Raw genomic sequence first — 72089 nt, forward strand, 5'->3', positions numbered from 1 at the left:
CCGACTCTAGTAGAATAACCCCCGTATTTTCACTCTATCACAAAGACTCCTTTTAATGCAATGTATATTCACTTTAAACGAATAATCCCATTAACTGTCATATAGATTCACTCCAACAGAATAACCCCTTTAAAGGTCACATGCAACCCAAAAATCAAACACAATTAAAACACAGTTGTCACTTGTTAATGGTGTATGAAATGCATTGCTGATTAAGAAAAAACAAATAAACAAAATTATATGCGTATAATTGCAAATCAAAAGTGCAAAATTTTTTACATGAGTTTACCTCCCTCGAAATGAAGCAGCTGCGATATCGAACCCAGTCAGAGCCTGTGGGTGTGCACTCAAGCATAATGCAACTTTTTTCATTGGCCACTGGTTCATTTGCTGATACGCTTAGCAGGCTCTTCGTTTTTGCCCGATAGGTGTTAATTGCATGTGGTCAGTGATTGAAGTTGTGCATTGCATATTGTGATTAGCAGACAGATAGGCCGACATGTAAGTGTCAATAAACCAGACACTGACCTCTGTGACTGAGTCTGCTTATCACAATCAACATATTTTTTTGAATGTAGCAAGTTGATTATTTACTTGTTTATGTACAAAACCAAGATCAGACTACTACTTATGACCTCATACTCCGTGCAGACATACTGTTTCAAGCTCCGTGAACCTATTCACTGTGCATGTGTTATGAGCGCAGTTCAGTATAGCTGTGGAAACCACTTTTTCCCCCAGTGCTAGGGGAAATCTGTGAATTGTTTGAACTCCAATTTCGATGGCTTTTTTCATCGTTTTTTTCTAAACTTTATAGGTTGAATTGACACTTTTGATGATTTGTTTCGGTAAGTGCATGCCAAAAGCTATCAGAATCTGCAAAGTTGTGTTTTACAATGCATGTGACCTTTAACTGTCTTGTAGATTCACTCCAACAGAACAACTCCTTTAAATGTACTGTATATTCAGGTGAGAAGAACCCTTTAAGTGTCATGCATATTTAATCCATCCAACTGTTACACATAATCACTGTGAGAGACGACCTAAGTGAGCTCTGAGTAGCTGTTAGCTCTGGAGAAGCCTAGTGGTTAAACCACTTGCTCATCACTTCAAAGATCCGTGTTCGATTCCCCAAATGGTTACAAAACATGGATCCCATTTACTGGCGTCCCCTGCTGTGATACTGCTGGATTATTGCTAAAAGCGGCATAAAACATACTTTGATTAAGGAAACAAACTCTTACATACACACTTCTAAAGCGGTGAAGAAAAACAGATGTAGAGTTTTACTGATATTTGTGGTTTATTCGTATGAGAAAATAAATACATATACAGCTCCGATAACCACACAGAGCCAGAGACCTGTGATACGCACACAGCATTCTGCATTCAGACGGCAGCGACAGACAGCACACAGGTGAGGTAGTCGCAGGTAGCTCCGTAGTTTCCATCACCATCCAGGGTGTGGCCTCCCACTCTGTATTGTCAGGTATTAGAGGGGCATTACACTTTAGGAATGTGGCAGTCCTGCTAATACTTGATTCAAATCGATGAAACACTGTTCATCAGTGTTCATTTTTGTAGATATTTTGCAGTTACTAAATTTGAAAATATACAAAAATAAAACTATGGTGTTTCACATTCCAACAGCTTAAAGATCTAGTTTATGCTCTTAATGAAAATTTGGTGGACTTTGATGTAAAAAGTTGCCATTTAGATTCTTATTTTGTTAAGCTGTTCAACAAAGTGATCTTAGTACTAAGACTAACTCCCACTCTTCAGCACACAGGCTTACAAAAGGCTTAGTGCTAAGAGATTTGGACCAGGGGGACCAAGCTATTCTCTGTACTTCATTCAATTGGATAGATGCACCTTAAAATTGGGAAATTATATAGGATTTCATTAGGACTGAATATGTCTGAATTGAGTTTTGTGTTTGTACTTAGTATTCTAGTGAAAGCAATAACCTTAGCCCATCTGTTTGCACTTTGATCAAACTCCTGTGAAAATGTCATTGTTGGGATTTTTAAATAGTTATTTTCTGTACTGTCCCTGTCATAGTTTTAGGATTCCTGTCATCATGATACATATATTTGATTTCAGTGAAAATATAGTGCCTCATCTAAATAGTATGTTTAAATTCAGTTAGGTTCCAGACACATGTATGTACTTGCTCATTATGACAATACAGATTTTGTCTGTAATTTTGATTCCATAAATAAACCCATTTAAAATGAAAACCCCGAGGAGACCTAGGATTCATCCTGCACCTGGGGAAATCTAGACTTGCTTCATTTTGGCTCTTAGCATTGCATGGAGGGCCAAGTTGTAGGGAAAATAACATGGTTCAGAGACTGTGAATCTGCAATGGTGCCAGTCTCAGGCGTCAGGAGACAAAAGACATTGATAAGTAATGCTGGGAAGGTGATGGAAACTGGAGGCAGTACCTGCTAAAAGACATACCCAGACATATATGTTCAAGTTTCTGGGGTAAAAACCTAATATTTTGGTGGTCACCAACAGCGAAATGGTTCTTTAAGTGTAAATGTAATGTATTCTAAACCAACAGTTCCATGTATCTAATTCTGATACACCACTCCACTTTTAATAAAGATATCTCTGTCTTTCCATGTTTTTCAGAAAATGTCCAGTGTTCTTAAATGACATATCTGTTTTCCCTTCTAAACTGTACAGAATCATATTCACACCAAAGTAAAGAAAAGAGTATCAGATTGTACACATCAGATCATTTGATGCTCTGACAAAAAATATCTTATTCCTTTTCCACAGGTTTACTCTATCAAATATCTTGCTGCAAGCAACCATCTTCACATATCTTAATGTTATATCAAATCTAAAAACAAGAATGTTTTTCATTGCACTATTGATATTACAATAATCAATAATTTGGTTGAGTCATGTAGATCTGAAAACCATGCTGAAGTATGTTTTCTTTGACATTGGTTAAAAAACCAATTTTCAGTTTTAAACTATTTCATTTTAGTCAGAATAATTCAGCAAGGTTCTAAGACTGATAAAAAGACTAGATCAGGTATAAGTCTGTACAATTTGTGTATATCCCTGTCTAACTTACATAGCAAATGTAAAAAGACAATTTGAATGACAACATATATTCTCAGACAACATCATAAGCAAGTGCTTTTGTTCATCAACAATTCTCTTGTCGTTCATTCAACGATATGATCATGTACAATTTTTCATATGTCCAAATATGTTACAAAATGTACAAAATGAGACAGATGTAAGAACATATATTCCTTGTAATCATGTGCACCTCTGGTACAAAGATATAGATCAGTAATACAAGCTCTTGATTCAGTATCAACACTGTATGTATCTCTTCCAACAAAACATTAATGATAGGAGCAGATTGATATGGAATATTTCACCCTAGGACTTGGTGATTAACTTCAGTCAGAATACCAGTTATATCATGCTGTAATAACTCAGTATGGGAAGAAAGCCCTGAAACAGGTCTCAGAGATTTACCATTTTTGGGAACCCATGAGCAGGAACGTGGAGTTGATCAATTAGCAACATAATGTGGGTGAATTGATTAAAAGATACTGACAATGTTCCCTCAACACAATAATAGTTTACATTTATTGGTCTGTAACCTCATAAACTTTTGTCAGCCATTGGAAGACCTTTCTAGTTTACCACACAATTATCATAATTTTATATTGTCCATTACAAAAGGGATAATCACTTTAGCATGATTTTGTATTTTCTATTTAAAAAAGGATAATTGTTTTATCTCTCCATATTGGCAGTAAGTATTTGAAACTCATATTGTCTCTGATATTGTGTCATTCTACAAACCCACTAATGTTAGCATAATTCAGTTGTACAGCGATCTCAATGGAGAAAGTTCGTTCAGGACATAATTCAGCATGTCATGATCTAAGAGACAAGTTTTCCAAAGTGTACAAAAGGTCAACTTAATTTGTCACTATTTTCCTAATTAGACACTAACTCATGACAAAGGACTTTAAAACACATTCCTAAACTTGAATTCCTCATGACATTGAAAGATAAGCCTTTCTCATTTCACTCTAAAATGCCAAACACTTCTTTTGAAGATTTTCGTACTCAAAGTGCAGCTAATTTGGACATGTTAGAAATTACCATATTAGGCAAAGCGCCAACAGCTGGGTCCTACAAATAAGAAGCTGACACTGTTAGAATCACTGACCCTTAGAAGATGAGATGACCACAATAGCAGTAAACATAAAGATGCTATCACTTCTACCTTAGGCTAGTAAGTCACATGTTCAACGGTCGCTTTTAACCCTAGATATTTGGTCAATGCTCAAACTTCATGCTCCTTGCCAACAAATCTCATTAAATTTGTCAAGATTTAATCTAATGTTTGTGTGGCATGGATTTATTTCTGTGAATGTGGATGCCAATCTGACACTGCTATTACAGCCTTGTATATGACTACTAAATCTTGTCCAAGAATTATCACCGAATACATAATGGCCCAGTAAAATCCATAGTCTTTGCTGTTTCTGTTGGAAAACTTGAACAAAGGATTGGAACAGTATAGGAATATTACATTACTGTATTGTCTAATAACTCTAACCAGTGCACAATTTAATCAAAAGTGAATCCCCAAAGAAATCAAACTCCAGAGGCAGTTTAAGATTCTCTGATGTGAGACGCTTTAATTGGCCACAAAATCATTAAATTTCATCACATTTATCGCCACTTTCCAGTGAGCAAATTCAATAATGGTCACTTCAGTGGTTGACTGATCAAACAAAAGTTTGCCTTAGTGGACTCAGCTTCCATTGTGGTCAAGAACAACCACAACAGATGACCATCTGAGTGTCCATCTCATTGTCCAAACTTAATGTCCGGTCTGACAGAAGCCATTAAACAATAAACATTTATGAAGGACCTCCAATCTTGTCCACTCAAGCGACCCATCTGACCTTGAAATGTGATAAAATTTATTCAATTTACAGAGTTTCAAACAACTGACAAATGTCGTGGATGGATAGTCACTGATCAAGATTTGTATCTTATACTGTCATAATTATTCAAATTTACCCATTGTTGTCCCAATAATGTGTCTAAATGTCAGATGTTTATCTGACAATATTGATTCATTTTTAATCAAATATGACAGAAATGTTGATAATTCTGCAGTCATTTCCAATTTTATTATGTCAATAAATAATTTCAGATGAACATACAAACAGAACATAATTGTAGGAGTTGGGTGTCAAAATACACACATTCCCCAAATGAGGAAATGAGCTATAGCTGTGTTGAGGGAACTTGTCAACACTTACTTCAGATGAGGAGGAAAACTCTCCTAAAGTCCCAGAGTTTGTTCAATGGAAATTGTATCCAATTTCAAACCAGAAATTATCTCCACATAAGCAGTAATACAGACATCAAAATAAATCTTGGCGAGACATTTCATGAGACTTTTAGTGGAAGCCTGTCAACAATTAATCACCAGTTTCTGATGTATCGGAAGATATAGCACTATTACTTCAGCTTGCACTGTTATCAAAACAACTCCTATTTTAGTGCCAGGGATATGATCTCAGGAAAAAAAACAACTTTTGCATGATATTGAATCAATGTCTGATAAAACATAGTCCCCTGTATCATGGGACAGTGAGTGCATCTCTTAAGAGATTATTCTGCAGGGAATATAAAAAGGTCTGACCCTAAAGGTCGCAATATAGCACCACTTTGTCATAGGCTGTAGACTTTTTCCACTTATTTTGGAAGCGAAAAGCCCATCAGCGTAAGGTAATTCCATTTGCTGATTATGAAAACATGAGCTACAGTGGAATCCTGTTAATCTGGAAAATACTATTCTAAAAAAATTCATTGGATTAACAAGTTTCAAGATTAATACATCACAGATAGACCAGTGTCCTCATACTTATATAACAACATTCCAGATATTCAGATTAGCAGGACTTCCAGATTAAGCAGGTTTCCAGATTAACAGGGTTTCATTGTATTTGTAACAGATACGACTGCTCACAACTAAACTGGTCCAACAAAAGCAACAGAAAAGTAGCTCTGTACTACAAATAATGTGTGAATCTTACATCGGTCTAGCTTTGCTGCTAAACACAATCCAACTACCTTTGCATAGAGCATTGCGAATGTGTCGTTACTGTAGTCTGAAACATGATCTGTTCATTGTCTGTGGTAATTATCAGGATACATACTTCTGTTCATCAAGAACAAATGTCTTGCAGTAGTTTGTCAAATATTGGCACAAGTAATACTTCACGTTTCCGCTAAGGCTGTTCATCTTCGGACGAAGGTCTGTTAACACAAAGATTTCGAGTGGCTAATGATGCCAGTCTTGTTCTGTAATAGTAGGCATCTTTGGTTTTCACAGGCTTTCACAGGGCGTCCATGGACAGTTAGATACTCTTTGGTATCCTTGGCAACCAGACACACAGACAGACAGACAGACGGAATGTCATAACATCCATAGGAATCAATATAATTCTGAAGTTACACAACAATATCCTGTTCTGTGTAGAAAACCTCATCAATATCATGACGCAGCTCATCAGGATTGATTGTATAGCTTCCGGATGTTGTCGTTCTGTCGTCATCATCACGGTAACTCATGGAATCTGCCCGCCAACTCCCACTTGAATAAAAGTCTGTTTGTCTGGGAGGGAAAGATGAAAGATCCATACGATGGTAACCGTCGTTTTGCAACTTATGGGAATCTTTGGTTTTATTATGGGATGGAAAATGTTCAAAATGGCATGGGCTGGCCGTGTAGCTTTGAGGGAGGTCATGTGACCTTCCATATTTCAAAGATTCCTCCCTAATGCGTTTACCTGTTCCACTAGGCATTGGTGACACAACATGGCCACGTGATCCATTTCTGTGAGATGACCGGGACAACTCAGACGTGCGGCCATCGTTAAATCGTGCAAAACGATCGGCTCCAATGAAGTGAGCTGGATGAAGAATACGAGGATCATCTGAAGAAATCAAAATCATAAATTAGGGTGGAAAAAATGAACAATTAAACAAAATCTATGAAAAAAAATTGGAACGGCCAAGTTCACAATTCAAATAAATAATGCTGTTTACAGATTTCTGCTCATTCTCCTACCCATCAACCTCCTTAGAAGAAAATACTGAATTTATGTCATGATACTTTCTTCTGTATAAGTTATTACAGTAAATTTATCAATTATTAGTGCAGATCAAATTTTGGAAAATACTGTTAGCTTTGTAATTAAATAAATTCTCAAACAATGATATATTTTTTGATTAATGTTCAATAACCACAAACAATAACACTGGCAGGCAACAACAAACACAAGGGAACACCATGCAAACTCATGATGTCGTTATCAATGAGAAAAATTATGATTGATAGGTACTGACAGGTGCTTGATGAATGAATGAGTGAGTGAGTGAGTGAGTGACTGATGAGACTGTATGAACAATACGTACTAATATCAACCAAACCAAACTTTGCCAATGCTGGCTCTTGACAACACCCAAGCGCAGGCACGTTTTAATCAACAGCATTGATTAGATTAATTATGATGTAATTTAATTAAATCTTTATTACCAATCAAATGTTATCAGGAACTGGAAAAAATTAGAAAGATATCCAGCCATTTCTTTTTGTAACCTCAACGACACAAAGCCAATTCAAAACAAACAGGCAATTCATCACAACAAACACCTTGAAGGACTTCTAATCAAAGTTGTGAACTAGTTCACTATTAAACCAAAACCTTGAATCATTGTTATTAACCAGTTGTTTGCCTCGATATTTACAGGGTACCACAAAATAGCCGTCATACTGCAAATTGTGGCGATAAAAGATGTTCGCTCAAAATGCTACACAGAGGATTGAACTGTTGGACGAAATAAATGGGAATCTTCGGGACTATGCACAATGTGAGTATCAACATGCAGTAAGCCTAACTTACCATGCTAATGGCAGTAGCCCACTTGTCATGGGCTATACATACCACTGTTTTATTACCATCGGTTTGGATGGGGCAGATTCCGCCGTATTTTTGGCTAGATGTACAAAATATTCTACGATTACTTTCGCAAACTACATCTCATTCTAAATCTAAAAATAATCTTTTGGGAATTTACATTGATTTAGACAATAATAAAACTGAATCATGCCCTAAAAATTGACAAGTAAATTGTTTTTCATTATATTGAAAAAAAACAACTATCCGAAACTTTCTACTTAATTTGATTGTTTCATGTTTTTTTTATTGACATCAATTCAAACTGCTCATGTTTAAAGTTTTCTTTCAGTAAGTAATCATGTTGAACCCTTTCTGATACATTATTCTACATTTTGAGAATATGGTCAAATAGAAACTTTCTTTACTTTTAATCGGTTTCAGTGGTTTATGAAAGAACTAAGTGAATTGTGAGTCACTTGCGATTTATGCTAAGCTTGACATCGCAAATCTACCCCCATAAATTCCACTACACAAATATGACCAGACATAAACCCCAAATCAATTGTGGTTTCATCTACAGATGACAGGCTCCTAGACCCAAGCAATTAGTTTTAAATGCTATGCAAACAATATTCAGAAAATTTGTCATGGAAACTGCCTCACAGTCTTTACTTAATGGATCCGATATATAAATATAACACAATCTTCATCAAAATGAGGGATACGTCAGTCAACACAAACAGATACATCAATGAACTTACAACGTAACTGACTTTAGAAATTCAACAGATACTTAAATTTATTACTATGATTTTAATTAAATTAATGGAACAACAATCACACTTCCAGACATCACACCATACATCCAGAGTCAAGTTTTCACTACACACCAAGCAGTCTTCGACTCCAAGTTCAGATAAACCAACACTAGTGTACTAGACAGTCAATGACAAAACATTTAATCATCAATTTCTTAGTCTTATTAGAGAATAATGAAGTACGTCTGGAGTTTTCCAAGCAAGAAAACAAGCAAAATGGTCTCCATTACTTCAGAATATTAACAAAATCCACAAGCCAAGGTAAACCGTCCAATTTCCTTAACCACTAGGGTCAAATGCAAATTCTGTATATCTACAAGTGCAAGCAGCGTAAATTTCAATAGAAGCGACTACCTTCATTACACTCTGTCAGTCTGACTGAAGAGTCCAGAGTTAGTCTTCACTGGCCAGTGCTTCCCTGCAAACCCTTATTCTATTAGAGCACAAACGGATCCAGACTAATAAATCTATGCCAAAGTCCCTTCTCTTCAACAATCTTTACTTACTGCCCTACCTGTTTGTCTAAAGCACCTTTCATTACATTCTTTTAGTCACCGGTTACATCTTTGTAAACAGATCGTCCTTTGTGTCTTATGTAAATGCATGTCTGATATACAGATCTAGTAAAAAAAACGTGCCACTCTGTCTGAGATAAATGATATCTAGAGTTCATGAGAAACATAAACTTTTCTCAACAACAAAAAGCATGGTTTAAACAAATCCTGACATTGTCTAGACTGGTGAAAACAATTATGTCCATCTAACTGATCACTTAAAATTCCTGAGCAATAAGGAGTAAAGCAGTTGAAAAAAGGTCAGCTAACACAATGAGACGATGTTACACCTTGGGTGCCCTTTCACAAAAAGATCATGGCCACATAAATCTAATACATACTTTAAACTATGGTGGTATTAGCACTACAAACTCTGTCTAGATAGAGCTGAGAGAAACAGCATTTCCAGTGTCTCAGACTATGAATTAACTCTTACATTTTCATACTCCCCAGGACTTGGAGATGATAAATGACTGAATTAATAACCCAAATATTTCAGACATAATGCAAAATTTTCTCCATGTCTCATTTCCAGCCAAATATTTCAAAGTGCCAGTTTTTGTTGCAGCCTGTCCACAATTATCCAGGAAACAAATCCTACGTCAATGCCAAAGTGACACTGAGATAACATATGATTAACTGGAAGCCTCTAAGAAACTATTTTTCTTCATAATGTCACTTTTAGTCTGACTGCTGTGGCATATCGTCACCACTTCATGGTGATCTGGTGTATGGTGTATTACAGCAGCAACTGTGGGACGTATCAATGTCAGACGGTTCCAAGAGCTCACTCTAGACTGTTTACACACTTCTTTCACTCAAGTGCCCTAACCTACCTCTGCCGAGGCCTTCCAGACCTGGAGGGCTTTCCTCTTGAGATGAGAACATCTTCCCATCTTAACTGATCCCTACAAGTACTATGGGCTTGAAATTTTGAAAGCCTGTCATTACACTAAAGTATACACAGTCTGCCTTGAATTATGCTGTTATAAATGGGAAGGCGATTTCTAAATTTACATGCCAATATAACATAACATTTGCAATCGATTTGAATTCCCTAAAAGTTTATTTGGTGAACATATTTAAGATAGAAAAGTTTCAAACATACCCATACACAAATGAAATATTCATATGAAAAATGTGTTTGTATATTTTATAGTTTGACCAAACTTCAGACAAATTTCAAAACGGCACTTTGGGAATATCTAAAATACCTCTGAGCTTCCTGATGGAACTTAAATAATGATCACAGTAATGGGAACCTCACATGAAGCTTCCACTGCCATGAAGAAATATAAGCCAGTTTTCTGACTTCTCTGCAGATAACCTATCTCCGACTTTATCATTACCTCACAAAATACCCATGAAATCTGCCTCCCTAATGGCATTAATCTAAAACCAATATGTCAAGAACTTGCCGCTGGCTTTTCACAAGGTGATTTTGGACTTAGGCTTAAACCAGCATTACATAATCACCATGTTTGGGATAATAAATAATGGCTCTGAGATATTTGGATCATCTCAATTCTTGCCGAGATCACCCTGTTACACTTAAGTTCAATCAGTGGATTGACCTGTGTTTACATTTGGTTGGAAAGTTTTCTTGTTTTTGAATCATAATCACACTTTTCAACATGTTTGGTAGCTGTTAGGACTTTGTGATCTGTGATACAATAACTTTTGATGGTGCTAAATTGACATGGATCCAAACTTGAGGGTTGTCCAACCTACCTTAAAGATAGGGATTAAATCAAGGCCCTTGAGTTTTGTAAACATGGACAGACTTTGTCACTTGAGGGTCCTTATGTTGTGTACATGAACCTGATATCTATTCATTGATAAAGGTCTATGTTTCATCTCAGAGGAATGTGCTTGTCAAAAACGTAAATACACCCCTTTACATGTTGTGCAAATGTTTGTGTTACAGGTCAAACACAATTTTCTCTTTCATTCATGTATGTTGTACTATCTTGACACTTGGCTTTAATCTATTGTCTTGTCTAAAACTGCAGACAATATTTCAAAATGATTTTAAGCTAAAATACAATTTCAAGTTTTGAAGCTCTATTTTGAGCATCAGAAATATGTTTGAGAGAAAGCAGTTATCTTGAAATCAATTATGTCATAATAAATACATTTAAAGTAGTTCAATGACACTTGCGTGACAAACCAAGCATTTTTTAATGCAAAATAGGCAATGTCAGAGACCATAAACCAACATATTGTATTAGGAACGGTCTTCAGAGACCATATACCAATAAATGGTCTTTAGAGACCACGCACTGATACATGGTCCCCGGCAATGTTGACTGACAACTGTTATTGGTTGATGATAGTCACGCAGGAAAATGTTGCACATTTTGCAATGAATGATTTTGACATTGTCTGAATGTCTTAAGTGCGTTCATGATTAATAAACAAAATAAACAGTAGGTGTTATTGTTGTGATATATATTCATAAGAACTGACTTCAACAATGTTTATATTTATGAAAAATACAAAATACACAAAAATATAAATTGAATTAAATTCTTAAATACTGACAGTATTGGGGACCTAACATGACCACTACCAAATCATGGAATTTGTGTTACTGTGTCATCACTTGTAAATCAGCAAACACAACTTCATTCCTTAAATTTATATCAACCTATTTTCAAGCCAGGATAACCCTGCCCTAAACACCACAATATGTGCAATCATAACCGAACATATGATTATGATAATTCCATAAAATATGTCAGATTAAATGTCCCTAAGGGTTGTGAGTGACAGGCACTAGAGGACACCCCTGACAACTACTCTCTACTACCTGCAGTCATGATGTTATCAGTATAACTGTACTGAGACCTAGCGAGATGTCACCACTCCGAAAATCATCTTCTGACCTCTCAACTGAATAGAAACAGCCCACTTTTCCAAAGCCCATAAAATGGACAATTTTCCTTTCTGTATGTGAAATAAGCGTATAATTGGACATTGAAAATATGAAAAGGTTCTTTTAGTGGTGTTATCTTTTCAGATCATAGTTTATCACAATACTGAATTTTTGTTCCAAATGGTCATGATCAGCCATCCTATTCAAAATATTGGAAACAAAATTCCCTTAAAATTATCCATAATCTAACACTACAAAAACAGTTCATGTTTATTCAGCCATCATAAAAGATAGTTTCTTATCAAAGTAAATATTTATACCATCCCCGTAGGGTGACGTCAAGACACATTTCATGTTGGTCTTGTCAGTTGCTAACAACTTCAAGCCATAATTATAGTGGACATTCCTTTGAAAATTATATGGTCGACAATCAGGCCACTTATCATCAAGAAATTTAATCCAAAATAGATACATACTTGAACTATATAAGTTTGTAGGTCATGAATAAAAACTGCATCAAACAAATATATAAAACAGTATCTGGTACTTCCTTTTTGTGTCTTGTGCCATTTCCGATTTTTTTGTCAATTTAGTCCTTGAGCTGGCATTTTTTTTCATGTTTCAAAGAACATGATGACAGAACAAAGGGAGGCAATGTCTGTTTTATTGATTTTGTGTTCCTGTGAGTTTTCATGATTTTACAGCATCCCAGACTTTGTCAAACTACACTCTGTTTCAGCAAAACCCAAAACCCCAATTATCCTCAAATAATTCCACAGTTATCATATGTTCAGTTCTTAATGCAAATTCCCATCATTTTACCATTTGAGGTCATCACTGATTAACAGTCATTAGGAAAACAGTCTTACCTATATCATGTGTAGCACTTCTATTGCTGTTGATGTCTTCATCACTTCCACCACGACCACTGTCACTGGTGCCTGTTTCTCCTGAAGTTTCACTCATAATATCATCTGGTTTCTTTAAAATCTCCATTAAATGACGAGCCTGAAATTGAAAATCAACCCCTTAGAACCTGAAACTTATAGAAGTATGTCTTTCAAGTTAACATAGTAATGAAACTAATCACAATCTTATGGCACAATTTCAACTTAATTTCCTTATGGCAAAAAGAAACATCTATAACTGAGACTAGTTCTCAATATCTGCTTCATCCAATTAGGAGATAAACCTACTTTGGTTTGAAATTTGTGGAAGTGTCACCAGATATTTTTATTATCCCTTATTATACCTCAATTGTACCATGGCTTCAACACACTACTCTTTTGTTATTGTGAGAATGAATGGTTAATTTTGTATCAAGTATAATTAGATACCTGATTCAAAGAGATTTAAACATTCTTCAACTAAACAAGTTTAAATCTGAAGCTAATGAATTGTACAGACTTGTTTTGAATATACACACAACGGCTAGCTGATTTGATTTGTTCATGGAAGAACTGAATATATTTCATACCTAAAATCCCCTGATGGTATTATCAACTTTATTAAATCACATGACGAGCACAAGTCAGCAAACGACAACATATTTGTTAATGTTTCTTTCTATGTCTCTGACATTATACCGAGATAGTTTCACAAAAACTCTCTGAATTAGTCAGTTCTATAACAAATGTGCTGAACTGAGTGGCATCATTCTACTATCTTAGATCTAGCCAGTATCAGAGAAAAAAACCCCCAAAACCCAACTTTTCAGCATTTCATTGTCAGTAAATATCAAGCCCATATGCTTCACAACACAAACATTAAAAAACAAACATTTCACAATTAAATAATACAAAAAGTCCTGCAAAGAATTTTGATATGTCTGAAAAACAATTTGTGCCTAACACATAACTGTTACATTGAGAAGAATTTATTTTTGTTAACGACTGACATTACCTCAGACTCATTCATATTTTGAATCCACGTTTTATCGGTGGGGTGTGGCGTCACCGGGATATTGTTTTGTACTGGAATGTTAGAAGGTTCGTGTGCACCCGGGCTGTTCATGTTGTTTTGTTTCTCAACCAGCGAAGGAATGGGGGTCATCATGAGATTCACCTCCTGAGAATTCTGGTGAAACGCAACCAAGAATGTACATAAATATACATAGCGCCATCTAACAGACTGAGAAAATGGTAAATGAGCAAAGTAAATTTCAACAGAAATTTAAAAATTAATTCAGTGTGCTCACAAAATCTATCAGCATAATTGTAATTTTATCAGCATTATTGTAATTTTATCAGCAAAAATATTTTATTTGGAACATGTAATTTGACTTTGGGTAAAAGTAGTGATTGCTCAAGGAGAAGTTAGTAGCTTAAACTTTTCTGAAACTTTGATGACCGCCATGTATGAACTAATCAATGTAATGCAAGATGTCGTCTCTTTTGAAGACAAAATATTCTTTGGGAAGAAAGTAACCATTGTTTCTTCAGTGTTTAAAAATTTGAACTCAATACTTTTAAATTAAGTTCTCCTAGTTCAAACAAACAACCATGATTTCAATCAGCCGCTAATCAATTGTACAGTGTTGTTTTCAGAATACACAATAAGATCAGCTGATTCAATTTATTCAACTGAATTACTCTGAATGGGTTCCACAGAAATACCTTCAAACAAAACAAAAAAATGACATCTAATTTATATGTATGACAAGCCTGACTCCTAGCCGATGAAAAAAAGTTGAAATTTTATATAAGCCAGTAATTAAAATAGCAACAATTTTTCACTGAAATACTCTTCTCTGTATTGACACATTGTCCCAAAGGTCACTATCCTGAATAGGTATTTGTAATTATGTTTCAAAACTTAAATTTTAAAGTGACAGTGTGTAATTTAAAAGGAAACTATTTCAAATAGACACTCAAAATGTGATACTGACTGTTAAAAAAAACAATCAACAGGTTTGTGAAAACACAAATCCCACAGGATCTTGACAGTGCTGAAGAGTGGAGCTGGAAGCACTAGACTCAGGTGTTAGCAGAGACTAATTGTAAAATTACAGACAAATCGATGTTACGACTAATTATACCTACCGATTGGGAATGTTCTGTCGGTGCCGGAACTCCAAACGTTGACATCGACGCATGGCCAGAAGAATTGCTCATGTTGTGTATATCTCGATCATCCTCAAATGTGAAACTAACTTCCTTTTTATTCCGTTTTAACTTTGTATCATCATTCTCATTTGAGTCTTTGGCTATGACTAAAAAACTGTCTCTGTTTGAAATTGCTGTTAATGTTTTGTCCTCATCTGTTTTAATCATAGCTGATCTTCTTTGCTGGCGTTCTCTGTCAATTCTGCGAATCATGCATATTGTTGCAAATATCGCAATTGCTAATATAACTGTCACTGCTATCAATATAATCACAATCATCATATTCTTTTCAAGTACTTCTGAATGACCTTCACTCCTAGCCGTGCCGTTAACATCAACAACAAAGATATCCAAGGTTGCAGTTGCTGATTTTGAATTCGTTCCACGGTCATGAACAGCAACTTTTAGTCCATGAAATCCTAAATCTGATGATTTCATGACACGAGAAACTGCTAATTCACCATTCATTCGATTTATGTTAAACAAACTTCCCTTGTTACCAGATATGATTGAAAAAGTTAATCTGATGAACTGGATGTCAATATCATCTGTGTCTTTAGCAGTTACTTTTGTGACAATTGTTCCAACCTTGGTACCATAAGGAATTCGCACGGTCTTGTTGGACTTGGTAGGGTAGGTGATGATAGGGATGTTGTCGTTATCGTCTCGGACATGAATCGTAACATTAGCGGTATCATGAAAACTGGTTATCATTGGATCTTGAACAATCACTGTGAAGTTATACTTTTTCTGAGTTTCACGATCAAATGAACGCTTGCTTGTGATTCGTCCAGTATTTTCGTCAATAGCAAACCACTTGTTCACTTCTGAGTTTGGCCCAAATGCAAACTTCATGCTTGGTTTCTCATCCTCATCTGTGGCAGTCAGATTCAGAACCGGTGTTCTGATTGGTTGATTCTCCAGAATATATCCTCGGAAAACAGGCACAGTGAATCTTGGTGGCTTGTCATTCTGATCCAGAATTCGGATCAGGACCTTGGCGGTTGATGATTTGGGTGGGGACCCATGATCCGTGGCTATTACACCAAATTCATACTTTGACACAGTTTCTCTGTCGTATGGTGCTGTAGCAAGTAAAGACCCAGTCTCGGGGTTAATGGTAAACAAGGATCCTGCATCACTGTCTAAAGAATATGTCACTCTACCATTCTCCTTGCTGTCCCAGTCCTTAGCAGTTATTTGTAGAATCTCCATACCAAGCTTGTTATTTTCCACAATTTGCCCAATAATTGGTACATTATTAAACCTTGGTGCATTGTCATTTTCATCAAGGACCCTGACTAGGAAACTGGTTGAGTTTGTCTGAGGGTTATCTCCCTTGTCTTTACAGGTGATGGTAACATTATGAGTTGGGGAGCTTTCATGGTCCAGTTTCTCTTTCAGGGTTATCTTATACACATTGTTCACATTTGCATTGAATTTATCAAGGGAAAAGTGGGCATCATTCATATCGCAAGTAAAATCTCCATTTTTACCATCATCTCTGTCAGTAACAGAAACATGAGCTATAAACCTGCCTGTTTCTGCTCCTTCTGAAATGTCAGATCCTTCTGGGGACAAGTTAATGTTTATTTCTGGTTTGTTATCATTCTTATCAATAACATTAATAACAACAGGTACTAATGAGGACCGAGATGGTGATCCTTTGTCCCTGGCCTCAACCATGAACTGGAATTGCTTGTTCTCTTCATAATCAATATCGCCTATAGTGTACACCTTACCGGAAGTGGGGTCAATAGCAAGGGCTTTACGAACTTTATCAGAGGCTCGTGAACTCAAATGGTATGAAATTTCGCCATTTTCTCCTTTGTCCTGGTCAACTGCAGATAATTGAAGAATTGTGGCATTGAGTGTGCCATTTTCGATGACGGTCACGTTATATGATGACTCAATAAATGCTGGGCTGTTGTCATTGACGTCGGTGACGGTAATATTAATCAACACAGATCCAGTCCGCTGAGGGTAGCCTCCATCTTTAGCAACAATGGTCACTTGAAAGAAGTCTTTGGTCTCACGGTCTAGACTATGTTTGACGACAATTCCAAGATCAGACGTTCCAAAATTGTGTTGTACCTTGAGATCAAACATCCCATTTGCAGGTATAATTTCATAGCTCTTAATTGAATTATTGGCTCCAGTATCCTTATCAATGGCACCACTTGCCAATAACATATGATTAACTGGAACCGATTCTGGTAAGCTGAGACTGACAGAACCCTGGGGAAATTCAGGTTTGTTGTCGTTAATGTCCACTAAATCAACCTTGGCCTGCATCAGTTTGTAGAGGTCATACCTATTTTTTGATACGTCTCGGATGTACACACCAATGTCTAGGTTCAAAATACATTCTGGTTTTCCCTCGCAGACATCAGGTGATTCTCGGTCGATCACTTGTGCTGTCCGAATTGTACTACTCTTTTCGTCAATTGCAAAAAGTCGGGAAGATGGGTTCCCTTGAGAGAAAAAGTTGAATTTTAGCCTCTGAAATACACTCTCCGTAACATTGCCATACAAATAACTGTCTCGGGCCACATTACCGACATAGGTATTTGCTGATTGCTCCTCTTTCAGTTTGTAGGACAGCACTATCTCTTGAGCTGGGCACAAGGCAGGAAGTAGAACAGCTAGTGGAATAAGTGTTGCCATGGAAACCATCTTGTTGCTTGGTGCTTTAATTTCAGGTAAATATCTTTAGTGGTAATGTGGAAAAGTTGTCAAGAATGCTGCAAGTTGTTGATCATTATGTCTGTCGCTTTCATTCAAATTCAGTCTGTCACTCTGTGGTTATCTACAAATGTTGAATCTGAAAACAAATGAAAACTAATTAAAATCATGAATAGGATGTAAAACATTTTCCGAAGTAAGAACTGAAACAGAGCAGAATCATTTTGTGTATAATGTCAAATGCCAAATAGAAAGAGATTATTATTACCGATATACACTGACACAAACACAGAAGGACACCTGAACATACATTAAAAATTATATCAGACAACAGAAAACATTCTCAATGTAAAGCAGTTTCCTCATCTCGTCAGAACCAAAGCCTAGATACAGCATCCTGCCATGATCAAATAATTTGGTCAGACAAAATCTCAAACTTGATCAAGCTGGCAAAAAGGATGAATAAATACAATTACACACACATAAATGAATAAAAAGTGCATAAATCAATCCTAACTGACAAAAAACTCCTCATGCAGTACAGCAATTTAAGTCTTACACGCCAAATGAATTGCAGCATTGAAATATATTGCAATAACTCCACCAGATTCTGCCAAATTGTCCCAGGGATGTAGAGAGAAGCCTTCACAAATGCCCCCACACCATGAATGATGCAGCCCACAGTCCTACCCCAATATTTACAGCTGAGATTTAAAGCACTCAAGCCTGTCGTTACGCCTCTAACAGTCCTGGCTGCCGATAGGGAACTGGTGTTAGATTGGCCTAACGCAATAAATGGGCTCTGCCATTATTGCTCTCTTAGTGTTGTTCAAACTTGGGGTTCGGAGACAATACATTTTATAGTGACCACTTCAAGTATGTTTTCTTAACAAACAGCTCGTGTAAGAGGGGCATTTAGTACTGTCATAACAATTAATAGCTCTTTCACAGAAAGTGAGAAGTGTTCTAGACCTAATCTGACCTGACTAGTAAACTGTGCCCATGTTGTTTTAACAGTTTAGCTACCTGTAACGACATCAAAGTGATGAGAAAATGGCTTCTGTCACCTGAGTTGCTGTCCAGGTTGAATGATACTACATGATGGCTTTGACAATTAATTAGCAAGTAGACTACCTGTTAAGTGGTGAGAATGACATTGCTAACTGATGAAGTAATATTATCAGAGACGAATGGAGTAATCCTTCACAGCTACAGTGCTACACATTCTGATCCAGAATGCTTTTCAAATGAACAATACCAGGTTCCTTTCTTGTACATTCTTTACCTGTACTGATATAATCACTCATAACAGCTAAACTGTTAGATTACATTCTGACAGGCATTCATAACAACACATAACACTGGAAATATTGTTTTCATTATATCTTTAACAATTTCAATTTGGGGGATAACTTCATATTTCTGTCTGGTCTACTGATCAAATGCTTTATTTTTGTAGGAGAAACGAACTCACCTGTCCGACTGCAATTAAGTTTCAAATTGTGTCATTCATGCGGAGTAGTGTTTTCTTTAACCAGTAACCAGTAACTGATTAGGTTTGAGACAATGGTCTGACAAATGTTGTCACACCTCAAGTCATCAGTCTGTCTTAATTAGAGTAATTAGGACATCATTAACACCTGCTTATCACACCTTGACCTAATTAGAGTCAACAAACTGTTGTAATAGCACTCAGTTAGAATGTGATTTTAAGTGTTTGCTTTTACGTGCTTTGCACTCTCTGTCAAAATACACTGGTCCGCACAAGACAATGGTTGCAAAGGTCACAGTATTGATTTTCCATCACTTTGAATTTCACTTACAGTAATGAAATTGAAATTCCCAGGCTAACTTCCTTGATCCTTAACAAAGTCCAGTTAAAAAAGCATACATTGGTTAAATTCCTTTTTGAAAGGAATTCTTTGCCACCAGGGAAAATAATCCAGAACATACTCACTGAGTTAAGATATATGCTTCATTTTTTATTTTTAACCAAACAATAAAAACATATTGAAGAATAAAATAACCAAATAAATTATTGTTATTTGTGGTAAACAGTGCTTCAGTATTTTCCCATAACTCTCATCCAAACCGTGCAAAGTTTCACGCACAAACTGTTCCATCAGTAGTACTATCCATGAAAAGAATGGATTTGAAAAAATACCCACAACAAAATCTACCAACCATGAGCAGTGAGTGTCAACAGTAGTCCTTGTACACAAGATGTGTCTACTCTGATGCCCATCAGGCCTTTAAGTCTCCTGAATTGTGTCCACAAAATAATGGACAATTTGTGGTAAAGTTTTCAATGCCTGCCCAAGTTCAAAAGCCCATAGGGGTCAGATAAGCTTTACCTCTGAGATAATCTGTCACCCCCTTACAGTTCAGAGGTTGCAAAAATATCTGGCCATCGACAAATGTTCAAGACATCCTCACAGTGAAAGGTTCAACTTGAGTGGGTGGAGCAGACGGTCACCACAAAGACAGCCTGGTGGTCAAAACCACAGGGGGCCAAGGGAGGCGACTCCATACACAATACTTGCTCCTTGAGTAGACATTATACCTACAACTTTACAAGGCCCTCTTAAAAAGACCAATGAATCTTATCAAAGCTGAGTGTCGTAAGACGTGTTAAAGATATGAATAGTGGACAGACGAGAAGGCTTAGCTGGCAGCAATTATCGGGACTTAATGATTGCTGAACCAGTTACAAGCATGATATGGAAACAAATTTGGAGGTATAATACCTCAGTTGAGCTGGTAGTATCTGTAGAATCAGGTAGAATTAGCTGAACAGATTAGACAAAGCTTTCTGTCAGGTTGGTAGAGGGTTGGGGTGGGGGAAAGAGGAAACTGACACCGGTAATATTCCACTTTTACAAACTCGCAGTTGTGTCTGGTTGACTAGGAGCGGAGGAATTTCTTTGAGAAGATTCAATAACTTTTGTTAAGGTGGTATACAGGAGGTGCTATCATGCCCTTATCACAAACCAGGGCTATTTTAGAATGGAGCCATGCAGCAAGAGTTTAGTTTGAAACTTGCCACATGTCTCAAGACAGACCAACGAATTTGGATGATAATACTCCTGGCATTATTTTGAAGAGGCCAAGAGGACAACCAAACTTGTAATAACAGCCCCTCGAACATGAATTATTTAGAAGAGAAATTGTCCCTGCTTGTACACACGTCTGTAAGGTTTCCGTGATAAGCAATGATAGATTCGCACACTGAGGCTTCACTGATGCAATTTAAAGCAATTTTCATCAATTGCTCTACATGACAACATACTGTGTCAGTACTAATCTGACAGATAGATTGTTGACTTTTGTGAAACCGATTACAATCTTTCAACTACTTCCACTCATAAACTATCTTAAGTCAAAGCAATCACACCAACATAAACATTTTCTGCTTCATGAACACAAAAATTACGATTCCCGACTCACGCACTTGTAAAAGGAGACCTTCACTCCTTGAAAGCCAACACTCAGAAAAAGCCCTGCCAATCCTTCTGGATTCGAGCAGGGATATAATTTTCAATAACAATTCTCTCAAACCCTTATACTTACACATCCCAGCTTGACTTGTCTCTTTAATGACAAAGGAGGAATTTGTGAAGCCCTAAATCAACCTAAATTGTCCAGTGTGAAACCAAGATTCCTTGCACTGGCCACCTTTGTTTGAAATTCTATAGTGAGCATGAAATGACACCCCTTACCTACAGATACCATTACCCTCACATACCACCAGATTCTCAAAGCTACACTCATCAAATATTTTACAATTGTACATCATACAGGAAGATTGGTCTTCAAGTTTTAGTCTTCTCGTAGTCTTCAAGAGAATGCCAATATACAATGAACCATGATTATTTAACAAAACCTTTTCAAACATTGACAAGAAAAGTTATTACACATTTATCTTTTCCCAAAAGATTTAAAGAAATATGACAATACAGCAGCCCTTGAGAACATCGAACCATCCTATGATTTTTTAAATAGCAAGGGTCATGGGATAGGAGATAGAATTATCACTGACTGATCATTTCAAATAGCTTGTAAAAGATCTCAATTAAATATACATGTAAAACAAGTATAAGTCAAACTGAAGAAATGTTATACCTGACAATTTCATAGATTTTCTCTGAAATTTGACACAAACTTGTTGGATCCACGATCTCCAGACTTATCAATAATAAAGAGAGGATTGTGGGTATGAATACTTAAAGTGTACATTCAAGCTGTGATTTCTACTGCCGGCTAATGATCATAAGACCTTGTTCTTGCTATTCTGTGTAGAAAAGTGCAGTGATTACATTACACAGAATCTCATATCAAATTCTTTTATGATTATTACTTACAAATCATATGCTCCGGATGAAATTACTGTGATCAGATAAATCTAAGTAACACAGTTTTCCACGATTGTCAGATAATTCAGCTTTTTTGAAAATTACCTTATCTAGAAAATGTTTGGGTAATTTATTCTGTGATAATAATATATTGTTCTGATCAGTGTGTATACATTTTGTTTAATATATGTGACAAGTTTTACAGTTTTGTAAACGAAAAGGAAAAGCATAGTATCTTTTGCATCACTCTTTTCTATGATTGGACAGACACTTAGATTCCATTCAGTCAGGCATCATTTTGTAACTAAACTGTTGATTTAACATGGCATTGACTTTGACCTACAATGACAATAAGCAAAAATATAATACATTTGATGTGAACATGTTATTTTATCATACTTTACGAATTCCAAGTTATGAGGTCATGATCAAGCGTATAGAAAATCAAACATCGCACCCACATGAATCATTAACAAAACCCTTTCCTGACATAAACGATAAATGCATTGAATCAATTTGCGGATTTCAGAATGGCATGAAAAAAACTCACAAACAACAAAATGTGACACTTTAAACTGTTTAGCATTGATTTTTCTAACTTCCATCATATATAGTAAAGGAGAAATAAAAAGAAAGTTTGATGTTAATAAAAGCATGAAAACATTTAATTCCACTACACATTTTTCAGGCTGGTTTTCCAACTATGCTAGAAAATAATTCAATAATATATGAATCTATAAGTTGAATTATTTTCCTAAAAAAGTTTTGCATTGGAGAATATGAATGATTTGAAACATTGTTATATCAATAATGCTATTCACTAAATGAGACCTATATTGAAGTCTGTCCTTCCATCAAACATGATTATGACACATATCAATGCATGTTTTCATAATTATCAACGTATTGTCCCATGATATCAATATGGCCATCTGGGTATCAACAGTCGATTGATTTAGATTCCTCTCGATGGCAGCTGACCAATGTCCAAACAATTATATCCTGCTGACAAGTTGACTCACAACTTTCTTGCATAATTTCTGCATTGATCATCCATACCTCAGTTTGACAAGTGCATCTTGTGCCACAAAATCAATTCTTACATAACAAATAATGACGGCTTAGGATCCTTCATTGGATTGTCGTGTCAGAAAATCGATACAGATTTAAATCGTGTTGCCAAATAGTGTCAATCCCAAATTAAGTGTTTTCAGTTTTTGTTTTAAGTTCACGTCAAAGAATGTTTTACCATCTTGAAAAGACATTTTCATTTTTTATGTCATCACATGTTAAAGATATTATCAAGTTATTAATGATAGACAAGTTTGACAAATTTACCAAGATCAATAAGACAAGCTTGACATTACATTTTTATTTTAATGCTTACACTTCATGCAAAGATTCATGGGTATTACATCAAATATCTTTAGCCAAATGATTTAAAAGCTATCTCTGTGCGTGTTGTCAGTGTCAATACTTCATGTATTCACCTACCTGTATATATCCCAACACCACAAACATATCATTGCCCTTGATTCATCACTCCGCTCTGTTCCCTCCTGATACAAACTGATACATCAGCTCCTGTGTCAAATCATCTTATACCACCATCCCTACTGACACTCATCCTTATATCAAATACCGCATCAATTAGGAGTAGGTGAGAAAATCAGGTAGCCTGTCACCCCTCATCAGCCAACTCAGGTAAATCCCCAAAACAATAGCCACAGGTAACGGGTACATGTCCCCAATACAAACAATAGACTGACAGACAACTTACCTATACCACACAGTGATTAAGAAAAGAGCTACCTGTCGGAGGGTGTGAAAACGAAAGTCTTGTTAACTTAACCCACCTGTACAGGTAAACCTCTGCTTGTTGTCTATTGTCTTCAGAGGTAAATTACCTGTTTGCTTTGCTTCTTAATACAATTTTCATGGCTACTTGATTTTTATCAATGCAATCTTCCAGTTACTTAGATTTTTGAAAGCAGGGTCATTGTCTCTTGATAAAGAGAATCATGTGTTTGTACATAATTAGACAAATGAGTTTTCTTAAGGGCACTGTTCTTTCTAAGGAAGTTCAGGTACTGTGACAATGGTTTCGAATCCCCATTGATATGGTGTTAAAGAACAGGATGTGTTATGCCTACCAGTGTTATTTACTCATGTATTTCCAACAGGGATCAAGTCTAGGGTACCTAACCCTCTAGGTATGCTCTCTACCTACTGGTGGGTTAAGCTCACAGTGAATTATGTTAATGAACTTTAAGTTTCTTCTAAACCTTGGAGTATGTAATTCAGAAGATTATAAGTCTCGATACTGAGGTGGATAAACCAAGGAAATTAGCTTCAATTGAAAGTGTTTTCTTACAGTCTTTCTATGGGTAGATTATTTGTATTTTGAGATGAAGAAGCACAGAAACACACTGATGAAAGTACAATTGTTTATGATTGCTGTAGACTTTCGTCTTAAGACATGTTTCTTTTCTTTGGTTCTTAAGGTTTTAGGACAAAATATACAGCTTCTTTGAGAGGTATTATAGAAGCTGGAGCAGCAAGGGAGGATAACAATTTACAGATGAACAACTTCCACACCAGAAAATAACTGTTCTTGATTACCCGTGAAGCTTATTCTACTGAGTGTAAAAGGCAAACAGCAGTGAAAAAATTTAGGCAGTGTACACTGAAAATCAGTGATGAACTTGATACTACAGCCTTTAAAATTCTACTTGATTAAAACAAGTCTAAAAAATAATTTAATGCATGTCATAAAATAAAAGTTATATGGCAGCCACAATAAATAAGCCCAAAAATTGTTACTTGCATTTGAAAAAGTCAGATTTGTTTTTAATTCACTGCAATAGTTACATAGATACAGTAACAGAAGTGAGTGAGTGAGTGAGTCAGTATGGTTTAACTCCACTTTTAGCAACACAAGTTTGCCACCCAGCAATGGTCAACTACAACTGGTTCTTTATGTTTCATATGAACAAAATTGGACATCTTGAGCAATGACTGGCCAACCTTGACCAAGTGGATTTCATCTGAATAACATTGACCCTCTTGAGCAATGGAAATCCCAAAGATAATCCCAAGTTACTGTGGATGTATTATAAATTCACATGTATCCAGGCTGGCCATATAAAGAGTCTTGGTTACCATGTACACATCACCACTGACATGTTACAGGACACTTTACTGTCTAGAACTATCTACATTATCACCATAGACAAGCCTGTATGGCAGCTGATCATATCAGCTGATTAGGGATCCATGTCTATGTCCCTGAAACAAGCACCTGTCAATTATGGGGGAATGTTGATCACCATCATCTGATAGCTGGTCACTTGACAAGCTGTGTGAAATTCAAGTTCATGTAATGTTGGTGATTGTTAGGCCTTTACTGGTGTTTCATAAACATTCAATGTTGTATCATAATCTGTAAAACTTAAATTTCTTGCATACAAATAACAGAAAATACTTGAAAGGACAGGACATTTTGAATTACAAGTAACCCAAATATATATAAATATTGAAAATGTTATCAATATACTGACAAAAGAAATATGGGAACACAAGTAACATTCAATAAATTTCTGGTCCATAACAGTAGTTTTTATCCATGATGTTCTTTGTAAACGTCCAGTGTCATTATTATAATGTCTGAACTTATTGGAGAAACCATGACAATTTATGAACAAAAATGCTTCTGACTGAGATGCTGCATACTCTCTCTATGGGGACGTCACATTTTATTTTACTTTAATCAAAGTCAACTTCCATCAAACATACTCAATTGGAATGTGATAATTTTTAAAATGATCAAGAACCAGCCATGATAGATTCTGACAGCCTTTTCTTTGGGGAGACTGTGACAAATTATTCAAGAAAACAATTTTTGTTTGCACAACAAATTTAAAGTCATTATCACTGTGTGCAAGGAATTAGGCAGACAAACAAACAATCAGCCATTACCACAACATTAGGTCAGTTCCAGACTTTAAGTTTGTTGATATACACAACCAGCCTGTCAATCATTGGCCACAATTCCTTAAGACAACACATGTACTCCTTCAATTATCAAATCACTGATGTCTTCAGTAAAGACAATAGATGTCAATTTAAGGCAAAATAGAAACATACATTTTCCATAACAACACACCAAGGTTGGCAGTATCTAACACATAGATGTCAAACCTACTCAATTTACATGTTTGTCACAGACTTGAAACCATGCTAAGATAGTACAATATATGTTGAAATTTGTACATCAGGGATGTTCCCGAAAACTGTGCTGTCTATCATAATACACCTTTCTGTTAATAATTTCAAGAAATACATTTTGGTACATTTCTTTGTTTATTCTGTTCTGGTTGAAATATACAATTGGATCTGAATGTTTATCCTAATCCTGAAACTTCTAACAATCACTAGAAGGTCTACACATATGCTTTAAGTGGTTTTGTGAAACTGAAACAAACATCTCAGAATAGTAGTCCATTTTATCCTAACAGCTGAAACAACACTCACAGAATTCATGCTTTCACGTCAGTGTGCTAATAGAAGGGGTGGGTGGGTCTATTTCACAAAACAACAAATCAGTTTCATAATAGCATCTCAACTGAAGGCCAAAAATGTGGGGAATTGGTATGAAAATGTGAAAACTGTGACTGCAGATGGATTACACAATAAGTCATATCACAAAGATTAGTTCTGCTTCTGATCTATTTAGAAACTGATTGACAGACTGCCTGTTTAGTAATTGTTCATACAAAAGAATGCATTCTGAAACTGTCATTTGTGCTACATTATTTACTTCAGCTCTGTGTTCTGCCATTCATTCTTGTTTGAAAGTGAAATCTATCTCATACAAAATTTTAACTCACACACAGAGAGAAGGTAATTAAAACAATTTGGTCAAAAACAACGACTATTCTGTAAGTTGCTATCATCTACTCTCTGACCTTGCATTCAGATTTAAATCTGACAATGAACATTAATAAAAATGTTTGCATACATGCAGTAAGTTTTAAATAAATCACAACACATCTGCCTGAAAGCTACTACACAACAGTTCGAATATGTGAAGCTGAAGGTATCATGTAAAATGTAATTGAAATCAAAAGTCAAACAATTACAGCAATGAACTTTAATACCAGCCATACCATCAAAAACCTTACCAATCAGTCAGAACCACAAACCTTAACAAATATTCCACAACATTAAATCCATTTGATTCCAATTCACAGCATCAAAGTTTCAATACACAACATACCTTGTGTGAATCAAGTGAAAAATCCTTCCAAAACACAGAAAAACTTCCAGATCCACTCATGTGACAGTAGATTAAAGAAGCAAACAGTTGCTCACAGTTAGAATCCAAATGATGCTCTCCTAAGTCAAGCCCTACACCTGATACTAAAATCAGGAAGCTGTTTCCACCTGAGCGACCATGCCTGGGGTCACAGTCAGCTGAAGCGATCTTAGATTTGACGAGGATGCCTCTTGGCCCTCCATGCCCAGATTGGCGTAAAATGCTTTTGATAGGATTTAGGGGATGTTCATTTGGTGTGGTGTGTCATAATTTATCAGGTCTCTGTCAATGGCCATTTGGGGAACTTCCTATTATCAAGGGAGGCTACTGCAACACCTTGCATCATATTTTGACACCCTAAATTGATTGGCCCCTGAGGATGTTGAAAGTCATGTAGTCCTTGTGTTTCCTGTGTTTGAAATGTAGTCATTTTTCATTTTTGTCACTTTCAATTAGTGTTATGGTTTTCTGCAACACTTACAGCTGTAGCTCCAATAATTTATATCCCCCCCCCCCCCCCCCCCCCCCCCTCGAGCATTCTAAATGTCTTATTCTGGAGATCTGGAAATAAACATCACTTCTGTGTATGAGATAATGATATCTATCTTCTCCAACATTTCATTTGTTTAAAAACAACATCCTACAATGGTGTATGAATCATTTCACAGATGTCGCTTGCTTGAATATTTCTTAACTTGTAATTGCATCCAACTTGATCATCCATTGCACAACAATGATCATTTGAAGAAAGTAAGATATTCTATAGCTTGTTTATGACACACTGTAATTCAAGACACACAAAACCTTCAGTGAGACTATTCATAAAATTCCCATTTAGACATTGAAAGTTTTGGCAGGCCTTATCCAACTAGTCCAAATTACATCATTAAAGAGTTAACTTTTTGAGGAATGAATATGCGTAATTCAAGACTGAAATGGAGACCCAAATATCATCAAGAAACAGAGTGTTTCTAGATGCAATTGTGCAGAAGCAACTTTTCTGTCTTTCAAGCACATCATTTTAATTGTAGCTGTTGTCACTGTTCTGCTATTAGGGAAATGTGCCTTTCATATCTTATTCCATGAAAGAAAGAAATATTAATGAAATGTTGCATACATGCATACAAAAACATTTATTCAGCATGATCACATGACATCAAATAAGACAACCAATCACTGCAGATCTGAGCTTTGTGACATTGCTAATACAATTTGAAATCATATGTACCTCTGTGAAATAATAACGAAAACCTAACCATATGTTTCCAAATCCATTTGTCTTTTTAAATTTCCCAACCAGTTGAAGTCAAGGAACACCTCTTTATCCTTTGGTCCAAAACAATGACCTCACATCTTCTGAAGCTTTAAAATGCATCTTGGGTAAAAGCCTTAGCTCTAAACATGTCTTGTTTACGAATATTAGGTTGGTTTTACATCTAATTTAGCGAGAGTGTAATGCCTCTCTACTCTGCATGATCATCCAGGCAGAATAAAGTTAATGAAAGAATAAAGACAAAGTGTAAAAATCAATTTTTCCTTTGAAAAGAGCCATCTTGTAAAAAGCAAGACAACTTCAGAGATCTTGGTTTGATTGGTGAAAAAACAAATGAAACAGATGTCTTGGAGGCATTTTTCGTGTCGTAAGCATTCATGCAGCTAAAGTGATAATTGACCGATGAAACCAGAGTACTCAAAGATCTGTCAAATTTTTAATTCTCAACATTTCAAATTTAAACTTATTTTTCGTTTAAGATTGCAAGGTATTCAAGCATCTCAAATGATGATTCTGCCTGGAAGAAAACTGTCTTTCACTTAGGGACAAAATGAATCAAAATTTGATGAAAATTGAAAAAGAAGTATGAACTGATGAGAGAAAAAGGGGCATTGAGTTCTGTTGAGGTCAAACTGACATGTGCTTTGAACCAAGGCAAAAAACATGTTGTGAGTGGTATGTAATATCCCGGGGGTGTGTAATCTTCTTGTATGGTAACATCAAGCCAATTTCATCAAATCAACCCTATAAATGACTTCATCTTTGTGTAATGAACAAAATCAATACATATAAATTTACACAAGATTTACATACTACAAAAATCTGTTCATCTTTGATTTCTAAATCCTGGTGATGGTTTACAACATTTAAAAATTAAAACACTTGAAAGAAATATCAGTTGAAAACTTAGTTGATTGTATTATTCTGACTATATATTTCCATGACAGGTATTAGATAATGAAGGTACCAAGTACTTGTTGAAAGGGATTCATCACAAACACATGCAAAGGCAATAAATTGTTTACCTCTAAAACATGGGAGCATACAATACAAGTCAAAATAGGAATTTGGGCCTTTGATATAATTTTGGTCAGTGACTGGTCAAATTTGAAAATATCCTCCACATGTCTACCAAAAAACTGTATGATGCTCTACTGAGGCCTTGGGTGTTGTAACACAAGCTGGTGTCGTAAGGTGTTCTTTAAAATCACTGAAGAGACAGGGTGGTTGGTTGAACTCAAAAGACATTTAAGGCTAGGGCTACGAGGATATTCAACCACGCAAAGTTGACTGATAGAATATTGGAGTCATGTGAGAATCTGGGAAAGGTAAGCTGAAATAATGCTGACTTCAAGCCAATCTTTTTTTCATCTTCTTTTTATCATATTCCTCTGGGAGCTAAAAATTAAAGTTAAGTGCACTCAATATAGCGAGATCAGAATGCACTCAATTTTCATTTTCAGTTCCCCAACGAATATACTACCCAACAACCCAAGCTGCATATGAAGTGTTAACAGTCACATTGTCATCCAATCCTACCAGGTACCCATTAATTGCTGGGCAATCAGAACCATACTTCAAACAAAGTCAACTGCCAAAGAAGTCATCACATAGTCCGTAGACTATGCTTGATAGTGGACTGAGGTTTGCTTAGAGTAAATTCCAATTCACATCTATTGTAAGAAGACAAAGGAAAAGATAGATCTGATGCGAGCCCCAGAGCCAAAGGGTACAAGCTGACCTGATGATCTGGTAATTGCTTTATTGCTCTCATTGTTCCACTGAAGGGTTTACGATGTGTAATTTGGGCTGAACTTATTGAGCAGAAGTCAGGGCAGTGATCAAGCTGTCAGCCATTGCTTGCATCATCAGGAGCATCCTAACGCTGTCAGTGTCACATCCGTATACCAGAGTCATATCTCAACTAATGGTATTAGTCATATAGTTAGGGTTGACCCATGCATCATGTTATTCCATATTTGGAATCTGACCGTACCACATGAACTGCTGACACCAAAGTCCACATAAATCACTCACATATTTCACATCCACGTTCTCAATTCAAATTACCAGCTTTCAGCGAAAAAAGCCCCCACCCCCCCTCCCTCCCCAAAATAACAGACTGAAAGTAAGGGAAATATGTATTTGTATAAAACCCAAAGTTAACATTTTTTCATATCTTCATTTGAAAAAAGTTTCATAGGACTGTATCGATTTCCTGAAGTTCTGTATGACTTCCAATATTAGGTCCTGAACATTGAAAATTCATACCCAAAATGGAATGGCTAATCCAATTTTTCATGTTTGATTATTTCCCGAAATCAACTCTTCAGCATCAGAAGATATGTCTGATATTAACAATAGCTTGGGAAAAAAACGATGAAAATAGACATCTTGAGGGCGAAAAAAATGGGTGAATTCTCAATCTCTGACGCACTGGTAGGTTGACATGATTGAGTTTGTCTGCAGAGATTGCAGGCTTTCATGCATCATAAACCACAATGTTTCTCTGCATAGATGGTTTCTGATTTTATTCAAGCAAATAAATGTTATGAGCAAAACTGACAAAGTGGATATGATATAATTATTACCTAACACTCATGGAAGGTTAGAAAATCTATTTGGTAACAACGAATCAGCTAACTTGTGACAGTATTTCACGATACAGCGCTCAGACTGTAGACATATAGTACCTATATCTGTCCTAATCTCGAAGCTCTAATCAAGCCAGTTATTGCCCCAAGGCCAAAGAGAACCCAAGTTCAACCAAGCATTAACTTAGGGCAACACAAACTCGGAGTCTCGATACACTTAAAGGATTAATTACAATAATAAACAGCTAATTAGATGCAAATAAAGAATATGAAGTTTTTTCATTGCATGGATGTCTGCACTTATATTATTGCTTCAAGAGTTGATCTTTGGTTTTGAGGCTTGAAAGTTAGACCCAATAAAAAATAACAAAGATTTAAATCTATTTGTAGATGTTATAATTGGATTGAGCTGATGTATTAGTTTTGAGTACTAAGAAACTGGGATTTCAGACCTGCTTTAAATGTGAAGGCTAGAATTCAAGTGAGTGAGTGGTTTATGACAGTCAGCAATATTCTGGCAACATAACCATCTGAAATTACAGGAACTTGCCAAATCTGTATGGCCAGTGTAAAAATCCTTGGCATTTATGAAAAGTGATTCAATAAATAAAAGTGACAAAACCCCATCCACATTCATAAAAATCCTTGCTAATCTCCAAATCAGTGAATTTGACCATTCAATCTTCATCAGAGTGCCATGACCTACAATCAGCCAGGTCAAATGTTGTGATCACTTACTGTACACTTTCAATACAATCATTGGTTGTCAACACCTTTCCCATCCTTGAAGTGGTAATGTCATTGACCTGCATTGCTTTGGGTTTCTCCTACACCTAAAACTGGCTCATGGTCCCTAAATATGTATAATTTTAATGGTAATAAACAAACCCATCTAAAGTGAAAAGGAGTCCCAGTGAGTTGGCTGATTCAGAACCTGAACTTGAGGAAATCTGGACATGCTTTGATGGCTTTGACATTTTGCAAGGATGGCCAGGCAGTAAAGAAAATTATATATGGGACTGTGAGACAGACTGACACACTGTAATAGATCTGAAAAAATTATTGCCAAACATGGGGAAAATGTTGCAACTTAAGAATATTGCATTTGGATAGCCTGTCTACTCATGTTAACATCCACCAGTGCATGCACTGTGAGTGAGTGAGTGAGTGAGTGAGTGAGTGAGTGAGTGAGTGAGTGAGTGAGTGAGTGAGTGAGTGAGTGAGTGAGTGAGTGAGTGAGTGAGTGAGTGAGTGAGTGAGTGAGTGAGTATGGTTTTATGCTGCTTTATTCCAGCAATATCACGGTGGGGTATACCAGAAATGGGCTTCACACATTGTACCCATGTGGGGAATTGAACCTTGGTTTTCAGGGCGACGAGTGAACACTCTAACCACCAGCCTTTCCTGCTGCCCCATGCAGTCATGTGTGTGGATGGCTCCTTGTACTAGTCTGACTTTTTGTTGTTGTTTTAGTACTTCCATAATCCAACTTAAATACCACAAATTAACATGGATACTGTCCTCCTGTGAAATGTCCTGCAGGGTAACCACAAGTGCCATCTTTTACCAATGATGTTTCCACGTTGTTCTCATGAACATGGTGCTGGCTATATTACAAACTGGCTAACTCACTCATTTGAAACACTTTAGTTGGTGTCTTATGCCCATCATGGGACACTGGGGCATTTCTACCATGGAATAACTTTAAGATTGCTTGTAATTTCTTCAGGGAGGAGTCAATAACATGAAGGTCTTCAGAGAGTAATACATGGTAAATACATCTTGAACAAGTGTATTATTTATTTTTTTAAGATACACTTGACCGTCTTTCCAGGCAGTTTCAATTGGAATGAAATTCTGTGGTTTTAAATCAACACCTTCATACATATACCTCCAAGGATCTAGTCGGTCATGAAGCAAAAAGAATGAAGAGCTTGTTTCTGTGGTTATGACATTGCAATACACTTCCTGAAATAATAACGACAGACTAAATCTCAAAACGCTTCAAATTTCCGAAAATAATGGGCTCCATTCAACCTTGACATCATACAAGGTTTGATCATGCTCATGGGAAAAAATGATATCAAACAGTTTAGAACGCTCTCTTAAAACTTTGTCAATTACTTGTCATTAACATTGATCCTGTGACAAATTGCCCCTGCTGTTCCATGTATTATTTAGGAAAATGTAATTACTTTCAAAGGTTTGGAGAGTCAGCTATCCCCAAGTTTGACTAGCGGAGTGTCAAACGTCGATGAATCAGAGACTTTCAGCCTGAAACCAGCCAATACCAAAGGCTATATCACCTTAATTACTGTTTACCCTGTATTCTGTAATCCCTTTAAGGATAGATAAACTTTCACGGTTGTTGCGAAAACACTGACAACAATTATCGACAATCCGGAATAGTATACTGAGGATTTGAGTTCTTGTGAATTATGAGACTATTTACGAGAAAGTATTGTGTCTTCAAGACCGTAGTAATTATCACCCGAGGTTATCAGCATGATGCCAAATTACCTTCCCCTGATAATTTTGCCAACTGTCTGTGACACTTCTCAGTTCATCCCTCTCATTATCTAAGCTACAGAATCGCACCTTCTCAATGAGGCCCTACAAGGGGGAGATATGATGTCATCATTTTAAGAATTCAAATTTCACTTACAGTGAATGCTTACTGTGCATAGCATCTTTCTCAGTATTCAACTAATGAAAGCATAAAAGAAATAAGATCAAAGATTTAAACACATTACATTAGTTTGCCATGTCAATGTGTCTCAAAGAAAATCTACACAGCATTCTATAAAACTGAAGCTTGCCGACTAGACTGACCCTTTCGTAGCCTCGCTTCCTTTTGTAAGGCAATTTAAAGGTACAAGGGTCAGCTCTTATGGTCACTCAGACTAACACAGTGTTCAGTGTGACCAAAACCTTGCTTTCAAAAACAGCTTAGCAAGCTTAATTAATTCTCAATTTAAGTCAAACTTTGGGAAATTTATGTCCTTTGGATAAAGTCTCAAGTGAATTATTGTCATTTCAAACCTCCACACATGTCTGAATTGAAAAGTTTGTGACCTGGGACTGCAATTACTAAACATAGACCTGTCTAGTTGGATTAAGATGCCATTAGACTCTAAAACATATTAAGTAACAACCAAGAAACAGTTCAAGCCCTCCCGTGAATCCATCACCTGTCAAGAATGCCATCATCTCTTGTGGTTTGTCTTGTTCAAATGACCTTGATCCATGACTACAGTCTTGCTTTAAAGGTGGACAATGGAGTTTCAATGTCTTATTACAGGTGTTCTTTAAACAATGAGTGATTACTTTTGATGCCATTTGAAACAAATTCCCAAACATTACCTATTCTCATTCTGAATAATCAAAAGTGGCATCCCAGCTAAAACATCAGCTAAAATTAATGTTCTTACTAGTAAGGCCACATTACATCAAGACCAATCAAATCAAATAATAAACTTTCTTCTCAGGGATATGTCAAACACATAACCAGGGGATCAATACAATTTTCTGAACAAATCTGATCTGATGCTTTGATATTTTCCAAAACAAATGACAAATCATCATATTTGTACTCAAACAGAGACATCTGCATTTATATTCTGGCAATAATATCAAATATGTTAGCATTGACTTTAAGTGACCTCATCTTTGCAGTGAAACAGATCATCAAGATTCTTTGATGTTGCAAACACCCTTCAACAGCAAGGTTTCAAGGAGACCTTCCAGGGATTGCTGCAGACGACAATATCCATCAGGGACACACTCGTTCCCATGGACAACCAACCACTAGCACTAACCAGACAAAAGTCACACTGCTTGGAAGTGGTGCATCTTTAATCAGAAAGCCAAAGTAATCAGGCTAAATAACAACAGACAAGAGACTGGTGTGGCTTTGTCAATAAAACAGCACTAATTACCATCAAGTCTGTGCAAGACGCACCAGGGCTTTCATACAGGCTCCCCTGTCAAAAACAGACCAAGAGAAAAAGCATCAAGATGCTAAATGTGTATTCTCTGTCACCCTAACACACTATTCAGCTTGTCATTCTTAGCAAGAGATATCCTAAACCTTTGGGTCTGTGGTTAGTCATCAACTTTTTATACAGCTAATGCTGATATTTGAGGCTTTCAAAATTGCATACACCAATTAGACTGGATTCTTCTATATATTGTATTTGGTTGGTTTACCTTATCTGTACTCATAAGCCCTTTATGCTCAGTCACTTTCTATTTATTGTGTGTGCTGTGTGATATATTAACACTGAGTAGCCTTGCTGGTAAAGTGTTCACTCATCAAGCCGAAAGGTTTGATTCCCACATGGGTACAAATTGTGAAAACCATTTCTTGTCTCCCCCAGTGTGATATTGCTGAAATATTGCTAAAACGACAAGGCAACATACTAACTGCTGTTTATCTCTGCCATATGTCATAGTTCTGTAAATAGAATTTTTTTTGAGCAAAGAATCCAGTGATCAACAGCAAGAGCATCAATGAACATAATTAGGATACAATGACATGTCAACAAAGTCAGCTAGTCTGACCACCTGATTACATTTGTGACTTGTTAAGACAAGCATGAGTTGCTGAAGACCAATTTTAACCTGGGTCTTCATGGGCACCGCTGGTATCAATGTACCTGACAGACCAAGAATCATTGAAGAGTTCTTGTGGTAGTTTAAACAAGCCAAACATTCAAACACATCACTAGATTAAACTCCTCAAAGCAGAGACACATTATGGTCTTCAAATCGCAAGAATATTTACAAGATTATTCATTGTAACCTTCATCATCACACATCAACCATTATGCTTTTGGACAGACAATAGTATCTTCTCTCTTTTCAATCATCATAAAACAAGGTAGACGGCAGTCATTCATGTGGTAATAAGTCCATCTTGGTATTCACTACTGGAGGAAGATGAAGCTTTCATCTGCAGACATAATAATACCATAGTGAGGTTCATCACATGATAATGGCAGCATTGTCTGCTTGATTACCTTTATTCTGGCCTGTTTGCTCATATAACGCAAGTCTTTGCAGATATCATGATCTTCGTCTTCAGAATGGGTCTGTAAATGTGCTTTTAATTAGAACATTAGCATTCTATTTCAAATATAAACTTTTAATTATGGAAGAACTACTTCTAAAGTTGGAATCTTCAGAGTATATATAAGGTCTAGGCACAAATGATTGTTTCAGGAAATATATTTTTCAAAGTATTAGCAGTTATTTTCATTCTTATATTTTGTTTCTTTTCTAACATATACATGTTGGTATAAATCTGATAATAAACAGATGTACCATTTAAACCTCATGGTTGATTACTTTTATATGTCTAATATTCTACATAAAACTTAACACATATTCTTCATAAAAGGTACTAGTTTTAGTTCAAAGCTGGGTACATGTCAATATTAACTTAGTACCCCTACTTATATGTTGTCTAAATACTGCCAATAAGCCACTTAAATGTCTCTTTCTGAGTTGGAGGTAACCTAATACAAGTATAATTCACAGTGTCCTTCGTCAAATGATCATGGCGAGTTTAATGTTGAAGTCAAAACCCTCTCATGGGGTAGCTGACCCTTCACCTGACCAGCATTTCGACAGGTAAGTGCAAAGTGTGCTGTTGTTGTATCTGCTCAGCAAACTCGTTAGAATACCTGAAGGTAAACAGTATAACTCAAAGGAGTGCTTACACAAAAATTAGCAGTCTCAAGATAAAATCGTGGATCTCACCTTTCACTCAGAGCTTTAGGGGAAATAAGATTGACGGTGATCGTGCCCATGGTTTTCTCTCAATGTCTAACATTAGTGCGTACTGCCACACTTGTAAGGTATTTTGTGTTTCACCTGTAGATTGCTGATAATTAACATGCACAGGTGAACAGTAACAGGTGTTGACAATAGGTGTTAGTTCCGTTAGTTTTGCCGTTGAGATTTTTAATATCTTTGTCGGCATTAGTTTCTGATGAATGTTGACATCTACCTGAGGGTGACTCTGATCTGGTATTTTAAAAACAAAAATGTTTTGAATTTTGTTTTTCCAAAAGTATAATTTTTTAACTCGAGCAACAAGTTAGAACATACATGTAAAATCCTCACTGTGGTTGTTCAACTTAGGAAGTACTATCTTCTATCCTACATACTGCCTAACTGTACCACCAAACTTCAAATTACTTCAAATATGGTGTCTTAAATCTCTGCTTGGCATGACATTTTAGATATAGGGAAGTACAATATAGAACAAACTTTATGGATAACAACTTCTTTTATTCAATTTATGCTTGAAAACGATACAAGAATCTGTATTGAAATGTCATTCTCACAAATAAAATAAGTTGTTATTCATAAAGTTTGTTCTGCATTGTCTAAAATCTCGGAGAAAACATAAACCAACTAGCAGAATTGTTCTGTTATCGTGTATTGTGAAATCACCCTAAAACATGAAAGATCAACTTAACTTACCTGCTATTATCGAAACCATGACTGACATGTATTTCTGAGAATTTCTGATGTGGAACCAATTCACAGAAAAGTTACTTTCCAAACAGATACACCTCTGGGTTTCTGTGAATTATTTAGAAATCCATAAAGTACTGTCAAGTAAGTTCATGACCACTGTTAGTCTAGGATCAGCCTAACACTGATCCAGTCCAGACAAACGTCATAGAATTTCAGTGTTTGAAGTTTCTACTATCAAGATAACCCCTTGGTGCATAAACCTGTATTGTCCCTCTGGAGCTACAGAGAGATAATGGCCAGGTTCACTCAGTTGTCGGCCATATGTTCAAAGCACACCTCCATGTGTTAAAACATGATACCCTGCCCTTAAACACTGTCCACAAATAAACAGACAGCTACTCTTTGTTTGTAGCTTGCAGATTTCAAGTAACAAGGTGAAGAGTCTCACATTGATATCTGGCCCCAAATCACCCCCTACCAGCATCTGAGGAAGGGGATTCAATAGGGATTCTGTGTTCCTCCATCCCCATTCTCCCAGCTACCTTTTCCACTGCTTTGATGAGGAGAGGCTCATCCTGACCCCATGGTATACCATCCTCACTGACCCCACCCCTGTTTTCACCCCCATCTCTACCCTCATCCCACCCTGCTGCTTTCAAATCAACCTCCTATCTGGTTAATCAATCTGCACTGATGGTATCTTCAAAGGGTACATACAAAATCAATTAGTAGTTTTGTATGTTTTTAATTTTGACACTGTCCATGGAGAGATCAAATCATCTCCACTAATTCATCCAAGACATCCTTTCTGACCTGATACATGCACACATGAATTGTGTTATTGTTTTGTTATGAATGATCCCTAATCCCTTTTTCTATGCCCCGACCATTCCATGATTTCTGCCCAAAAATTAAGTGTCATGTCAACCCTACTCCTTAACTGAATTTCATAAAAAGTACATAAAATTTCACAAAACTTATCACCAAAAATGTTAACTTTTTGTGTTGAGTATATATTATGATTAAGAAAGACACATGTAGTTTAGCTCACATCAAAACACACAGGTAAACAAAATAGAAACTGGCATTTCAACAGAGTTAGAGCTGTAATGTTACTATGATGACACCTGGTGGTCATGAACAGTTGAGTATGTCTGCATGCCTTAAGTGAAAGTCATGTTTGAATCCTTTTATCAGCAGCATCTTCCTACCTTTCAACAGAAACTGTCTATCTTGAAGGAAAGATATTTTCTGAAACGGTAAGTGCTTGGCCTCAACCTGACCATTCCTTTATCTGTATTTTCTCATCCACTCCAGCTTAACACCTGGTGTAATCATTTTGCCCAGCTGATCCATGCAACAGTATATTGTGTTAAAGATTCCTTGACAATAACTAATTTCTAACATCACAGTGCTGCTGTTTTGTCTAAGCAACATTACTATGTTTTACTAAGGCAACTTTATTGTTTTTCACCCTGACTGCCTTCAATTCCACATCTCCTACATTCCAACATGTACTCCAAGAACACATCTTCATCATTTTAAACATCTCCAACAACACCCCAGTCATCTTCATCTCCACAACACCCTGACCCCTTTCAGTAACCCATCTTCATCTCCAACAACACCCCAGCCACCTTCGTCTCAACAACACCCTGACTACTTTCAGCAGACCATTTTCACCCCACAACATGGTGACAACCCCCTGCTGTTGATCTCTACTGCCTCAACTAATCTCATTGCACCACCTTCTGTTTTCTTTAATCAACATCCTGGAACCTAATCAATAATTCAGCTATCAATACCAACCAGCCCTTCACATAGCCCTATACATACATATGTTACTTATCCCTGCTTGTGTCTGTTCAGTGTATCAATACTGTCTTATACACCTTTGGGCATTGTATTATATATCTTATGATGTCGTGATGCAGTTTGTGTTCATGATGATGAACTGCTGAAGCCTATGTCTAGGCTATGTCTGAGTGTGATAGCTCCGATCAGCTGCTTCTGTGTTTGAACAGTTGTTCCATTCCATCATTGTAAATACATGTTCTGTAATTACACAGAGGAACTGTTCTGTTTGGTACCTTCTGGGGTTGTTCTGCTGTGTGTATGTTGTGTGTGTTTGTATCAGGTATGTACAATGGCCAGTCTCTGGGTGGTCAGTGTCAGATATCGACACACATTCACGATAATCCATTTTTGTTCTGATAGTCAAATTCATGTCAACATAAGGAGATAAAACAAGAATGAACTCTGATATAGGCTAGCATTTACAAACAGTTACACATAAGAACATCAAGAAACTGACAGCCACACGTCTGGGTGAGTTGGGTTTTACACCACTTTAGGCAATAGTCCAACAATATCACAGCAAGCGACACCAGAAATAGGCTTAACACATTGTACCCATGTGGGAAATCAAACCTGGGTCTTTGGAGTGACAAGTGAACACTTTAACCACAAGGCTACCCTACTACATATCTTAAGCCACAGACACACACAGACACACGCACACACTCACAGTTATACACACAAATGTCACAGAAAGGGAGAGAAAGAATGAGAGAGAGAGAGAGTGAGACAGAGACAGAGCTCCCCTCTATGCACACACACACAGAGCACCAGATACCAAGAAACATGATGCACCTCTGACACCATCATTTCACTATGCTGAAGCCTACAGAGACATCTATGTTGACACACTGTGAGGTCTTTGCACACACTACACCGACAGACACAGTCATCTCAAACACTCTCCCACATAGACCAACACTTAGTCCCTGAATATATATAATTTTGGCAGAAACAAATAATTCAAGTTTAAATTGAAAAGGAGCCCCAGTGAGAGGAGAAATTCAGAATCTGTAAAAATCTATGCTTTCTTCATTTTGGGCTTCAGCACTGCAGAAATGGATCTGCTGTAGTGTACATAATACGGTTAAGGGAGAGTGAGACAGACAATATACCCACACTGATTTCTAAGAAAAATACAAACTCATGAACTGATACCGTCAATTTTAATTCATTCCACAACATGAAGGATATCTGAGTTACTTGTGCCATAGCATGTTTCAGCATCCCAAACTCAAAAAGGAAAATGCAGACTCCAGACTCCAGACACACATCCCCCCTCCCAAGTAGTGCCCCTTCTGTACTTGTGGATCCAGTATCTCATCACAATGTTCTCTTTAACCACATATATTGTTATTGCTTCCAAAGAAGGAAGATTTGCATAGGCTCTCATCTATCTAGCCACCCATCCCTTTAGACTCTACACTTAATCCCATTTCTCATTCCAAGTGTTGCCTGAACCAGCACCATTGAACATTTAATCTTCCTATTTATCTATCTTGAATTTACTAATATCAACGCCATCCTCTCACTTGGCTGTATTCAAGGGGTTCCAAGTCTTGATTACTCCTGGGAGTCCATTGCTAGATTTAACTCATAAACTTTGAATCCTCGTAGAGACCAAGAATCATTTATCCTATTTAAAGTCAGAATTGTCTATCTTGTAAAGCAGTGATACTACAAGGTGTTATATGAGAATGGCATTTTTGTGCAGAGGAAGAATTCCTTTGAGTTCCTGTCACATGAAGTACATGCTTGTCTCTGCAGTCATAAATGTCTTGTTCAGCTGTGATTAAAGAAAATTGGTTTCAAATGCCATCATAAGGCACTGGCCAGGGGATCAAATACTGTATTAAAAAAGATTCCAAAGACAGAATATGGCAATAAACCCTGAAACAATGAAAGAATGTTGAAATGCATATAATTTGTCTTTGGTTCAGTATTTTACTCTTCTTATTTGGAATGAAACTTAATACTTTTCCAACCAATCGATTCTTAAGATATCAGACAAAACCAAAGACAGAAGAATGAATGAAAGGTGAGTAATGAGAGATCAAAGACAAAAAGAAGTACAAATGTAGGGACAAAATAAAATGGATGAAAAAAAGCCCAATGATGGAGAGCAAAACTGGAAAATTCTCTTGATCTTCAACATCACTATTTTCCTCATTACTTCAAAATATCAGGCATGCGAAAAGCCTCAATGTAAATAGCTGCAAAACCCTGAAGTCACATAAAATATTCTCAAAAAAGAAACAAAAACAAAAAAACATGTGAAAAAGAAAATCAAAATGAATAAGGTGATACTGAGCCGAAACCTTGTGGAAAAAGTGTCAGATGTGCCAGAATCTTGCCCCATTCTCCATTGTCAATATCACCACTTCATCACACTTCTGACAGCCTCGCTTGTTCATATCAAAATAAACAATTTCCCCGGTGAATGTGATCATCCATGTTTCCCGTGTAATAACAATTTAACATGCTGCTGCAGTTGTCAGATCAAAGGTAAGGGTAAATAACCAAAGAGTAAGACAACATGATATGTATATGAAATCCTGATACATTTATCAAACGTTAGGGTAACTGATAGATAATTACTGCCTAATCTTTGAAAGAGCCTGCCAATCATTACCTAGTCGGTTTCCATGTTGATATAACAGCATCGGCAAGATTCATGCACTTATCGGTCACAGATTGCATTATATGGGAAAGAAAATGTCACCAAACTGCTGATATAAACTTGATAAAGCAATCAGGGCAGACAAACACACTCAGCAAGGGAACCTTGTATATCATGAAGTGATACTTCTGTAATTTCTTCATCTATCTTAATGGATTGTTAGTATATTGAGATATCGGTCACCATAACTGTAACTTAAATGGGTGAGAAAGGAATCTTCTGTGTTGTTGCAAACATTATTCTTAGAAATCCCAAATGTTGCATAAGTTTGGTTTAATATACTTTACTAAAACTAGATTTAGGGCTCTCTTGTCCTGTTAAAATTTTTACTGTTAATCTTACTGTTAACAGGTTAACTTTATTTACATCCCTAACTTCTTTTGATCAGCATTTAAAAGAGTGGAAATGTTTACAACATAATTTTAAATCTAACACAAATAAGTTCGAATTTCAACTCCGGACATTGTGAAGGTTTGTAAAACTGATGCATTTTGAACAAGCATGATAAAAAATGGGATTTCCTTGACACTTACAGAATTTAGGGGATTGTTAAGGGGATTTATGGTTTCCAAAGATACATGATTTATTTGGAATAATGAATAGAGACATGAAATTACTAACTTCAGGTGCTTTTTAATCAAATTGAAACTGTTCATGTGAATTATTGGATTCCCAAGAAATACAACCATAGGTATAATTATCACATACTCAGCCATCATTAACCCATTTCAATGTGAAATATGAGCATTTCACAGCATTCATCCATGAAACAAATTATCACGATGTCTAAATTTGAAATATTGAAAAATGATGACCAACTTTGAAATTGGTAAGTATTACACGCATCCATAGAACCGTGAAATGTATGTATCAAGGGTTGTAATCTACGTCTGCAACGAATTACATGCTTCCAGATCTGTGACTTCAGTGAAAATTACTCCCACTTTTGACGGTGTGAAGCCACTTCTCTGCGGAAACTGCGACAGGGCTAGGGTATAAATTGGGCAGATAAGCCACTGGGTGCTTCATGCTTTTGTAGAATGCCTCAAAACAGTCTTTAGCTCAATGGAGCAGAAAATCGCTACAACACATGGTCTTCCTTCAATCATTCCTTTCTTTGCCGAGTCAAGATATGAGAGATAGGTTTTACAGCTTTGAGATATTGATGTAGCAGACTCCCTGTCAATTAAATTGCATCATAATTTGCCGTCCTCTATACAAACAGCTTTCCACTTCTGATTCACAAGTCAGAAATGCTGAAAGATGACTGAGGTGTTGAGTGCAAGGGACTTCGTCTCTTTCAGACCTTTCACAAGGGTATAAAGGTGAGCATGGAGAGTGAAGATGTCTGTTTCAAATGTACGATTGAACAGCAAGCGTGCAACGGGGAAGCTTGGGGATGTCAAAGCCTATGCGTCTATCATACTCTGTTATATCAGTATTCTTGCAACAGTATAGAAACATTAGTCAACTTCATATCTCATGTGATCGAATAGAGTAGCATTTAACCTGGTTTGTAACAACTCATGTCAGTCATGATGGATGATAGAGGATGATAATCTATTTGGTGGGTTTGATCCCAATTTCAGCAATTCTTAAACAATATCATGACAGGGACACTGGAGAAAGTTTCTCACACAGCACTGTAGTGAATTAAACCAACTGTAGATGCAGCTGGCTTTGCACATTGTGCCAACATGGGGAACTGAACTCAGGCCTTTGGGATTATAAGCAAACCCTTTATTACTAGATTTACCCATCACCCCGCTTTGATGTAATAAGCAACACTTTAACTTCAAGGATATTTCAAAATGCTTCATTTCAATGGTGAAAGTTTAACTGATGAAACAGGAGCTGATATTTGTACAAGACTGTAAGTCCAGGCCTGTTTTGTTGCTCCCAAATCTATCCTAGGGGCCAAAAGAATGTTAACATTTAGGTAGATATTTAGATATGCCATAACTGTTTGAGTTAGTAGACTTCCTTGGCTAATTTCTACCCCACAAAATGAATTGTTTTTTTGTTAAAGTCTCATTCAAATGACAGCATATACCTATATATATGTACATGCACACATTCATAATCTATATATTATGTAGACGATCAATATACAATACTGATCAACATATGGTAAAGTGATCACTATCAAGATGTCCCAGATAGTCCCCAAAGTGTGATCCATTTACTTTCTACATTAACAAAAACAGTGATAACCAACAGTAATAAAGTAATCAGGTTGTCTTTCCAGCGATAATAAGCTGTCTCCCAAGCCTGCCCTCCCATTACAAGCTCTACCTTATTACTGAATAATTGATAACATGCACATCACAACTTATAATCCAAGTTGACACAAACTTGCTCTGTGAGCTAAACAATTCAAATTCAACCTGATGGATCGTGGGCAAGACCTTCTGGCATTTTGCTCTCGTTTTTTCATACCTAAAAAAGACTATTTTTTGATCAGCTGTGATATGACATGATCAATTTCACTTCATCAAATGGCAAACACATTGAAAGACAAATCTCATATATAATTCATCTAGGAAGGTCACTGGATTTCTTTGATTGTCATCTTGGTCGTGGAATTTTCTGAAAGATGAACATCTTGGTAGCCAACATTATTGGTAGTAAGACTATGTAAACATATCGATAACAACAACAAGGCATACGCAAGTCCATAGTCATGAAATTGTTTGTTTCTAGTTTGTTCCAAAACAATGCCAGCAGTGAGGTAGGAAGACTTTCTGCCAATTAATTTACAGAAAATTAGGTCATAAACATGTCATTTACACATACTTTTTAAGGCCAAGTGCAGTAATTTCCAGATACCAATTCTAAAATCACAATAAAAATTCAATACCAATTACACACAAGATAAAACACAATTATAACTATATTCTCTAAATCTTTGTGGCAAATTAGTATTGATTTCAGACAAAAACCAGATGAAATTCCTTAGAAACCAACTTCTGGAAAATGGCTGCAGATTATATAAGACTGCTAAATTTAGATACTCTTCATCAGTACAGCTTTATGAAATATACATGAATACTCACGACGACAACAGATTGTGAAAATAAAAGAAACTGGGAAATTGTATTTTCAAAGTATCCATCTTGAAATCGTTAACATTCATACATTCATGCAACGTGTATCAACATGTTCTGACCAAACACTTTAAAACGCATCGATAGTGCATTTCATTAGCCATGTAACTCAATATTGTTTAGAAAGTCTTGTAACCATGACATGGAGTCAAACCCATTGTTTATCCCAACTTTCTCAGGTTAAATGCGCTGAAATATTAACTACATCGTTAGGTTCCTAGATTCAGGATGACAAATTCATGAAAGTCAATTAGACTAAAAGCCTTCTCAAACTCCATCTTTGCTCATCTAATGCTCATTGAAATATTTATTGCCGCCTATGTTAACTGAAACAACCTGTTACAGCATGATACTGAGTGTGAACTCACAGATACATAAAGCCATCTGGTCCTAAATAATTGTTTCTAACCACTTTTTAATTGATTATTACTGTACTTCATGACATACATTGAATGCTTTATTATTATCATAACTGTCTTTGAAGAACAGAAACAATATTTCAATAATCCATAAAACTGCTGAAATGGTTCACTCTTATGGCTTACATATTAAACATAACGGTTACATTTTTTCAATTTGATTTTCCAAGACAGAGCTTTTCTCCCATTTGCCTCCGATGGTGGCCTATCATTAACCAGCTCTATACTTGTAGAATGAAATATGGGGACTACTTCGGCAAGCTTGACTATCTCCGTACAATCAATAGAAGACAGGCTAAAGTTGAACAAATCCACACTGATACAAGTGTGCATCTAACAGACAAGTCAACTACGAGCAAGCAACAGGGACAGCGTGTAGATCAATCCATGAGGAGTAAAATAGAGATCTAGTCAACTCCACTTGACCAGAAGAAGGAAAAAGATAAATATGAGCCATAACTAGTCGCTAAGCCTAGACCTCTGTTATACATCAACATACTTGTAAATTTCCACTATACAGAGTGAGTTTCAGCCAACAGTGAAATACAAATTGCACTTGACTTTAAAAACAGGTGCCTAAACTCAATTTAATCAATATACCTAAAATTTCATCAAAATCTATAAAATATTAAACATTGGTATAACTAATTTCCAATAAACTAACATTCAGATTCATCTATACAGAAACAAAGTTGTATGGTATTAATGATCAACAGATCCATTAGGGAAGATTCGTACACACTTTGAAATATATTTAGAAGATAATTTGAAGCAGCATAAGCGGGTCTAAATGTATGGAGTGATGTACTAACTGACAAACTAATGATCAAGAAATGCAGTACCTTGGTAATGAAGCCCACATGTCCGACACATACATCCTTAGAGAAATGAGAGCTGATCCTAACTGTTATTAATCCATCGTCCAATCAAGCCTGCAAGCCAAGACACTGAAGTTTTGGCAGTGATCATTTTTCCATGCTAGAACAGTCTCATTAGGGACTCCGGAACAGTTCTCTTGGGTCTAATTTGACACAACAACAGGAAGCAGGTGGAATAAGACTTAATCCCTGTCTGATATAACACTGATCTTGCTGCTATTCTGACAAAGTCCTCAATGGAGCTACCACTTCAAATTGCAACCATTGAAGTTTAACAACACACTCTGTGTGTGCATGGATCCCAGCGTACCAGTATACAGGACTACGCTCGCTCTCGCTACTGTTCACTGTAGTAGTGAGACTGCAGTTGGTGGTTCAAGCGTACACTCCAGCTTGTATGGACGACGGGAAGAGGACAATCAGCCCTTCTAACCCTTGGATAAGTCTGTATGTGATTTTTCTACAGTGATGTACACAGACTCTTTTGACAGACCAACCTTGGCCGGAAATTATAATCTTGGGCAACATAACTCATTGTGTCCTTTGTTCCAGCTTTACTTCGGCTGGGTTTCCTTTTACCCCAAACACCTGTCTTTGATTTAGAGCTGTTGAATTGAAAAGATTTAAAATGCCCACATAGTTGATGAGCTTGGTAATGAATAATGAGTATGGAGCCTTCAATTCTTTTTTTCTGTGTACAAAATTACTTTGCAGTCTTGATAAACATACATGTAAGTTGAATGAAACTGCTTTGTGAGATAGCAAAGTTGATTTCATATATGTTTGAATACTTTTGGTTATTTTTTTGTGTGTATAGTCTAACTGATTCAGGAAAAATATGCATTTAAGGGATGTTCTTGTGTCCCAATGCTTTTTCATTGCTTGAAATGAAACACTTAAGAAACTAAAGGTTATCACTCGAGGCTACAAGTAAATACATCTAATATCACAAAAATGTGATATTTATTTGTATTTAGAAAGTAGTTTTCTTTGTTTTGGAAAATGTCAAACACAATGGCATATCCAGTATTTGTGAGTAGTGATAATGAGTAACACATCCCCCTAGGGACAATCAATGCTGATGTGATCTCTGGTTGCGATTTGTCACAGACGATGAAGGTGAGTCCATTTAAGGTCATACTGCTGTAAGGTGTGAGGTGTGAGGTGTGAGGTGTGTGAGTAGGGTGACATATGGAGGTAGGGTGAGGTGTGAGGTGTGGGTGAGGTATGGGGATCGGGTGAGGTGTGGGAGTAGGGTGACATATGGGGGTAGGGTGAGGATGTGGGGGAAGGTATGTGGGAGGTGAGGTGTGGGGGAGGTATGGGGATGGGGTGAGGTGAGTGAGTAGGGTGAGGTGTGGGAGTAGGGTGACACATGGGGGTAGGGTGTAACATGGGTGTAAGGTGGGGCATGGGAGTAGGGTGACACATGGGGGATATGGTGTAACATGGGTGTAAGGAGGGGCATGGGAGTAGGGTGAGGTGTGGGAGTAGGATGTAACATGGGTATAAGGTAGCGCATGGGAGTAGGGTGAGGTGTGGGAGTAGGGTGTAACATGGGTGTAAGGTAGCGCATGGGAGTAGGGTGAGGTGTGGGAGTAGGGTGACATATGGGGGTATGGTGTAACATGGGTGTAAGGTGGGGCATGGGAGTAGGGTGAGGTGTGGGAGTAGGGTGAAGTACTGGTGTAGGAGGAGGTGTGAGGGCACGGTGAGGTGTGGGGGTGGGGGTGGCCACAGAATGGAGTCAGTGGGGTGGGGGTGCATTGTGTGTGTGAATGTAGTTTTATGTCATTTATAGCAATATTCCAGCAATGAAATGTCAGGCGTGAAATGTGGGGAATTGTACCCAGATCTTTGGCATAACAAGCAAATGCTAGACCAGTGAGTGAGTGAGTGAGTGAGTAAGTCCCCATATAAGCTGAATTCATGGCTATGATAAGGTTTCATGTTGGCATTGCAACCAGTGTGTGAATGTATGGAGGGCAGGAAGCTCTCTAAATGAATTCCATACAATTATAGACAGATAGAAAACCAGTAGGGACATAATGATGAAGTAAAGGAATCAATTAAAGGGACAAGAATAGAAAGTTGGGTCTGTAGACAGAGCTGTTCTGTCAGACAAATTCACACCTATAACTCATCCTTGATTACATGTGACACTTCTCTTATGTTAATCCAGCGTGTAAAGAGGGCTTTATGGGAGAAAAATAGTGTGAGTAGCCAGGACAAGTCACAAAAGATGACAAGGACACTTAGACCATAGGCAGTCATCACTCACACTGAGTAGCAGTGAGCAGGATGAATGCTTCAACCAAAGGTGTTTCAATGAAGAAGAAAGAGTCACCATTGAATACCATGGATGAACAACAGATACATGACCAGTACAGATGGACAAGGGGTGAGAGGTCATCTCCAGGATTGATACAGAAGATCGAGGGATGGGGGGGGCAAAGGTGATACAAACTTGCTGCATGGTCATTGGTGACTGGGGGACAGCTGACCACCTGGGTGGACAAAATGATTGGTGTTTGAACATGATTAATTTTTCTATTTCATGGTTTTGACTTCATGGAAATCTTTAGTTGGCAATATAGGGGATACATGAGGTGGACATGACGGGGAGGTGGTGACATGGAGGTGGTTATGCTAGGTTGTCATGGCTCATGACATTGAAAGCAAGGCTGCATGTAACAGTAGTATTGACAACAGGTTAACAAGTCATGATTGATCATCAGTTTCAAAATGCAATTTGGTTGATTAATGATCATCATTGACATTATCAGGAAATCTGAAATTAATTGCATTCTTCAAGTGTATTCTTTGTGTAAATAACAAAAAGAAAAAAAACCAGAATCTGCAATTGACACGTCACAATGTCTTTAACAAAGGCAAGGTTTGCTTACAAGAAAACCAAATTAATTAATCCTGGCATATATCAACATGGGTCCATGATGACCCAGGTGCATGTTTTTGTGATAAATGGCTTTAGTGTACATACCATGATTGATTTAATTTATATTCCACAAGCACCTGTCAATGTCTTCAGAAAGCTTAGTTTGTACATCAGGAATCGGAGATCCCAGCCTAGCAGTCAAATCAACCATTTGGTTTTCATACAAATAACTTTACCAACCAGAAAATTGTATGATTTCATTTTGAATTAGAGTCGTATTTGACTTGCCAATCAATGCCATATAATCAAAGAATCATTGTATATTTCATCAATTGTGCCAATACTTTATGCAAGATGACAACATCTGGCGTCATCGTAAATTCTGACCTCTGTTTGCCTAGTGCAGAGCAATAAGCTTATCTATCCAATAATATCAGACAAAAATGATTATTCATTGAATTTTATTAATAGAATTTATTGCAGTCTACTAAAGATATTAATATCACAGTTTAGTCATATGTTGTATGAGAAAAGATTTGCTTGGCATCTGTTTATCTGAGGTAATGAAATCTCTTCTTAACAAATAATGACATTTGATGACAAGTACCATCATCTAAAGTAATGTAAACTACAGACTTATTTGTTCAAATTATAATTCAAAGTTTGACTAAATCAATTCTGGTTTCATGCCTTTTTAAGGAATACCTGCTTGATGAACAGACAGACAGCAAAATATTTAAATGGAGCTTAAATTTAATAAATTTAGAAACATTTCATTTGGACAAGAACCAGTCTAGTATTTTGATAAAATAGAAAATGCAATATCCACCTTAAATATTACACTAATATTTTTATCAACTTACCTGTATATTTGGATAGGTCCAACATGCATGATACAAACACAATTTGACATCTCTATCCATCCAGTACGCCTCCCAGAATAAAACACAAATCATAAAACTTTGTTATGAACACCCTTTATACGCTGTCAATCAAACTGTCAACACGAAGATATCAATATCCCAATGAAATCCACACAATCAAATCAATTGTCGACACAACTCCAAACTCCAAATCAAAGCATACGCAGATCCACTGTATCTGTACAAATTCATTGACACAACAATTCCTGGATTCAATGACACCCAAATATCCATAGAAAGAGAATTTTGTTATGCTGTTGACGCACACTGAAACTGTAAGCCTTTCTGTTTGAGAGTCAATATCGCCCAGTCTTCACAGCATTGTACAACACAGAAACCACCGTGACAGGCTTCCAACAAAAGCTTTTACATTTCACGAACACATGTTACGATGTCAGGGGTGGTTTAACTACCGCAGTATATATACTACACCTGACTGAGTCCTTAGTTTATGACAGCGAGCTAAACTGACAGAGCTATACACTCAATAACTAAGCATCTTCGTATGGGTTAAAATTCAATATGCCTTCTTTTATGAATTTTGCTACTTCTTTAGGTCCGATTATACCCTTTGTGAGTATGTATGTGAGAACTGTAGCAATATCTTCTGAGATATCCACCAAAAGGTCTCCAGTTAAAGAAACTGCTTCTGGGTAAATGCTATTAAATTTACATATTTCTCACATTCAAAGTCAAAACTTGTTTCTGAATATTTAAACCTGCAGCTGGACACATGGAAATACATATGCCACGAGTCTGTCCTAAATTTCTGGAACTGACATCATCTTTTATTGAACAGAACCTAAATAAGACCTAAAATGCTGCTGATGGATCATATTGTGGTTTCCTGGGTATATATTAATGTTCTGACACAATATCTGTTTCTACTTAAAGGCAATAGGATATGACAAAAATGCAGCTATACAGTGAAATAAGATACATGTATCTGAAGACTTCAGGTCAGAAACCAAGCTTGCTTTATGACAGTCTTAAATACAAGTCAGACGTTTCATATTACACAGCCAGCTGTGGTCATTTTCAGAAATGAGACAGTTATACATTATTGAGTATTTGTGTCCACAACTAGTCAGGAGAGTAGACAAAGCTTTTTTTACCAAAACACAAGATAAAAGGCTAATATTATGGATGACAACTTCTTTATTATGTCTAACAATGTCTCTGAGCTATGATATATACAACAGAGAATACTTGTCACCTGTAATATTTGCCTTCTACTTGAACACCAACTTCTAACTGCTTCTCAAGAACCCCAAATCACAAGATATAAGACTTATAAAAGTTAATTTGTTTAGCACTTTTTGTGACTAACTAACCTGACAAAAGTATGATTATTATGCTGGTGAATCCTGGTGACTCACAGTCCAGGAGAACATTTACCGCACACTCCGCTGCCCCAACTGTAATGCATTATCTCCAAATTCAGAAGGATGAGGTTAAACTCCAGTAAGTTGCTCAACCAACTTCACCTCAAGTGCTTGTGTTTGACCATCTATGGCCAGGGCGTTGGCAGTGGTAAAAGCATTTGCTTATCACATCAAATGAACGGGTTTGATTCCCAACATGAGTACTGTTTGAAGCCCATTTCTGGTGTCCAATGCTGATATTGCTGGAATATTGGTAACAATGGCTTAAAAACTAAATCCACCACTCTTTCAAGTTTCAAATATCTACAGAAAATATTGTCCATTTCTCCCAGTAATATCAGCATTGCATTCAGTATGTCAGTTTCACATTAAATCTACAAATTAAAATCAGGAATCCCATTTGTTTTTATATCATCGCAAAATCAAACTTATTACCTGTTACTCGATTTCCAAAGAATGTGTGAACATAAAAAAAAATCACCATAAAATCATATGACAACACGAAAAATTTAATCGATAAGAAATATCATCTGGACACATATCAACTGGCTATTAAAACATCCAAACATTTATCATTTCCCTACAGACCATTTCCAAAGTGTTTCTAATTGACAATTTCAACATATTCCACTCCATGCATTTCTGTTGGAAAGAGGATCCAGATGTGATGAAAGACGATCTAATACAATAAACTTAGGATATGATCCAAGTTTTCTGATAATTAAGTTTGCAATTTCTCCAATACTACCCAAATATGATGACTGTTCTCAGTACCATGAAATGCTTTTGGCATTCTATCTCAATATCCATCAAATTGTCAGCTGTTATTAAGACACCCCGTAATTCAATTATGAAGTCAATTTGTTTAATTAGTCAAACATACAGTCTATACTTGAAATGAAATCATTGTCATAACACAATGTTATCGTAAAATACTGCCATGCAATCATGGATATTAAACCAACAATGTGTCTCACAATTACCACCAAAAAGGACTGTTAGTTCGATCCAAATTAAGACAAATAGGGTAAGAATTCATAAGGGAATACACACACTTGACCAAAATGATAAAAAGCACTAAACAACTGGTTGATCTTTTACAATGGGATAAAATGCTTACGTCACACTCAAACACCACTGTGTCAAACCATAGTCAAACTCCACTTTGAAAAGTCAAACTTTTCACAAAGTAAAACTTGGTCTCTGCCTATTCTGTATTTAATCATCATTTTGTGGTTATGTTAAACCTAGGAAATTCTAAGTATTTACATTGTTCCTTTTATGACACAATGTTTCACTCTACTTGAATAAAGATGAACAAGAACAATTAATCGAACACAACATGTCAGATTGATAAATAATGAGATACAAATACAACACCAGCTGAAATGGTCATCTGCGTTTGTTCCTAAACACTTACAGTACCCAAACTACCATCTTGTCCACACTACAAACAGTTTCTGTAGAAGAAAGCGTATGTTTTGTGTGTATGACCATTTACTCTTAATTTGGTCCACCAACCTCTGCTTCATTTGAAAGACCAGTAGTCAGCTTTCACGACACCTTTGAGTATATATGCTTACATGGTAGAAGTTTAAATGCAACAAAAGAATTTTCTTGCGGCACTTTAACCATATTTGTTTCTTTCCAGAGCTGTGGGTGTCATGTGAAAGAAAGTGTTAACAAAAGATGTCCGGTACTATTTCTCAAGTGCAGTAGTTACTAAAAGTGGACAAATACTTGAACATGAGTGGACAAATGGCAATGGCCTCCATTGTCCAGACTTGATGTGATGAATAGAGAACCACCTGTATTCTTTTTTACATATCTGTTGGTTCGGCAAATAACACATGGTGGAGAGGTGTTGCCGTCTGTTAGCCACACAAAGACGGACATTTTACCTCAGGAATCCTCTATCTGTTCATATCCATTAATAAAAATCAATGAAAGAAATATGATCGGGGGCGAACATGTATGGTGTATGAATCCATTCCAGACTGCACACCCATATCAAAGGCTATGTCATTTATGCTACGATAACTGGAGCTTTTTTCCTACAAGGCAATTATGACTGATAACAATCCAATGAAAACGTGATCTCTCAAAGGTTCAAAAACTTTAACCTCTTGGGGAGTTTGTGAAGACAAGAAATGTCCTGTGTCTGAATTAAAATTTGTATGATGGATTTGAAATATACACGAGTCCCTCAAAATATGCTGAAAGCAGACAAGTTTCTCTTGATGACAAGATGGTCCAGACTCCTCATCACCATATCAAGTCTTCAGAGGCAGATGACACTCTTGCATCTTCTGACAAATTACCTGATAATTACGTAGGTCAATTAGTGATCAGGTGCAGATCTCATTAGACTTGTCAACAACAGTAGAACGCGATTAACCTCATACATCAACATGGTACCAAAACTACTTTCCTAATCACCAGCTCTCAACATGAACATCCCTTGCTGGATTCTTCCATTGTGATGACACACATCCCTGTATCACTTCAAGCATCTTCGAATTATTTAATCATCCTTTAATAATGCACATTCAAATTCTTTGTCAAAATATCATAAATATCGTGAAAGTTTTGTTAACTGTCTAAAGTTTAAATCCAAAAAACTGTAAACTTATCCTTAAGAGAAAAAATGTTATCTGTCAAGGAATATTAGGAATTAACATTTAATGAAACAAGTGAAATCTTACACTTATGTAACAGTAAGAAGTTCTCCTTGAGTATCAACAAAACAGACAAAACATAAAGTATAGACATTAGATAAGCTGATATCTTAATCTCAGTGCCATTTACAAATCTCAAAACACTCTGGAACTATTTCCAGATCACACATTATCTTGTAGTTGGTGGCAAAAACATCTATATCTCAGATAACCTTCAGCAATCGCGACCATCAATCTTATTAAACTTTGATAAGCGAGCATTTTCGACCAAATGATACACGCCAATTTAAAACAACCAACGATTTCAGAATCAATAGCAATCCAGTCTGATGATATCTGGACCCCCAAAGACACTACAAGAACAAATAAAAACATTCTGAAAATATTTATAGGATTGCCGTCTAAGAAATTACGACATCATTGTGAACACTTTCATCTAATTTGATTACTTGAAGATCTGCCACAGAATACAACAATGGCCTTCTGTGTCTTGAGTTGATTCTTTAGAAGCCATTTCCAACCAAATGGAACCATTTAAACTTAAACTTGCTGAATTGATATAATCTGAAGTCGTTACTTAAAGGTCTTCTTGCATTAAAGTTTGGGTAATAAATATCCCTTTTCTGCACACTTTTGTTGAAAACCATTCTGGAAAAGCAGTTATTTGAATGAGAAGACTGAAATAAAGAAGTGTAAATAAATATTGATATACAATGGTCAGGTATTGTCAATCGGCAGGCAACTTAACAATGCTGAGAAATGTTATATGTGAAACCTTTAGCCTATTTTGCATAATGGATGAATTACTTTGTGACGGCTCAAGAACACGGAACACTGATACCCTGATTGTGTTACACCTTTCAATGCTTTCCTGTGGACTGAAAAGGAATATCAGATGAACATGAAAGGCAGTGTATGAAACTACAACAGTGGGTGTAAGATAACCTACAAGGAGCAACCAGCATCTGAAACCAGATGTCCCCTGGTATGCTCGTACCTGGCATCAGTCACTCAACATAATGTTTATCAATATTTAGTCATCTGAATTTCAAGTAAACTTCAAACTTCTACAGTATGGAATCAGGTGCTGGTTATTTAATATTTCATAGGCGTACTGAGGATGTTCAGGAAATTTATTTTATGGGATTATTTACATGTATTTGTCTGTTTCTTTTCATTTAAGCACTTGTGTATTTGAATCTAATTAATTTTCTCAGAGAATTTCCAAATGTTTCAGTTAAAACATGTATTAATTTGTTTATCTGGTGGGGCAGGGTGTTATAGGTTGTTGTTGATGACCCTGGTGACAGTGGAGAAGAGGGACAGGTATAATTATAAGGTGGGTGGGGTGGGGGTGAGGTGGAAGAGTGGAGTTGGAGTACGTATGGGTATATTTCACAAGAAAAGCCAGTGCTGATATGAACTGTCCAGTGTTATAGGAGTGGACTTGCTTCAAGACAGTAAAACCATTGACAGGACAGTTGGTTGGTCATCATTGTTTGTAAATGATGGGGTGGGTTCAAAGAGTGATGTCGGGACATGTTTTGATATCAGTGTGGGGAAACTGATACGTCAAGTCAGTGTTGAAATAAACTTCACATTGTCATAGGCCCGGACTGACTTAATGAAGGTTAAACCACAGACTTGGTTGTTGGTTATCAAATAGAATGGGGTGGGTGGAGCTGGTGTGGTTTTGGGTGGGTTGGGTTGAGTTCATCTGGGTGGAGCTGGGTGGAGAGCGAACATACTGGTCTACATATCTGAGTGAGGCATGTGTTTGTCTAGAATGAAAGTGCGACAGTTTACCCAAGGGGTAAAATGTATCACATTTATGTCACAGGTTTAACAGTGGCAATGACAGCCAGCCCATCACTGATACTGTTGCCAGTAAAACCTCTGTCTCTGACACAAATAACTAACTTAAGAATTACTGAAGAATTCAATGAAGTCGTTAACTTTAAGAAGTTTACATAAACATAAAAATACGCAATAAACATGCAAACATGCAAGCACCAAACCCATTTAGAATAGCTCCAATTTCTGACAACTAACAATCACTAACAAATACTAATAACCCTGAAATATATTTACACCCTTAAAAATATTTACACCTTTGAAAAGAACACCCAATTTTAAGGTGCTACTGAAGTATATTTGCTTGAAAAAGGTGAACATACCTGGATTCTCATTGGAAGAGAGATTCAAATGCTGTATGAATCTGGCCAATCATATCCGTGGTAATGGTTGAACGGCCATTTTGAGAAAATGCAAGTCTGTTGCACTGTCGAGTCAGGGCACACGCTGCATATGCCGCACAAATAGTAGGCCCGTATATATTCAGTGATTGGCTGAAAACAAACACAAGGAACGTCATAATTATTGATGATTGGTTAATAATATATAAGAAGGAAAAGTTTCTCCGTAACACTTTCTCCTTCAAAGAAAATAGGAAACATTTTTGGATGGACTAAATTGCATTCCATCCTCAGGAGCTGTTTATCTGATCAACGATTTTTCAAAAGACTTCAAGTTAGATTTGAGTTGAAGATCTCCTGATAAATTAGTCTCTATTATTCCCTTTGAGACCATTTATCGAAACCCCAATCTCCAAAGTTCAGCTTATCTATGCATGGCCTGGACCATGTTGCCAACTTTGAATTTTTTAAAATCCTACAAACACAAAAATAAATCTATAACTGAATTAGCATAGGTTTCAGTTTTGATATCAGCAAATGAAATCAGTTCTTTCTAACAAGTAAAATACACATGACACTATGTTTCTTGACTTCATATGTTTCTGAAATTTATTTGGAAAAACAATTTGTAACCTCAAATGGTTCATTTTGACCAAGGAAGGTAAGCACAAATAAATTCAACTGAGGCAAAACCTAAATTTCTAAAATCCAAAGTTTAAACGATACTAAAATTTGCATTTGTATGATAAAAGTTAAAACTTCAATCAGAGTTGAGGGGTATTTTTCTTCCAGGATTGTCTTGTGCAGGTTTTATTGTCCTGTGATCCATTATGTAAGTTAACAGAGGCATTCAACCATGACATTACATTGACAAAGAACAGAACAGAACTTGTAAAGTGCTAGGATGGCAACAAATAGGTAGCACATTTTGGTATGATTAAGTTGGGGTTCAATCCCATGACCTTGCTCTTTCCAGGCAGAAGCTTTTTTCAACTAAACCATTGAGTGGGTTTGTCACAATTGATTGAGAAAGGTTTGATGGATAAAGTAGGAGCTTGTGACAGCAATACCAACATGGACATTATCAAAATCTTATTCTCCTACAGATCCAACAAGTGGTTAATAGCATGATCATAAATCCCATAAATCGCATCGAGTGCTTGAAAGGAATCCTACTGCAGTCCCTAAAGGATGCAAACAGATAAAAGTAGATCAGAAGCAAATGACACCAAAAATATTTTGAGAGAAATCTTGGCTAATTACAGAATCTGTTTGTATAAACATGACTGTAACATCAGCAACTGTTTATGAACCACAATCAAGTAATGAGTGAGTAAATTTGGTTTTACACCTCTTCTAGCAGTATTCCAGCAATATCACTGTGTTGACAAAAGAAAGGGCTTCACACATTGCATCCATGTGGGGAATCAAACCTGGGTCTTAGGCATGATGAGTGAATGCTTTAACTACTTGGCTACCCCACTGCCCCTGAAAATTAGTGAAGACACCAGGTGTCCATAAAAAGCATAGGAGTAAGCTGAACTGCTGTATTGTTCAAAGTGGAGTATATCCACCTCTTTGTCATGACAATAAAACAATATTTGGTTGAATGATTGCTGTACATATTTATCTGTTCAAATGATGTTTAGAGCAAGTGAGTGAAGGCAGTGAATTACAGATGATCACCATTAACCAGAAGGGCAGCTTATGTCACACAGGGACTCTACCTCTTTATCACCATAATGGGTCATGGATGATCCCACACAATATCAAACATTGAAATCGTTAATACATATCTGTATCTGTCGTATGGCTAATGTTTGGTACCATGCCAGGCAGCATGACCTCATCCCAGCCTCTATGACCGGAACACAACCTCTGTGATATGACCCCTGCTTCGTTTCCATGCATCTTGAATGAATCCCCCATTGAGAAGTTCTGTTAAAACTTGTTTAGTGTCAGCCTCATCGCTTAGTGAGTAGTAACTATAGATATAAGCACCATGAAGAATGTCCAAATTATTGTAGGATGGCACTGATGGTTGAGTTACATCCCATAGCAATGCCAGGATCTGCTGTTGGTTGGTTCAAATTACTAATTTGACTGGGTGATCAGCATCTGTGTTATGCCAATATGTTGTGATTTCCTTACACTCCCTCCCCACCAATGCCACACCCACACATCTGTAATGAAGGTCCAGTAGAATATGGAACTCTTTCAGAGCAATCAAACAAGACAAACAGCATTTTTGTTACACTTAAAACGAAAGTTTATGTTTGAAAGCAAAAGAAGCCAAAGAAATCAACAGTAAACTATTTCAATGATGTGAAAAACCAGGCCTCGAACCAGAGCAAAAAGACACCTTAACTGCTGTGCTGTCCCTATTCCCTTTTGCTTTATGTAAAATCAAACTTGTCAGCTATCAACAGTTCTTTCACAGCTTGCAACTTTTATCTTCACATACACACATAACAGACATTAAACTGGAGCTTGCCAGTACTCTCCGGCACCAAATTACAACATTGGAGTCATTACACAAGCAAACATATACAGTTTGTTTTCCGTTACATCAAAGTTGGGATCAATACTCCCAGCTAGAACCATCTCCCGACCCTCTGATCTATCCTGTACGAGATTCCTACATCCGATTAAAACACAACATTTCATAATTAGAACCTCCAAAATGTACACCAGAAAATTTGATTGATCTGGATTCAATCCAACTTGAAATACAGGTCTAGCAAAAATCTTAAATTTAAGTCTCCTGCTGTGGCATATGAATGGATATCAAATACATCACAGCAGACTCCCATATCTCTCTTCTGATAACATATCTTTCTCTTCAACTAGGCAATTACTTTAATCAACAACAGAGATGTATCTCGATGGGTCAGCATTGTGCCTGGCTTCTTATCTGGTTCTTACATAAACTTCTACATAATCTCCTTTAAGCTTATGGATGGTATGATGTATGATAAAAGAGCTGCTGTATTACTAGGCCCCATTTGTTATCCCTCAGATCAGCTCTAAGTATACGGAACATTAAGATATTTCTGTATGTAATCCAATCAACAGACTGTATATTTATAGTCATCCTGTCCTCATTAACTGTGTCATTGTGAGGCTTTGACTTACAAAGAATGTTTGTTTTACATTTACTTGATCAGCTGTGGAAAAAATGTACACTGGACAAATAACTGACACTATATCTGAAAGCCATGAGAATGTCAAACAATGGACAGTAAACCTCATACTTCCACCTTTACCAAGATGAGGGTCTGCAGAGAGGGGAATGTGTCCTAAATAGACTTTTTCAATGAGTAACACAATTACTTACTAATGAGTGAGTTCAGTTTCACACCGCTTTTAGCAATATTCCAGCAACATCACAACAGGGGACACCAGAAGCTTCACAGATTGTGCGCATGTGAGGAATCGAACCCCGCTCTTCGGTGTGATGAGTGAACACTTTAACCACTATGTTACCCCACCATCCTAAGAAATCAAACAATCTGTCCAAGTGATCATCACAAACATGCCAAGGCAGGTGCCTGAAATTTGCACTTTTAAGCTTATTCAATGCAAGCATTATTTTTTGTTTTGCCCCATTATCTACCACTAATATATTGAATTGTCATATATTCAATGGCCATGTTATTAGTTTTATTTAATCAACAGTCAGTAAACTATTTGTATACTTGTAGGGTAGCTTGGGTAAGAACCTCAACAGTACAATATTGTACAATATATCAGTATACTAGCTGCTTATTATTATAGACATAGAGAATATCACAGTATGCATCACTCATATTCACAGTCAGCAATCCATACCAAATGTATTTTGTCACAGAAACAATCCGCCCACGTCATCCTCCAACATTCCAACACCTAATCTTTCAACATGAATGATCAAATTCATCATATGCTATAACTTCATCGATCCTTGAATCAGCAGCTGAACCAATGAACTTTTATAACTGTCCACCCCCAAGGCATGTGTTTTACTGATTAAACAATTCTCACCTGGCTAACGTACATCATAAGTACCAGGTGTGCTGTCACCAGGAGCCACATACTTGGTTGTATTGTCATAGAACCAGCAGACCGGAGAAAGAGGTTCACTGCGTTCTGTTAATGGCACATTACTGTTCCACTTTACTTACGTTTATTACATACCATCCACAAAAATAGCAATTTACAACAGACATGTCTACAATCATCGTCAGCCTTAATACCCATCCAACAAGTTTGAACTTCAAGTCTGTGATGTGGAACTATGATAAACCACAATTTACAACACAGAACGAATTAACCCAGAACCAGGAAACCATTTGTGATGATTTGATATACGCAGTGTGATAACCAGAAATAATGATATAAAATGTCTCTTTACATTTAAAACCTTTTTCATTTTAAATGTTGGTTATTTTTTCCTGAAAGGAACAGGTTCTAAATTACTAAATATTCTTTGAAATTTAATTGTGCCAAAAAACATTCTCAAGGTTCATGACAGATGTGCATTGTATATTGTTTCAGTAGACTCATTTTGCCAGATTATGGTTCCTTTCATGTCCATAGAAAACTGATGTGTGAGAAAAAGGAGTGCCACTTTATATCACATATTAATTCAAGAAAAAGTATATACTTTACCAATGTCCATCATATAATCATCTCCATATGGAATTAACTGCCTCTTTACAGTATAAGATATGTTCAGAGTATTTTAAACATTTACTGAATTCAAATTATGTAAATACTTTCTTTATATCTTATATTTTGTTAAGATCCATCTACAGCAATTGTAATGTGCATATGCATGTCTTTCTGTATACATCTGAAGGAATAATGGGTCATTTGTCCCTAAACATGAAGATGATGATGTACCAACACATTGCAGCAGGGAAAGCTATGGTTCCCTGAACCACAGTGCCACAAGTCCCTTCACGTATCACTGAATTGGTATGTTCAGAGACAGCATTCCATTGCCATAAGTCTTTTCTTCAAAAGAGAGCATTGTACAACACAATGATTGATCCTCTAGAATCCTGGAATGGACATAGAAACACTCAGTCATTTTGCTTGTCTTTTTCTTGTTCAACTTCACACTCAGCAGAATTCCAGCATCTTGAAATATAGATGCCATAATTCCTGTCTTTAACTGAGATTTGCATGGCACCATGATTAATCCTCTAGCTCTCTGGAACATTCTCAGTTCTGGCTTTTACAAAAACAAGTCTTTGAGGGTCCTTCAAATCAGATTTTTGTTATCTCAAGAAATTAATAAAATCACCATTCTAATGACATTGTCAAGGTAGCATAACACAATGATAGTTATTTCCTTACTGTAATTTCAAATCCTTCCTTGAGGGGTATCATCTTCATTATGCAGTGCTTGTCAATTTCATTCAAATCTAATAAGACAATTGTCAATTATTCCTTCATTACCCTCCCACTTCCTGATTGAAACAACAGCCGGTGATTAATCACAAGATAGTCTCATTATCATACATGCATATTTCAATCAGGTCCTGTCATGCATGAAATAGACAATGCATTAATTTGAAGCCCTCATTTCTGAGGGTTTGAAGGACAAAAGAGACTTTTCAAGAAAATGGATCAAAATCTGATGAATAACGTAAGAAGCACAGGAATATTGCAGGTTGGACTTTCGATCTTATCAATTTACAAAACCAAACTTTAATTTAGGTTGAGTTTTCTTGTTCAAATTAAATGAGGATTAAATCCTAAACCCTAGTTAGATCCCAGTAACAATAATGGGCTATCTTAATTGAGAGAAATTGATGATTTTATTTTAATCACCTTTTACAAATAGGATTTCCACTGCTTGAACATAAACTTGTAAAATCTGCAGCGCTCCACACAACAATCTCATTGCTTCTCACCCAATCTGAAGAATGGGGACATTATCCATTTAAGTCAGGAATTACCTCTCCCACTACAAATCCATTAAACCATAAAGTTAAATATTTGTAGGTTTCAGTCCCAGATGCAATAATTAGATTCAAGCTGAGAGAGAAACTTCAGGATTCCAGATCTGACACTTTCGGGGCATGCTTTCTTGTTTTTGTCAATATGTTTACATCATAGTTCATCATCGCCAGGGGTAATCTAGTGGATGAAATGCATCATCAATATTATCGCCATCGTCATCGTCGTCATCATCATCATCATCATCAACAACAACAACATCATCAACAACATCACTTCCATGACTCACACCATTTGAAAGGCATTATTGGTCTTACCTTTATCAAATAAATCAGTGACATTATACACAAGTACAAAATGAAACGCAATATTTCCACCAATACAGCATTACTTCCATTTAAATGAAAGCACAACCCCTTTTAAGCTGGGGTAGCTTGATAGATGTATTTGAAAATGGATACTCTTCCATTTCCTAGAAAAGCCCTACTTCAGATTTTGAAACATTGGAAAATTTAATTAAATGTAAATTCTTATTGTAAACATTCCAAAGATTTAAATCATCTGTCCTTCCTGAGAATTGTTCAATGATGATACATCATCTAAAAGCACTGATATTTTTGCTCAATAAATATTTAATGATTCACTCACTCGCATGAAGGAACAAGAGTTAAAATTTATTAATCCAATAACATTCCAATGACAATGTTTAAAGATAATCTGTTTCATATACTCTCTTACTGTGGACAACAAGGGTGTAATTTCACTTGATGGAGAGATGACTTAAAAAGTGTTGTGAATGAGTGATTTCGACACTGACTCTGCACAACAATTATATTACGATGCACACAAAGGATGCTGCACACAAAGGATTTCTTAACCATGATCTGAAAAATACTAGGCGGTGACATAACATTCCTTGTGATTATGTGAAAACTACACTTTGATCTGGTTGCTGAGTCTGGGTATACTTGTCAAGAGCATATAAGCACTCTCGTCTTGTAGGCTATGTTTTATAACAAAGAATTCATCTAACAGATGAAAGCATTTAAAATTAAATTTAACACTACAATGAGCAAAGTTTCATGGGATGTACATGAAGGGAGGGTGAATTTTGGCTTGGCAAATTTCAAATTTCTGGGATTTCATAAACATTTTGTCACTTGCAATATGTACTAATGTAAATACCCCTTTATTTAGAGCAGTATGTGTGTGTGTATAAATAGTCAAATTGTTGTATCGAACTAAGTTGTACCTGGTGGTACTGACAGTTGTGCCCTCTCTTTGACCCTTGTAATTTGTTTATAATCTGAAATCATCTTCTTCTGTCATAAGCCCAGGGCATAGCTGACTATTGGTGAGATGGCAATGGTGGATGTGAGTGACTTGGGTTTTATACCGCTTTGAACAGTATGTTATACAAAGATATGATGGATTAGTGAGTGAGTGAGTGAGCGTGGCAGGCTCCATGCTGTTTTTACAAATATTCCAGCAACACCATGGCAGGGGACACTAGAAATGTGTTTCACACATTGTATACGTACACACGTGAGGAATTGAACCCGGGCCTTCAGCATGACGAGCGAATGTATCAACCACTAGGCTACCCCACCGTCCTTTACTGTGTGAGAAGTCCCACATAACACTGACCATAACTGTATGGGATGGTTGGGGCAAGTGGTAAAAGAACTTACTCATCACAACAAAGACCTAGGCTCAATTCCTCACATGAGTATGAAGCCCATTTCTGGTGTCCCTTTATGATGTTGATGGAATATTCCTAAAAGCAATATAAAACCATACTCACTCACTCAAAGTGTGTACCATCTTTGGGACATAAAAAGGGTGGTGATGGCTTAAATCCAACAATCAGCTGATCCCTGACAGTGTTGTATGTAGGATGGAGATGGGAGATTACTCAATGGTGTAACACCATTGCCAGGCCTTCTTACAGTATGTGTGTACGTTTGATTCATCAGTATTTCATCTATATTATCCAGCCTGTAAACGATACAGCCTGGACCAAACAATCCTGTGATTGTGATACTCCTGTCCATCCATCACGCTATCAGCCAAGTTGATAGGCTTGACCTCCTGATCCATTATGTCACATCTTACGGCACACATATATTGCTGGTAACTGATTCTAACCTTGAATTCACTCAGTAGCTTTTGGCAAGGTGATCTTGAATTACCAACACTCTGCAGCCATTCAGAGGACACCGTTCACAGATACCACAAATTCAAACCTGAGTTCTATACTTCCAGGGAAAGTCTGACACAGACTGAGAATACTGATAATATCAAACAGGGGATGTGATTTAAAGCCAGAAAACCATAAGAGGGTATATAAATTAAGTTGCATGAAAATTATACAAAGTAACAGGTAGAGGCTTGCTTGACCAATTAGCCCTAAGAAAATGTGAGCAGATTTTGTTTTTCAAGCACAATGTGTTCTTATATCAAACAAAACCAAATCTCCAGTGAACAAACCTGTCACACATGAGCGAATCACCTAGAGGTACAGTTGGGTTAATGAGGTCGTACCAGGGCACCATGAGATTAAGATTAGTTAAACCCAGCCATGGCAAGCCTTCTAGCTTATCTGTATTTGTCAAAGTTGATAAACAATTTTAAGCCCCAAGGACGCAACTTGTTTTTTGCCTGACTTGATTCATCAGGCCCAAGGGAGCTATTGAAGGTCGTTACGATGCTCTCTTGATCACACAGAAAATGCAGGTATGGCCATTTTCAAAGAAATTCAGCATCAAGAAGAGCTCTCATTTACGACTAGGAATGGTCACCCTAAGCATGTCCATGAAATATCGCAGTATTTGTATGCATAATGTATCACCTAAATCCAATTAGTTCAATGGATTTTCTTGGATTCATTCGCAATAAATCATGTATTTTCATATTTCTGTCATTAAAGGAATGACAGTCTCTGTCAAACTGTGTTTGAATCTATTTGTTTAAAATTCTGGTGAAAATTCTTGGATCGATTTCAACTTTGAAACTGGAAAATGTGAGACCAGAAAGATAAAAAAGTTAAAGCCTCATGAAACAACACAGTACAATAATGAATTTCAGTTTCAAAACAATATAAATTCAGGCAGAAGAGACATTGACTTTCATAAAATTCACACTTCGAGCCAAACCAGAAATTTCACGAATAATATTTTGCCTGCGGCATCTTCTGAAAATGGCAATCACAAGCAACTGAGATGTGCAGCATTTAACATTTTGGCTCTTGATATAATTGGAAGGTTGGGATTGGCAGCAACACGGACAAACCTAATCAAGAATGACCGCTGGCCAAATATTCTCCTAGCAGGCAGTTTCGTGTTGCTGTTTGACACATATTAATCTACTACAGTGTCTACAAACCCATACTCCTGTCTACACGAATGTCTACAAAAGCAAAAGCACAACGGAGCAAATTTCGTAAAGAATTGTCACCCCTGTTTGAAAGGTTGGCACAAATGGCTCCATAACTAATGCACTAAGCAGACTAATTTCATAAAGAATTGTAGCCAGTGCTGGAATGGTTCACACAAAAGACTACTAAAACTAATGCATAAAGCAGACAAATTTCATAAAGAAGTGTAACCTCTACATGAAAGGTTAGCACAAATGGTCATACAAAAGAAAGCATGGCACTCAGTTGATCATGATGTAATTTGGGATGAGACAATTGACTATGAATTTGGTCATAGTTGGTAACAAAACGTGTTTGAATGAATCATGGCATGTAGATCTCCATATTTTTATGCTCTGCTTTATGGTGATTGTTGTGTGCTGCCTGAACAAAACCATTTTCTCCCATGACAGAGCTGATTCCCAGGACTGGTGGAGGAAGTTACGATGCATTGTGGGATTGAGTCACTGCACCAGAAGCTGGCAATGTTCCAGGTCACCAATGTCAAGGACCAGAAGTAAAGGCCATGGAAATTCCAAAACCAGAGCATCATCAGTTTCTCATTGGGCGTTGAAGGCAATATAGCAATGAAACTTATATGAATGCATCATTGAAAAACAGTGATGACAACAGGTGCTAACAACAACAAAAAACAACATCTACTTTTTTTGCATCAGCACCTGCTACTCACATAAGTTCCACAAAAACTAACTGTTTGTTGCTAATACTAGACCCAGCAACGATACTGTCATTTTCCACTGGCAGAGACTCAAGTCTGAGCCAGAAAATCTAGTGACAATTATAAAGAAGAAAATAACACATGAATATGATAAGATCATTGACAGCATATGGTCCCTCAGAGAGTAATGGACTACTAATACTAACTTACAAAACGTGTCTGCCAACATCTGCATATAACAACTGCCTCAACATTCTATCCACTATGAAAATGGACAGGGCAAGTCTTTTATCGCATTATATGGATGAATATGGTGCAGGACTAACTCTCAGTCTCTAAGAACATTAATCTGGAAAGAAATAGCACTCCATTTAAATTGGCAAGGACCCCAAGTGGAAGATTCAGAGTACATGTAAACCATGAAATGTTTAACTTAAAGCCTTAGTTTTCAGTTGGAAAGGAAGATAATATGTTTGCTGTGAGATGGACTAATCTGGTGCCAACAGTATTGAGTGATACTGTTTTTGTTTGTTTTTTGGTGGAGGGTGAGATAGCCCGATGGTTTAACCATCTGTTCGTCATGGTGAAGACTGAGATTCAATTCCCCATATTGGTGCTATTCTTTAAGCACATATCTGGTGTCCCCCACCATGATAATGGTGGACTATTGCTAAAAGTGGAGTAAACCCACACTTACTCATTTGTTGTTTTAATGTATATGTTGATGACATCAAAATGATACCTAAAATAAGAAAGACCTGCACTTCAAAGCAGTAAACTGTTAACTATGAGTCATTAGTAACACTTTCCTCAAGACACACATTGCCATCTATCCATACCTAGATATTACACATCATGACCACAGTGCTCTGTTGTTAGGGCACACAACAACAAATATATTTATTTTACAAAACAGATTCCACTGGACATCAAATACAAAACAAAAAGGAGAGTCTGATAAAAGTAACACTTTCTCTTAAAAATATAACATATATTTTCAATATGTCTGAATATAAAAATCCATATAGAAACACATATCTCAGTTTAAACTGAAAAGGAGATCCATTGAGACAAGAGACTCAGAACCAGAACCCAAGGAAAATCTAGACTTGCTTCAATTGGATGTTAACACTGAAGAAAGGGCAAGGCAGAAGAAAAAGGATGTAGTTCTGAGGTTCTGAGACTACTGAGACAGACTTCACACATCTTCACCATGGCATAGTAACAAGATCTATTTTGATGTCCCTTTCAATCTTTGGACATCCTCCATCACAAAGATACCAGTTTAGGTCTCTGAGTTTCATTGGCTCAAGACTTAGTTGATGATGTGCTAAGTATTTGTAGCATGCAAGCTGAACAGTTATCTTTCTCTCCTTCCTATTCTTGGCTGGACAGAACTTCTTTGGAAATGGCTTGGCTGGATGGAAATGAAAATGTTTCTTCATCTTGGTGGAAATGATTAAAGTGGTTGATGAGCTGGCTGGGAGGTTTATGGACGTTGACATTTTCATTGACACATAACACAACATTAAAAGCTTTAATCTGCATAATGAGAGAGTGACTGAAGTTTAAACCCAGACCATATACAATTAACAACAGTATATCTATCAGTACATCAGTACTTCATGTACATCAATACATCAGTACATCAATGATGTAGTTAAAAAATCTCAAGTAACACAGCTTGTTTTACACCATGTCAGCTTGCGACTAGGTGCCTGACTTTGAGGGATGGGGCTCATCAGTACTTTACTAAGAATGAGTGAGTGAGTGAGTGAGTTTAGTTTTACGCCGCACTCAGCAATATTCCAGCTATATGGCAGCGGTCTGTAAATAATCAAATCTGGACCAGACAATCCAGTGACCAACAACATGAGCATCGATCTGTGCACTTGGGAACCGATGACATGTGTCAACCAAGTCAGTGAGGCTGACCACCCGATCCCGTTAGTCGCCTCTTACGACAAGCATAGTCACCTTTCATGACTTTACTAAGAAAGTCATGATCCCAAACATATAGATAGTGTTCACCTCGGCACATTTAGGAGGGCCCAGCGCCCTGCCCTTTGACTTTCGCGCCCTGCCCTATGTATTTTGCACCCTGCCGTTTTTCGTCTCAATCGCAGTCATTTACTATGACGAATGTGTATTTTGAAAATTTGAGATGCTTTTTTCAAATTCTAATCTTAAAATACAAACTGAGAAGAGTAAAATCGAACTTAAGACTTGAAATTATAAGACAATATGACTTCTTATAGATTTTGTTTGTTTTTTTCAATAATCCTCACCAACATGCCGTTTGAGGTTATGAAGTGCCCTTTTCCATGAATTTACCCTGCCCTTTCTGAACCCTAGGGGGAACACTAATAGAGTAACATACGTTACTAGCACACGCATTGTGCTCACAATGCAAGAGTGAACATTTGAAAGTTTAACAAGAGATACTGCCACAACTTTGTACAGTGAGACACATCACCCCTGGACCAACCAACTGAACTGGCAATGATATTCCATTATGGCAGTTTACTGAACGAGACAGTGAGTATATGTTGAGAACAGCAAACTTTTCTCTGTACCAATGCCCTGTGTAACTGACAGACTTAGCAGGACAACATAATGAAGAAAGCATAATCACTGATTCACTCTGCAGTCGGTTGAGTCTCTATCAGAAAGTCCAGTGATCAACAACATGAGCATCAATCTATGCAAAAAAAATATGACATCACACACATCATAGAGTCTGACAGGCTCCCCTCACAACAAGCACAAGTTACTGAACTTCAGTTCTCTCCCTGATCTTCACGTGTTCGAACCACATAGTGTTAGTAACCAATCATTTCTTCTGAGCAGAGTTTCTTTGAATCTTCTCTGATCCTCAATTCCCAGAGGGAAAAACAACTACAATATGTAGCTACAGCCACCTGTGTCTATCCTCTTATACCCAACACAATATCCAGGAATCTTTCCCTGCAACTATACTTCACCCAGACATCTGGTAATCTAATCTTGTCCAGTATGTCTGAGATCTGGCAGTACCCATCACAGACCTACCTTGTACATGAAACATTAAGAATGATATAGAGCAATATATCATGTTCAAGCATAGATCCCCTTGTTTATCAGTTAATAATTCCAAGAAATGTAAAGCTGTGTAAAAAATCAAGCTTTTAGCTGTATCCCATCAATGAAACCAGACAGCAAGGCTGACTCTCATTGTCCTTGTGTTAGAAGAATCTAAAATGTATGACTTTATGGTTAAACTTGAATGATGTTCTTATAACATCGTGTCTCCAACATAGGTACAGACATAGCTCACAGTCCAAACTCCCCGGAACTGTTCAGAAATAGTTTTTGAATCTTGTCTACAAAGGATCCCGAGGTGAGAATTTCAGGGCAGAAACTGAAATTCGGCAAACAGGTCTGGGCTTTGATGGTAGCATAGAATTCCTAAACAATGTTGACAGATCATCCTATCATTATTCAGCAGCTTACAAGATCGGGAAGAGAACTGTGGAAGGATCTAAAAACTCCCAAAATCTTGCTGACAAAGATGAATGAACTATTAGCTCAGTCTCAAAAGCTTCTGGAGAAAATTAATTGTTAGCACAATGGAGCTGTGTAAGGCTTCCTTAACCTCATTAATTAGCTTCAGCCTATCATTTTTCTTTTGACAGACGGAGGAGACTGTCGACTGAAGTTCAAATGTGTTGTACAAATAGTGTCCTCGGACAACCAGATGGTCACCAGTCATCGTATTCTCATAATCTACAGGTGCATGGATTACAGTTGAAGAATTTCAGTCTGTTCTGTTTGAAAAGCAGGACTGTGTTAAATTGCTGTTTCACCCATTGCTTAATAATACCTGGTTCAACACACTTAACACATTTAAGCAAATTATAACAATATTCATATGAAATATTTTGTATTAAAGGTCACCTGCAACCCCAAAATCAAACACAAGTAAAACACAGTTACCACTTATTCATGATATATAAAATGCACTGCTGATTAAGAAAAAACATATATACAAAATTTTAAGTGCATAATTGCAAATCAAAAGTGCAATATTTTGTACTTTGGTTTACCTCCCTCGAAAAAAGGCAGCTGTGATACCAAACAGAGTCAGAGCTGGTGCACTCAACCTTACATTGGCCGCTGGTTTGTTTGCTGATACGTTTAGCTAGCTCTTTGGTTGATGGTTTATAAGCCCGAAAGGTGTTAATTTTGAACTGCATGAGATCAATGATTGAAGTTGTGCATTGCATATTGTCATTAGCTGACAGGCAGGCAGACATATAGGTGTCTATAAATCAGACATTGAGTTTTCTCTTTGACAGAGTCTGCTAATCACAATCAACATAATTTTTTATGTAACAGGTAGATTATTTACTTGTTTGTGTACACAACTAAGATTAGACTACTGTTCACAACGTCATACACCGGGCAGCCCACTGTTTCAAGCTCTACAGACCTAATCTCTGCACATGTGTTATGAGCGCAGTGCTGGGGAAAATTAGTGAATCATTCAAACTCTCATTTCCCAGGCCTTTGTTTTATTTCATTTTATTCCAACTTTATAAGGTGAATTTGGCATTTTTCATGTATTTACCATTTATTTTTAAGTACATACCAAAAGGTATCTGAATCTGCAAAAGTTGTGTTTTACGTTACTTCTCACCTTTAAGTATGACCACAGCCACCATATTGACATTACCAAAAATGAGGATTTTCAAACAAAATATAAAGATTTCACTCATAAATTGGGCAAACTACAAATTAAATGACTGAGAAAAATGCCCTCTTTCAAACAAATAGATGCTTGATGTGTTTTAGTTGAAGTGCAATAGACCCCGCATGTTGAGATACCTGACTAGTCCACAGTCACCAACGGTAACAGACACTTCAATTCAGTGCTATCATGATCGATATATGTAAAAGAGACACTTTAAAGCGAGACAAGCAAAACAGTCACAACCCGCCATGTGGCTCAA

The 72089-nt window shown here is 36.8% G+C and overlaps 1 protein-coding gene across 5 annotated transcripts; it reads right to left on the bottom strand.

Annotated features, from left to right (window-relative positions):
* Nucleotides 1-1284: 1284 nt before the first annotated feature.
* LOC137274457 (protocadherin-1-like) lies at nucleotides 1285-47277 on the bottom strand. Of its 5 annotated transcripts, none has more exons than XM_067807650.1 (6): nucleotides 46943-47277; nucleotides 15265-18151; nucleotides 14126-14299; nucleotides 13093-13231; nucleotides 8019-8070; nucleotides 6918-7007 (listed from the first exon to the last, which is right to left on the bottom strand). In XM_067807650.1, coding segments are annotated over exons 2-6 (3105 nt in total). In that variant the 5' UTR covers nucleotides 18004-18151; nucleotides 46943-47277; the 3' UTR covers nucleotides 6918-7006. The 5 variants fall into 5 exon arrangements, with proteins under 5 accessions (XP_067663747.1, XP_067663748.1, XP_067663749.1 ...); XM_067807649.1 differs by having other exon boundaries at nucleotides 6950-7007; nucleotides 7977-8070; XM_067807646.1 differs by lacking the exon at nucleotides 8019-8070 and having other exon boundaries at nucleotides 1285-7007.
* Nucleotides 47278-72089: the final 24812 nt, after the last annotated feature.

This window comes from Haliotis asinina, chromosome 2, assembly GCF_037392515.1.
Source record: "Haliotis asinina isolate JCU_RB_2024 chromosome 2, JCU_Hal_asi_v2, whole genome shotgun sequence".
Taxonomy (NCBI): domain Eukaryota; kingdom Metazoa; phylum Mollusca; class Gastropoda; order Lepetellida; family Haliotidae; genus Haliotis; species Haliotis asinina.

Excerpts from the sequence above, each read along its gene's own strand:
- LOC137274457 (XM_067807646.1), bottom strand. The coding sequence starts at position 18,003 with ATGGTTTCCATGGCAACACTTATTCCACTAGCTGTTCTACTTCCTGCC. Across the intron at positions 13,232-14,125 it reads AAAATATGAATGAGTCTGAG|GCTCGTCATTTAATGGAGAT; the intron begins GTAATGTCAGTC and ends TTTCAATTTCAG. Across the intron at positions 7,008-13,092 it reads AAGTGCTACACATGATATAG|ATGATCCTCGTATTCTTCAT; the intron begins GTAAGACTGTTT and ends TGATTTCTTCAG.